Source organism: Chlorocebus sabaeus, chromosome 1 (assembly GCF_047675955.1).
Source record: "Chlorocebus sabaeus isolate Y175 chromosome 1, mChlSab1.0.hap1, whole genome shotgun sequence".
Classification (NCBI taxonomy): domain Eukaryota; kingdom Metazoa; phylum Chordata; class Mammalia; order Primates; family Cercopithecidae; genus Chlorocebus; species Chlorocebus sabaeus.
In genome coordinates, this window is record NC_132904.1 from 13,433,387 (window position 1) to 13,490,752 (window position 57,366).

Below are 57,366 nucleotides of genomic sequence, written 5' to 3' on the forward strand. Positions count from 1 at the left end.
CGCCATGTTGCCCATTTTAGGTGGACCTTGTTTCTACTCACCAGCATTTGGACATCAAAGCTTGCCAGCCTGGCTCTTTAAGTTGCCTTTTCTGTTAGAAAAAAAATGGTTCCAGGGGTTGCTTCTTATTACAGGAAAATTCCCACTGAGAAACTGTAACTTTTCTAGCTGCCTAGGAATTATTTCTTAATAACTTCTTTATTAAGAGGAATCATACAGTATTTGTCTTTTGTGATGGCTTATTTTACTTAGCATGAGATTGAAACTGCCTTTGCAGAATTATGACCGAGACAGTGGAAGAGATCTAACTTAACTGACTCCATCTTGCTTCTAACCTCCAAGCTGTCCTTGTTCATTCCTCAGGGAAGGGTGAACTAACTTTGGGAGAAACTTAGTTTATAGTTTCAACAAAGATGATCCACAGCAGACCTCCTTCTTGCCTGGAGACTAGATTGCCTTTGTAGGACTAACATTAGCCACAGGATTAGAAATTATGGTTGAGGAGTCATGCAGCTGGAGGCTACAAGATTCTGACCCTCCCTAAACTGCTCCTAAGATCAGAGCTTGAGATAGTTTGCAGACCCTTCCCTTGATGGATCTGCTGGCACCACCCAGATCAGTAAACTGGCTCATCTGATCTTCTAGCCCCCACCCAGGAACTGATTTAGTGCAAGAAGACAGCTCCGACTCCCTATGATTTCATCTCTGACCAGTCAGCACCCCTGGCTCACTGCACTCGCCCCATCCACCAAGTTATCCTTGAAAACTCTGCTCCCCAAATGCTCCAGGAGACTGATTTGAATAATAATAAAACTCCAGTCTCCCACGCAGCCGGCTCTGCGTGAATTACTCTTTCTCTATTGCAATTCCTCTTCCTTTTTTTTTTTTTTTTTTTTTTTGAGACGGAGTCTCGCTCTGTCGCCCAGGCTGGAGTACAGTGGCCGGATCTCAGCTCACTGCAAGCTCCGCCTTCGGGTTCACACCATTCTCCTGCCTCAGCCTCCCAAGTAGCTGGGACTACAGGCGCCGCCACCTCGCCCGGCTAGTTTTTTTGTATTTTTTAGTAGAGACGGGGTTTCACTGTATTAGCCAGGATGGACGGGCGGATCACGAGGTCAGGAGATCGAGGCAATTCCTCTTTCTTGATAAAGCAGTTCTGTCTAGGCAGCAGGCAAAGTGGACCCCTTGGGCTGTTACAAGATCCCCAAGTTTCATCCATGTTGTAGCACATGATAGGATTTCCTCTTTTGTAAGGCAGATTACAGTTTCATTGTATGTATATACTACATTTTCTGTATTCATCCATTGGTTCACATTGAGGTTGCTTCTACCTCTTAGCTATTGTGAATAATGCTGCAATGAATATGGGTGTGTAAATATCTATGAGATCATGTAACTCATAGATATTTATTTCTTTAAAGTTAGTTTCTGGAGATTTATTGTGTTCCTTTGGTTGGGCCCTGTTTTCCTATTTCTCTGTGTGCCTTGTGATCTTTTATTAAGATTCAGGCATTTGAAAAATACACCCAACCTCCTCCAGTCATTACAGACTGGCTTCATACATTGGAAGACCTTTATTGGTTAGCATAGCTAGAGATTCTAGGGGCCCTTCAAGCTTTTTCTGGGCTTGTGTGTGTCATTTCCCAGTTAAAGAGGTTTGCTTGCTTCCTGTTTGGAGCCTGGAACCTCTTTCTCCCCCTGGTGTCTGCCTATAGTACTACAATCTCCCTAGTGCAGAAACAGGGTGCTTGCCTTTGTTCTCAGAGGCCCCCAACATGGCCTTCAAACTCTGCACTCTGAGTCAGGCAAGACAGAAACCAGTGCCTTGGGCAACCCCCCAGAAACCCAGAATGCTGGACTCATGGCCCACTCCTTTTGCATCCCTAAGGGAGAAGCTGGGACTTAAGTGTTTTCTCCAGATCAAGTCTCACTGTATCAGGGTGAGAGAGGTTAGGACGAGTAAAATACCACGACTTTTTCTACTCATTTTGATGCATCTTTTCCTGGCTCTGCACTCATCTGAGGTGCTCCCTAGTTCCTGTGGCAGAGATCAAAAACAGATATTTATGTTTGACAACAAAGAAGTTAGAGATAACATTTGGTGTTTCTCTAACAATATATACAACTCTCTGTGCACATTCTCCATAAAATATCTCTTGTTCCTGCAGGTCCATGGGCAAGACCCTCTCCCTGGCATTTCTAGTTCTAGGGATCCCTCCTTAGAGAATAGGAAGGCCTTAACTCTTTGGACCCAAAACAACTATCTGAGTTTTTGTTTCCCAGGTCCCATCTGCATCTCAGCTTTCATTTCCCACTTTACAACTCTCTCCTTCAGGACCAGGGGAATCTTCTATTCCCTGAGGACATCTGTCCTTCTCTTATTTATCGTGTTTCCCCTCCATTCCATGATAGCTCTCATACCCTGTACTCTAGGAACTCTTCTCTTTTGATATATCTTTCTGAAGCTCGTATCATAAACTTTTTAGTGAGATATTATTCTTTGGATTGCTGGAAAACAAAAGCTAGAAGCTAGTAAGCAAAATCTCCTTTTCCTTCCTCCATTACTATATTCCTCTGCCTCCTCCACTTATCACTTCCTTTGCATATATTATCTTAAGAAAAGTACTAAGAAAGTCTTAAATGCTTGGGATAGAAAAGAAAAAAATATGCTTATGTTTGCAAGACTTTTAATCTTTCTTATAATCTCCACTGGATACATTAGTGTTGGGCAACAGGAAGTCCTCAGTTGAAAACACAGCCTGGCAACTATTCCAGCATTCAAGGGATCCAGAGAAGGAGGGGCTAATGTTCAGCATAAGCTATTTCATAAAAGTGACTGTGATTTCTCATACATGAGAAGTTTCTTCCTATAATGAAGGAAAAGAGGGAAGTGTGAAAGAAAGAAAGGAAGAAACATTGTCCTCAAAGTGACAATTAAGCAAAGCGAAGTGTGTGGGCTCTTTGTGAGGAGGAGGAATCAACAACTAGAAAGAGTCATCTGGTTCTGGCTGATCTCTGCGGGCATGCGGGTGTTTTAACAAGATAAAACCTTATTTGTTTTATCTTGTCCCTACAGGCTCTTTTTTATTCCATATGAATTTTAAAATGTTTTTTTTTCTAAATATGTGAAGAATGTCAATGGTAATTTGATGGAAATAGCATTGAATCTATAAATTACTTTGGGTAGTATGGTAATTTTCATGATATTAATTCTTCCTATCCATGAACATGGAATGTTTTTCCATTTGTTTGGCTTCTCACAGATTTTCTTGAGCAATGGCTTGTAGTTTTCCTTGAAGGGGTCTTTTACTTCCCTTGTTAGCTGTATTCCTAGGTACTTTATTCCCTTTGTAGCAATTGTAAATGGGAGTTCATTCATGATTTGGCTCTCTGCCTGTCTATTGTTGTTGTATAGGGATGCTGGTGATTTTTGCACATTGATTTTGCAATCTGAGACTTTGCTGAAGTTGCTTATCAGCTTAAGAAGTTTTTGGATGACCCGTTTGTTATACCTTATACAAATATTAACTCAAGATTAATTAAAGACTTAACTATAAAACTGAAAACTACAAAAACCCTTGAAGAAAACCTAGGCAATACCATTCAGGGCATAGGCATGGGCAAATATATCATGATGAAAATGTCAAAAGCAATTGCAACAAAAGCAAAAATTGACAAATGGAATCTAGTTAAACTAAAGACTTTCTGCACAGCAGAAGAAACTATCATCAGAGTGAACAGACAACCTACAGAATGGGAGATAATTTTTGCAACTATCTATCTGACAAAGGTCTAATATCCAGTGTCTATAAGGAACTTAAACAAATTTACAAGAAAAAAAAACCCCATTAAAAAGTGGACAAAAGGCACAAACAGACACTTCTCAAAAGAAGACATTATGCAACAAATGTATGGAAAAAAGCTAAACTTCACTGATCATTAGAGAACTACAAACCAAAACCACAGTGAGATACCATCTCACACCAGTCAGAATGTGATTATTAAAAAGTCAAGAAACAACAGATGCTGGCAATGCTGCAGGGAGATAGGAATGCTTTTACACTGTTGGTAGGAACATAAATTAGTTCAATCATTTTGAAAGACAGTGTGATGATTTCTCAAAGACCTAGAACAAGAAATACCATTTGACCCAGTAATCCTATTACTGGGTAAACGCCCAAAAGAATGTAAATCATTCTATTTTAAAGACACACACAAGCTTATGTTCATTACAGCACTATTCACAATAGCAAAGACATGTAATCAACCCAAATACACATCAATGATAGACTGGATAAAGGCAATGTGGTACATATACACCGTGGAATACAAAGCAACCATAAAAGGGAATGAGATCATGTCCTTTGCAGGATATGAGTAGAGCTGGAAGCCGTTATCCTTAGCAAACTAATGAAGGAACAGAAAACCAAACACTGCAGCATGTTCTCACTCATAAGTGGGAACTGAACAGTGAGAAAACACGGACACAGGGAGGGGGACAACACACACTGGGTTCTGTTGGTGGGCATAGGGGGTGGGGGAAGGGAGAACATCAGGAAAAATAGCTAATGCGTGTGGGGCTTAATGCTTAGTTGATGGGTTGATAGGTGCAGCAAACCACCATGTCACACATTACCTATGTGACAAACCTGGGACCAAAAAAAAGAAAAAAAAAGATGGCCATGTTGGGTAAGATATTCTTTGCTGGCAAGTCTTGTTTTTTCTTCAATTTCTTTTTATATAGCATCCCATTCTCCTCTGCCCTGCAACTTTCTACTAAAAAATCCTCTGATAGCATAATAGAAATCCCCTTGTATTTAAAAATCTCACTTTTTTTCTTGCTACTTTCAAAATTCTGTTTGATATTGACTTTTGTCAATTTGATTATAATGTGAGAACTTATAAGATTTAAACCTTACTGGTCATCATTGAGCTTCATGGATCTGGATGTCTGTATCTCCTCCAGGAGCTGGAAAGTTTTCAGCAGTTATTTCATTAAGCACGCTTTTTGGTCTTTTCTCTGTTTTATCTCCTTTTGGAACTTTCATAATGCAAAAATTTATTTGATTAATAGTGTTTCATTGGTCCTGTAGGTTTTCTTCACATTTTTTCACTGCTTTTTCCTTTTTTCCCTTTGCCTGGGTAATTTTAAATGACCTCCTTTTAAGTTACTGGATTCTTTTTTCTGTTTGATCTAATCTCCTTGGAAGTTCTACTGTATTTTTTATTTTACTCATTGAATTCTTCAGCTTCATGATTTGTTTAATTATTTTCAATGATTTCTATTTTTGAATCTCATTCATATATTTTTTTTTTCTGATTTTGTTGAATTGCCTATATATATTATCTTGTATCTTACTGAGTTTTCTTAGATTGTTAATTCGAATTTCTTTTCAGGCAATTTGTATATTTCCATTTCATTGAGGCCAGTTGCTTGAGAATTATTGTATTTCTTTGGTGGTTTTATATTTTCTTGCCTTTTCACATTTCTTGGATGCCTCTGGTCATGTCGATACAGCTAGTGGAGCAATCACCTCTTTCAAACTTTACAGATTTGATTTTGTAGAGAGAGACTCACTTGCAGTTGGATCCAGCGGTGCCAGTTGGGCAGGATGTGGTGGCTCTGGTTCCAGTTGTGCACAGGGGTGCAGGCATCATGCAGCTTCTTCATCTGTGATCCACATCATTGATGACTGCAGGTGTCAAACTGGCCTAAGCTTCAAGAATTGGTGGCAGCTATGGTGACAGCATTTGTTCTTTGGGTCCCCAGTGACAGGGCTTTTGATGTCCTCTTTTACTCATTTTCTCACACTAGAGAATCTTAGCTGAGGGGATCTCTTTCAGTATTGGGCCTAACACAGTCCACAGGTGGCCACACAGTGTTGGGATACGAACTACCACCTCTTAGAGTGGTTTTGGAGCCAGGGTCCTGGACCCATAGTCTATGAAAATACTTCCACCTAAGACTTGGGGCACTGGTTCACTCTCCAGGTCATGGTGAATGTAGATCACCCACAAAACAGAGGTCTGTGACTCTGGAGTACTCCAGCAGCTCAGACCCAAGAGCCAGGGATGGAGCTATGACTGTGACTTTCTGGGGTAGAGTGAAGTATCACCATTCTTCTGGAGAATGATAGGTGGTCCAGAGGCTCAGGCCCTGGAAAACAGGAGGATGCATCTGCAATTCTGGTCCTGGAGTCAACAACGCACAATACCAGCTCAGACCTCATGGGATGAGGCACCATTTAATTATGACTCTGTACTCTGGGTTGATGGGACATGGCAATAGCCCAGGCTCAGTGAAGGGAGGTGCAATGGCAGCAAAGATACAAGAATGTTGAGATGCAACTGTGGCTTGGGCCCGGGGAGGCAGAGAGTAGTGCAGCAATGGCTGCATTCCCTAGGAGACAGCATACCTCAGCAGCTCAAATTCCTGGTGGCTAGTTCCAGGGAGGCAGAGAACTGTACACATTTGACCATTTGTGTGGGATGGCATAGCTCAGTGAAGGTTTTAGTTTCCCAGGAGGTGAGGCACCATGTCAGCTTAGGCCTTGCAGGCATGGCTGTTTGAAATGATCAATATTCTATTTCTTCAGAAGGCAGGGTGTTGCATTAGCTCAGGTCACAGGAGGCATGACTATTTGGCTAGGCCAAGACTGTAGTAACCCAGAAGTGGGACATTGCAATAGCTCAGGCCCTGAGAGGTGGGACTGCTTGACTCAACCAAGATCTTATTTCCCATGGAAGTCTGCCGCTGTTTCAGCTGAAGTACCCTCTGTGGCTATTTGGCTTGGTTAAAATGTTGTGTTTCCAGGACACAAAATGTAGCCATCTGGATTTCTGTGCTCCATAGTATGTTTGCTATTGTTTTGCTTTACTCCTGAGCTCTTCTTTGGTTATTTTATTCAAAACGTAGTAGTTTTTTCATTGCTTTGGTTAATAGAGGTGGAGATGAGCACTAAGAACTTCTTGTTGGTCATCTTGCTGGTGTCGCTGCACTTACTTTCAAAATGTCAGGAATATATGCATGCGGGCTGTGTGTGTGTGTGTGTGTGTGTGTGTGTATATTCAGCCAAACAAAATATTATCTACATATGATAATGTCCATCTAATAAACACCACTAGAGACAAGCATGTAGTCAAACACAACAGATTTATTGACTTGTTTTCATAAGTGATAATATACCCTAGGAGAACCAAGAGGCATCTAATCAACCAAAAGAAGAGATGAGGTTATTTCATGATTGGGGAGAAGGGTGGTGTTTGGGTAACATTAAATTTGTAGTGTTTTATTGGCTCAAAGAAAAGCAGAGCTGTCTATAAAGGGCTTAATAGCAAGCCTCATACACAGTCCTGTTTCCTTGGAACTACAAAGTAAGGAAAAAAACTGCATAATGTTGAATTTTGAAATCTGTCATGTAAAGCTCTGCATTGGAAGTCTTCCCTCCCCTCCCCTCCCCTCCCCTCCCCTCCCCTTCCCTCTCTTGAAATGAAAACTTGAATGCTGGCATAATGTTTTATTTTCCCCTGCATAGATAGCATGGCAAAAATGATTAATGCGTAGACAGATCTCTATATATACTACACATAAATAAATGTCTTCATATGTAATCTATTTACATAAGACTGTGGAAAAGCTTTTTTTAAATTAATTTTAATTGTGTTAGCCTGGGTTTACTAGAAAACAGAGCCTGAGACAGGGATTTAGTGTCAATGTTTTTGTTGGAAGAACACATAAAGTACATAAATTATAAATGTCCAGCTTGATAAAGTATCAAAAAATAAAGATATGTGTGTTCTTACCTCCCAATTAAAAATTAGAAAATAGCTTGTATGAAGAAGGTACAGAGCCCTTTTGCTCCTTTCCAGCCAATACACCCCCAAGAGTAATCACTGTCTCTGTTTACAATACCCATGATTAGTTTTGTTGGTTTTGGCGTTTCAATTAACGGAATCATATGGCATATATTTTCGTGTGTGTTTGATTTCTCTTCAGTATTATTGTATTATATTGCTGGGCAACACACAACCAAAAAACTCGGGGATTAAATTCCATCTGTATTATTCCTCTCAAATTTGTAGGTCAGGGAGGTTTCATTATGGTGAAAAGAGACTAACGATAAGGAAAAATAAAGTTTAGGGACTATGCCAACTTTTCATTTTCACTTTAAACTCAAAACTCATATCGAATGTGCTAAAACTGCCTCGTAAATGGAAACTCTAGAATGAAGCTAGAATGTCAGCTCCAAGAGGTCACAGATAGCCCAATTAGTTCACTCTATACTTCCAATAGTGCCTGAAATATAGTAGATGTCAGCTCAAGCACCCTCTGTCTGGGTTCACTAGAAAACAGAATCTGAGACAGGGATTTAGTGCCAATATTTTAGTTGGAAGAGCACATAAAGGGCATAAATCATCAACATACAGCTCCATGAATTATCAAAAACTAAAGACATGTGTATTCCTATTTCCTAATTAAAAATTGGAAAGTAGCAAGTACTAGGAAGGTATACAGCCCCTTTGCTCCCTTTCAGCCACTATACCCCAAAAGTAATCACCATCTCAACCTCTAATACCTGTGATTAGTTTCATTGGCATGATCTTTTTAATTAATGAAATCATATGGCATGCATTTTTTGTAAGTTTGACTTCTCTTCAGTTTTGTGTTATTTTGCTAGGTAACACACAACCAAAAAACTCAGAGATTAAATTAAATCTGTATATTTCCTCTCAAGTTTGCAGGTCAGTGAGGTTTCAGTATGATGAGAAGAGGGTAATTATAAAAACATTAAAGTTTAGAAACTATGCCAAGTTTTCATTTTCACTTTTAACTGAGAACTCGCATTGAATGTGCTAAAACTGCCTCCTGAACGATAACTGTAGAACGAAACTAGAATGTCAGCTCCACAAGGTCATAGACAGCTCAATTAGTTCACTCTATATTCCCAGTAGTACCTGGAATGCAGTAGATGCTCAATAAATATTTGTTGAATGAAGATATTGTGAGATAGAGTTAATGTACAGAGGTACTTAAGAGCTCTGTCTTCATCCTGGGGATGCCTGAATGTATGAATTTTGGCTCCTGGTCAAGATAAGACCCTTGGAATTTATAATGTGCAGTTTAGAACAATTTTAAACTCTCTTGGCAAGCCCCAAGGTCAGTTTCTTTGCTAATGATTTGCAACTAGCTTAATGAATTTGACAAGCCTGACTACTATTTAATGAGATGCAGAGTTTCTTGCATAGATCTGGGCAGTTCAAGTCAGAAACTGGCATGGCTCATGTGTCTGGTTAGGCCTATGGGGATCTTGTACTGTGGAATGTCTCCAGTGCTTGCCTACTCTCTCTCTCGCTGCATTGTACCCTCTGCCTTTAGACAAAAGCCTCATGTGAGTACATTCTTTGGTGTTTGTTAAGTCCTTTCAAATATCTGCCTGGGGAAAATAATAGACTCTGACTTGGGCAATACAATTGGGAATACAGAATATATCAGATTTACAAAGACTTCGAACTGATTTTCTTCTTAAATCAGATATCTTTTATATAGAAAAACAAAAAACAAAAAGTGAAATATAAACCCTCCATTTTGTAGGTCAGCTAAAACAAATTTATGCATTTGATACCTTTCTAAGCAAAATTTGCAGACTTTGCAGGCTAATTTCTAGTTCCAAAATAAATTAAATCAAAATATTGAAATAATACAACCAAATACTAAATAACTAAATTTTCTAATCCAGATTCTAGGAAAGATAATCTTTGTCAACAAAACAAATAAGGACTCTTACATTACATGCAGATGTTGCCAGAGTTTTATAATGTAAGAAAAAAGCATATGCATATATGATATGAAATATATATAAATTTACATGTAATATACAAGTTTTTTATATATTTTAATATATTTTCAAATAATATACAAATTTATATATATTCCATACACATGTGTGTTTGTGTATATGTATTTGCATATATGTCATTTAGGCCATTTAGCGACCCTGTTATGGGCACAGTTTCTATGGCTTCAGAGTTGGAGGTAAAATGGGAATACTTTCATTATTCTCTAAATATGGGAGAGAATACTAAGAAGAAAAAAAGCAACTTAAGACAAAAAAGTCAGTTACTGAAAGTAACCGACAAGGGTTGAAGCTACTGGCTTAAGGGGGGAAAAACCCCCAGATGATAGCTGGCTTATATAGCACTGTGAGGTTCTGAGCCCCACCCAGACTGTGACACTCCTCCTTTTGATGTCCAGCCCCTCCTGGCCAAGCTGAAAACGTGCATTCAAGAGATGGGAGCAAGTTACAGGCTATATCTGGTGAAATTGTACCTGGAGTCTGAGAAGGATTAAAACAAGCAGTCTTGACCTTTTACAGAAAGGAAAATACCACCCTTTGCTGACATTGATGATAAAAAGATCCAGAGGGGAAACCACAGAGAACTTTCAGAATTGCTTCCTCTGCTGGAAAAAGTGTACTTATTGAAGATGAATTTTTTTAAATCTAGTATTATCAGCCTCACGCAGTTACTGGAAAGTACTTAAGTTCCTGGGAATCACATGAGCAGTAGCAATCCCAACAAACCTTAGTCAGTAAAAAAACAAGTTGCTGATCTTGAAGAGATTCAAACAGGAAAGCAAATGCATCATCAGCTTTGTTCAAACCATATCTCAAATTTAGTTGTTTTTTGTTTTTCTATCCACCAGGCAATCAAAAGAAAGTTACTTTACACATCTTTTCTGTGTTTTCCTACAGTAAACTCAAAATTCAAACAGACATATTTTAATAAATTCAAAGATTTAAGTATTTTCCCTGGATTTGTATAGCTTTGTCTCATTATGTTTCCTGTATTTATATTGTGTGAAAACAAAACTTTTGAGTATATATTAAAACTGTCTGGATATTACTATATAAAACATTGGAAAATATCACAAAGTAATTTAAATAAAAAATAACTGCGATATGCTAGTGTCTTTTAATAGTTGCTACTTATGAAACCCAAATAAGGTGACTAAAATATCAGCATATGAAAATGACAATATTTCAATTTTCGGCTTGAATATTTTAAATTATAAGTATTGATTTGATTAAGTTACGTATGTTGGCATGCTTAAATCAATTTTAAATATAAACAAATGAAATAAAAATGCTAACATCTGTGTTCATGAGCATTTTTTTGAGATAGAGTCTCACTCTGTGGCCCAGGCTGGAATGCAGTGGCATAATCTTGGCTCACTGCAACCTCTGCCTTCCGGGTTCAAGCAATTCTCCTGCCAAGCCTCCCAAGTAGCTGGGATTACAGGTGCGCACCACCATGCTCAACTAAGTTTTTTATTTTTAGTTGAGACGAAGTTTCACCATGTTGGCCAGGCTGGTCTCGAACTCCTGACCTCAAGTGATCAGCTCCCTTGGACCTCCCAAAGTGCTGAGATTACAGGCATGAGCCACCACGCCCAGCCTGTGATCTTCTTTTTAAAGTTGAAACTCAGCTCTTCCAATTGTGATAAAACCAGACTTAATCTTCCACTCTGTTAGAAAACTGGGTTGGTCACAGTGGCTCATGCCTCTAATCCCAGCACTTTGGGAGGCTGAAGTCAGAGAATCCCTTGAGCCCAGTATTTTGAGGCTGCAGTGAGTTATGATTACACCAGTGCACTCAAACTTGGGTGTCAGAGTTAGAACTGGTCTCAAACATTTTTTTATATTATAAATAAAACTGGAAAAAATTAAGCACAACTGCTTCCAGACATTGGGAAACAGTTAGTGCAGGACTTTCAACATTGAAAAAATGAAAACAAATGTGAATATAATAATTGCTCTGGTTTTCTGCATGAAGAAACTTTCCAGACCATGGTCAGGGAGAGGGATCCATTCTGATATTGCTGAATTAAGTTGACAAAAGACAGAATTTGAGGGCACTGAGACAGCTATAGTTAGTGAGAACAGAACCATAAAGGGTATAGCTATGCAGAGATAGAGGTCCAGAAATCTGCAGGGAAATATTCTAAATTTGTTGTCTAACATAAGCTGTGCATGAATGGGTTGAAAGTTTAAAAATACAGTTAAAGACTAGCCAGGTGGTTGTAAGCTGTATGATTACCAGGGCTTACACAGGGCTGACAGACATTCAAGTTCCAATCAGCTAGAATGCAGAGACTTCCATGAACACTTAGGGGATAGAATAGAGACCTCCAGAAAGATCACGCTTTAATAATAAGTCAATTACTATTAAAGCATGTACCCAATTAACAACAACTATAAAACTTCTGATATAGTTTGGCTCTCTGTCCCCACTCAAGTCTCATGTGGGTCATGGGGGTGGACTTTCCCTTTGCTGTTCACATAATAGTGAGTTCTCACAAGATCTGGTGGTTTAAAAGTGTGTAGCACTGCCCCCTTCACTCTCTCTTCCTCCTGCTTCTACTACATAAGACATGCTGACTTCCCCTTCACATTCCACCATGATTGTAACTTTCCTGAGGCCTCCCCAGCCATGCCTCCTGTAGAGCCTAGGGAACTGTGAGTCAATTAAACCTCTTTTCTTTATAAACTACCCAGTGTCAGGTAGTTCTTTATAGCAATATGAGAAGGGACTAATACACCCTCCGTATTATGCCTTTTCAAAAGTCTCAGAAGAATCAAATTGGTCTTCAAGTTTAAGCTCCTGCAAGAAATAAAAGTAATACATTGTGAAAAAAGAAAAATTTGAGCACTCAATCAAATAAAAATCATAATATCCAGCATGTAATCCAAAATTACTACACATGCCAAGAAGCAGAAAAGTCACAATAACAAATAGCCAGGAGAAAAATTAATAAAAACAGACCTGTAAATTACAGATTACAACAAAGGAGAAGTGCTTTAGAATATATATTATAATCATGCGTAAGAATTCCTAGAAATACATGGATGCAAAGAGTATAAAAATGAAAAATACAAAAGAGCACCAAATAGAACTTCTAGAGATAAACACCACAATACATGAAGTGAATAAATCACTGCCTATGATTAACAACACATTAAATCTTCCAGAAGAAAAGGTTAGTAAACTGGAAGATGGATATAGAATCTCTAATCTGAAGCAAAGATTAGGAAAAAAAGTCTAGAAAGATTAATAAAACATCAGTGGGACAATATGAAGTGGTCTAACATGTAATCTGAATCCAACAAGAGGAAGAGAGAATGAATTGAAAACATATTTGAATAAATCATTGGAATTTCCGAATTTGATAAAAAGTGTAAACCCACAGATGCAAACAGCTTAACTAATCAATCACAAGCTGGATGAGCAAAAATAAAACCACACCAAAGCATAACTTAGATTGCTAAAAATGAATAATAAAATGTTAAAAGCAGAGGGTAAGAATAGACACATTAGCATAAAGATAAGAATAATTGCAGACTGCCCATAAGCCATTATGTAAGCCAAAAGACAATTAAAAGACATCATTAAAGTACTTGAAGGCAAAAGCTGTAACATAGGATCAACATCCTGTGAAAATATTAAAACTGGAGGTAAAATAAAGATGTATTTAGACAACAAACAAAAAATCTGAGAAAATTCAGTACCAGAAAAAAATCAGTAGAATGAATGTCAAAGGAAGTTCTTCAGGTTAACAGAAAATGACAAAACTTTGCTGAGATATATTAATGAAGACCTAAATAAACAGGCTGGGGGTGGTGGCTCATGCCTATAAACCCAGCACTTTGGGAGGCCGAAGCAGGTGGATCACTTGAGGTCAGGAGTTCAAGACTAGCCTGACTAACATGGTGAAACCCCGTCTCTACTAAAAGAATGCAAAAAATTAGCCTATCTTGGTGGCACATGCCTGTAATCCCAGGTACTTGGAGCTGAGGTAAGAGAATCACTTGAACCCAGGAGGTAGAGGTTGTAGTGAGCCGAGATTGCATCATTGTGCTACAGCCTGGTTGACAGAGCGAGACTCCCTCTCAAAAATAAATAAATAAATAAATAAATAAATAAATAGGTATATTCTGTTAATGGATTAGAAAACTCAATATTGTTAAGTTGGCAATTTTCCCTTATAGACCTATAGACTCAATATCTTCCTTATCAAAATCCAAGAAGGTCTTTTTGGATTGCACAAAGTTGACGAAGTAATTCCAAAATTTACATGAAATAATTAAAGACTTAGAATGACCAAATCAATTTTGTTAATGAAGAAAAATAATATGAGACATATGCTACCTGATTTCAAGACCTACCATAAAGCTAGCATACATTTTAATGATGAAGAGTCATAATAAGATACGAAATGAAGATACAGGAAATTTCTAGTCAAGCATTAAGATAAAATGCGTCAATTACTTCAGCAGCCACAGCCGTGACCTTCAACTCTTTATTTCCTTCCTTCTGGTGTAATTCATGGTTTTATTAAAGATAAAAGTATATCTCTCTTGAAATCCTTTCCATAGAGTATTGAAAGTTTATGGGATTAGGACTCAGAATCAGGAAAAATAAGAGTTGTGGAAAATGGCAAATTTAAAAAATAGTTAATTTAAGATAAACTACATATTTCTAATGGTCATTGGGAACACCCGAGATGATTCTTCCTCAAACTGTTCCATGTTCTATGATCCAGTTTACTGAGTAATGTAAGGGTGATACATCACTGTTAGAAATGTTGATTTGCCCCTGACTTTGCATACAGTATTCAGTATTATCATTTTACAACCTCAAATGTAAAAGTACCTATTATCACTGTTAAAACAATGAGCCCTTTGAGACTTCTCTTACATTAATGAGTGGGCTTAATTTGATTTTATAAACATAAATTACTTTTAATAGTTGGATGCATGTTTTCTCAATAGATAGCAGTTTTTGCAGCAATGCTGATTATAGTACACTAACCAATTGCTCATTATTGATTGCCCATTTATTTATCATTGGCTGAAAAAATACACAAGCCTCAATATTATTTAATCTTTAATTATCCTTACTTTTCTTATAATCTTTGATATTTAGGACTGGTAGAGAAGAGAAATTAGATTTTAGGGGAGAAAGGGGACAGAAATATATGATAACACAAATTTAACTTAGCGTGAATTCAGCCTTCATTTTGCCTCAGTGAGTCTAAGACAAAAAACAAAAAACAAAAATACTGGATTAAGATGTTTTTTAAAAAATCATTTTTAGTCACAAATATCTTGCATCTACCTGAAGAGCTTTGACTACTTATAGTTAGAAGTTATCAATAATATCACCTTATATATTCAAGACCTTATAACTTTTTTTTTTCCCAATTATTTACAAGGCAAAGCACAGTCCCAAGATGCTTCCCTCAATAATGAGTTCAACTTTAACCATCCCATCCCAACCATACCAACCACTACAAAGGTAATTCTTGGCCCAACTTCAACCTAGCAGAGCAGCCACTTGCAATCATTAAGCAGACAGGGAATCAAATTGGGCAACATGGTGAAACACCGTCTCTACAAAAAATAGAAAAATTAGCTGGGTGTGGTGGTACACACCTGTAGTCCCAGTTACTTAGGAGGCTGAGGTGGGAGGATGGCTTGAGTCCAGGAGGTGGAGGTTGCAGTGCACTCCAGCCCATGCAACCCAGCCAGACCCTCTCTCTCAAACAACAACAAAAAACCAAAAACAATAATTATTTTTATTGTAAATGTAGCAAAAGGAGGCAAAGTCTCATGGACATTTTCCTACTGCTCTCTAGTCACATATAGATAAAACCAGGAATAACCAAATGAAGAATAAATTTCAAATCACATGACGTGAAACAAGTGCAGGTGGTCTTGTCTAAAAGTTGGAATCATAATATCTTGTACTAATAGCACAAAATATTTGCATGAACTTTTTACAGCTAAAAATGCACTAATCTTAGGTTGCTTATATAAGTGTTAAACTTCAGAAAATTATGTATGCACTAATTATCACCAAGAGAAGGCACTCTCTGACCATTTTAAACAATCTCAAAGCAATATATCAGGATTTAAGTCAGGATATTTTAAAAATCCAAAAAACAACAAAGAATCAGGTGATGTAAGGACTTGTAGGATTTACATGAGCTTTGGGTTTTATTCTGAATTAGAGAGGAAGCCATTGAAGAATTTCACCCAGTTATTGTACTATCTGAATAAATCTCTTTCCTTGTCTTTATATATTTAAAACCCCAGGGATCGGGTTAACTCCAGGTAAAACTTGACTTGGAGACTCAAAAGAATTACATTAGGGTCTGATCTTTCACTTGGCACTTCTCAGTTCTGCTTTTGTCTGTGAGCATTTATCTGTCACGGGGTTCATATGGCTGCTGATGGCAGCAAACTTACCTCCTCACAGCTCCAAACCCAACAGGAAAGAGGAAAGATGGGGAGACCATTTCTTGGTCACTGAAGTGAAAATGATGAGATTAATTTTGATTGGAAATGTATCAGTCATTCACACAATTGGTTTTTCCTAGGTCACAAGGCTACCACAGAACTTCACTCTAGCTGAGTTGATGTGATTCTGCCATTTCCCAGATGTAGGACACAGGTCAACTCCTGAAGCTGGGAGTCGAGTGAGCTCCACCCTTGTACATAAATTAAGAGTTAGATAATGGTGATTTTTTTTGAGGAAATCAGACTATCATTATCAGAACAAATGGGGAATAAATGCTGAGTACCAAAATCTGTCAAATATTAATACAATATTGGAGAAATAAAACAAGATATCAGCACATACACAATAATTAAAAGATTGGAATTAGGTACATAAATAGACCAATATCTCTTTATGACATGGTAAAACATTAACAGTTAATGTCAGTGAGGTGATGATGGGCTCTACATTAAGTACTATAGTCTCAATTGCCAATAATATGAAAAATGTGTTCAATATACAATATTAAGCAATATTCATAAAAATAAATGCCAGATACAAATTATTAAGCAAGGGAAGAAAATACAAAATAATATATTTTAAAGCTGGAATAAGAAAAACTTTCGCAATCAATTAAAAATATGATGTCATAAATACAATTATGAGATTGTGACATTAAAATAAAACATAATTTTATAGCAAGAAAGCTGAATATAATAACTTGATATATAAAATACATATCTATGCATTATATGTTGAAGTAATTATATCATATATATAATTAATATAAAGAAATTATACACAAAGATATAATACAAAATATATACAAAATATATAATATATACACAATACAAAAATATAATATAATATCTTTGAGGCTCCATATGTGCCAATCAGAGTCCTGGTTTTTCTACCTTTGTTATACCAAGTATCATATCATACGATACCAAGTATCATAGGTCTATAGGACAGACAATATTATTACTACTTTCCTGAAAAGAAATACGAAGCACAGAGAAATTTTGTGGCATGTTCATAGCTACATAGATAGTAAACAACAAAGATGGGATAGCAAGATAAAAACCCTGGGTTGTCTGATTAGAAAGGACACATTATTTACCACCACACTGTATTTTTGACATCAACACTTAGTCTCTTTCCACCATTTTGCATCTGAAAAGGAAGTAGATAGCACATGAAAGTATTGCTTCTCATTTTATTTATTTTTGCTCTGCAATAAAAACAAATGTATTTAACAAATATCATATGTTGCACATTTCCATATATGGCATAGGATACAAATTTGATTAAGATATAATTCTGCCCAGTAGAAGGCGGGAGAAGGGAAAGGAAGAAGAAGAAATAGAAAATATAAGTTGAATCTGATGCTTAATGTGAGTTTTACTCCATGTATACTTTTACTCAAATGATAGCTTGTGCACGTGCAAGGATAGACTGTGCTATTTCAAAGTACTTTCTATGGGGGAAGAAAAGAAGGAGAGGAAAAAGGGAGGGGGAGATGGCCACGTATCTCCACTTCCGAAGGAAAAGGCCCTTTGGTCCCCATAGGCGGGAGAAGAAAAAAGTTAAATAAATGGGAGGAATACTATACAGGGGAGCAGAAGTATGTGTTTTGCATGGAGGCCTCATTTTAGCAATACCTTTTTTGCTCTTCTGCTTCCAGATATTATTTGCTAATTTAATGCCTTATTTAATGCCTATAAAGTTCTTACGATGAATGAAAAACTTTCAATTGCTGTTGCCTCATTAAATGCATTATTTATTAATTTAACGTCTAGTACTTTCGACAAAGAGCCAGTAAAATGAGTTATTGAGTTCCAGGGAAAAAGTGAGAACATAATTTTGAATTTATTATCTCTATATACACACACAGTTCATAATTGGATTACATATAATAATGATATCAATATGTCTCTCAGTATCAAAGTTGGATTCTGGTAATTTCTTATGTGAGGTTCTTGTGTTACAGTCAGCATAGATTTCTGGAGCATTTGTCTGTTGATCTTTCCGTGGCCTCAAACCTCATTAAGTGGTGTGGGAGGTGCTGCTTCTGCCATGTGAGAATTTGATGGCAGAATTAACACAACCTGTGAAACAATCAGAATGCCATAGGTGAGTCACCCAAATAACCTCAGAGTGCTCCTTTCCTGCCCACATAAAGTCATCATCATCAGAGTTTACTCTTTTCTTCTCTGATTCATTCTCAAGATCAAGCATGTGGGGCTTCTCTGTCATTCTTTAGATCAGGCCTGATTTAGGAGACAACATTCAGTGGTAGCTCTTGACCTGAGCTGCTGATGACCACTGCCCTGGTCTTGCAAGTAAACCAGTCTTACATGTGGATGACAGTGCACAATACATTGGGTAAACCAAGGTGTCATGAAAAATATGATGCTGTTCTTCCAAACCAAGTTGTTCATGCTGATGGCATCAACATACCCAAATCATGATTTGCTGGTTATAAATAACGCATTGCAAAAACCACACTGGCCCAGAATAGCAGGGATCATCGTGAAACTCAGAAAAGTTCTGGTTGTTCTTCCACAAACTCATTGTCACATAGGGTTGGTGGAAGAACCAGGAAGAGATAGAGACCTACCTATCACAGGCCCCAAAACCACTGCTTTTCTGAATTCACACCAGGAGATTAGGAAACAACATTCCCCAGCTCCTATGCTAAGAGCCGAAGGGAGCACAGGCTTAAATACTCTGACATGAAAGTTACTAAAGAGTTTGTTTCCATGTCCAAATGTTTCACTCAGTAAAAATAAAAAGCTTTGGTCAATGAAATTATAAAATCATTGGTAATTGCTGAGAATCTCTCACTTCTCAGGTTTTACAATGCAAAACCCACTATTAGAGTTAATGTGCTATAGTCAGTCTCTCTTCATTAAGGAAGGGCTGTAGAGGAGTGGGATGTGGTGTTGCCTGGGAATCTCGAAAGAAGACAAAGAGGTACAAGATGATGGAGAAGGGCACCAGAAGAACCATCTCATCAAACTATGATCATTTATGATTATTTTATTATTTGGTTGTCGGTTTTGTCTGCCTGTGGGCCTTTGTGTAATGAAGCTAATGAGTAGCTGTTGGGGTTTTACTATCCATTTCCTCATTCTGGCACCCTCAACCCTTGGAGGATATCCCTCCCCATTCTTCCTAGAGCTTCTTTCTTGGTCTCTTCTTTCCTTCCATTCCCTGCTTTCCTCTCTCCGCGTGACATTCTTTGGGTTTAGCTGCCAGGAGCAGCATCAGCTGCAGGTCTCAGGGTAAGAGAGTGGGTAGGTGGGCACAGACTGATAGAGAAGTCTGAGATCATGATATTTCATGGAAATATTCCAGGAAAAATTGTTGTAATAGGATAATGGAATAAAACAAAATATTTTTTGGGGTCTTCTTCATTGTGAAATATCCTCATATCTGGATTCAGAGGTTATGCACTTTGAGGTAGACAGAAAGGGGAAAGAGCTTTTATGTAGCTATTGTGTTAGGCAGAGTTCTAAGGTGGCACTCACTGACCCCTTGTGATTCCCTTCTCTCGAGTGTGGATGGAACCTGTGTATAGGATGAGATACAAGTCCTGTGTGTAGGTACTAACTACTTAACTTTCAATTTATCAAAAAAGGCATTATTCTGAATGGACCTTACCCGTTTGTGTGAACCCTTTATGAGAGGATTAAAGCATTAGCAACCTGCTGGTTTCAAAGATAAAATACATTGTCATGAGTTCTCCAACTGAGAGGAAATGAATTCCACCACATTAGCGTGGAAGAGAATCAGAAGCTTCAGGCAAGGCCACAGCCCCAGCCAGCTTCCTGATGACAGCCTTGTAAGATCCTGAGTCTAGGACCTACTTCAGCTGGGCTCAGACTTTTGAACCACGGAAACTGAGAGATAATGAATGTGTTCTGTGTTAAGACTCTAAGTTTGTGTAAGTGATTACACAGCAATAGAAAACTAATACAGAAATCTTCAAATGAAGGCCAATACTCACCCCACCAGGGCTACAACAAAGCACTTTACATCCAAAGGCAGAGAGGGACACAGCAATGCAGAATTCCAGCACACTTAAGAGGAGCACCATGCCATCCATACCCTAGGAGAAAATTCATAACAAAAGAATGTGAGAAATGGAGATGACAAGTGGAAACATTTACCAGTAACCACAATGTCATCAGAGAAAAAGCACTGGTTGGGAGTCAGGAGACCTGCCTCCCAGTGGCAGCCATTCCCTTGACCAATTCTTGATCTGCTGAAGTAACTTCTCACTTTTTTCACTGATAAAATAATCACAGACATTTATTCCCTAGTTCAGTACCTCCCAGTGCTATTGTGGACATGGAAGATGAAAGTGCTCTAAAAAGTTAGGAAGGTAGTATAAAGATAATTGTCATCTTATCCTACTGAGTACTAGAAACTCATATCATTGACAGAATATTATGATTCCATATCTTAGTGATTGTAAGCAGAGTAATGGTCCCCCAGGGAGGTCTGCATCCTTGTCCTCCTAATCCTTCGATTCTGGGGATTAGAATGCAGATCTCCCTCGGGGACCATTGTTCTTTTTGCATAAGAAAAAGCATTAAATTTGCAGATGAAATTAAGGTTGCTTATTAGTTGATATAAGATAATTTTCCTGGATCATTCAGGTGGGTTCAGCATAATGACAGAATCCTTATAAGTGGAAGCAAGAGGCAGAATAGAGTTCAAGAGACATTTGAAGATGCTGCATTGCTTGATTTGAAGGTAGAGGACAGGATGACAAACCAAGCAACATAGGCAGCCTACAGAAGCCAGAAACGGCAATAAAACTTATTGTCACCTAAGCCTTCAGAAAGGAGTACAGCCTTGCCAACACTTTGATTTTAGCCTAGTGAGACCCACTTTGAACTTCTGACCTCCAGAAACATAAGATAACCAAACTGTATTGTTTTGAGACACTAAATGACTTCATGTGGTTCTGCCTAATGATTTGTAGTCATTTGTTACAGTAATAATAAGAAGCTAATACAACAATGAACATCAAGTAGGTCAGTCTTTAATCCATCTCTTCAGAGCACTGGCTTTAGGTCTAGTCTTCAGCCAAGAAACATGGTCAAAATTTGGAGAACATTGGGCAGTGCACTCATTTCTATTCATTTTAACCTGGATTGATGCAGGGATTATCTGGTTTAAATATTCTCTCTTTTTCTCTCCATGGTTAGGGATAGTCCCTCTGTTGTGGAAGAGCCAATAGACCAAGAGCTCAGGATATGAGTGATGCAGACTTAAGGAGACCTTGAGAATATTTGCATTCATTGCTTTTTTATTTTCTTGTGCCTTCAACAGCTGTGGTGGTCTCTGTGTTTCCAACATTGCTGTAGGCACAGAAGAGAGCAGCAAACTAAACAGACAGTTCCCCTGTCTTCAAGGATTTTACCATCTAGAAGGGTAGACTAGAAGATGGCAAGCTTTCCGTAAGCCAGTTAATGTACATTGTAGGTTTTACAGACCATAAGGTCTCTGTCACACATATTCAAACCTGCTGTTATAACACAAAAGCATCACTACACAACATGTAAACAAATGGGCTTCATTATATTTCGATTAAACTTTATTTATGAAACTTTATTTACAAAAACAGGTACAGGGCTGGGCCTCCAGAAAAAGTAGCATGTATATAGACCTGTGGACTGATTGTGCAGGTTCCCAGGCAAGAATAGACCCGTTGCTTCAAATCCCAGGAAGCCCTTATGGAGGTCCTCTGCTATGAAAACAGGCATAAAAATGTTCACACAATAAACAGGAATTCATCATGGACTCTGGGAAATGTAATTGAGATGAACGCAGAACCAGCTACGTAATTTAGAGTCTCTTATTTAAAATTTTTAAAAACAGTATCAAGATAGCAACAGCAGAGCATTAGATCAAGCACAGGGCTCTTTGAACCATGAAGTCCTGAATAACTGCGCGGGTCCCATGCCCAAGAAATCAGCCCTATCGAGTTGGCCGATTCCAGATTTTGTCTCTATCATTGCATCTTTAAAATCTACCAATGAAGCGACCTTCATAAACTAAAACTAAGGTCCTTCTTAAGGATAACAATAGCAAATAATTGGGGAATTAGAGAAAAGAAGTTGTAGAATCTAATCTTTTTTTTGCCAATGTCTAACTGAATGACCTTGAAAGAATTTGTCAAATTCTCTATAGAAGCTTTTTCTTATTGTGACCGAGTGGCAAGAAGTAAAATTGCTTACTACAAAAAGCATTAGAAATCTCAGGGGAAGTAAATTAGTTTAGCAAAGACACCTCAAGGGGTTATTTTGGCGTGATTATATAGCCCACAAAACTATGTAGAATTAGCTAGGAATGAAGTCAACAGAATGAGATTGATTCTGCCTAGTAAGGAAGAATGCTGGGTTTCCACGTTTACATAAGGGAAGGACACAGTAAGGAAGAGAACTAAGCAGCAAGGCGAAAGGCTGAAAGTTCATATAGAGGGAAAGTAACAAAAAATTTGCGGGTGTTGAAAAATGACCAATAGGCTTTCTCTTTTTTGTGAGATGGAGTCTTGCTCTGTTGCCCAGGCTGGAGTGCAATGGGTCCATCTCGGCTCACTGCAACCTCCGCCTCCCAGGTTCAAGCAATTCTCCTGCCTCAGCCCCCCGAGTAGCTGGGATCACGGGACATGCCACCATGCCTGGCTAGTTTTTGTATTTTTAGTAGATACGAGGCTTCATCATGTTAGCCAGGCTGGTCTTGAACTCCCGGATCAGGTGATCTGCCCACCTCAGCTTCCCAAAGTGTTGGGATTACAAGCGTGAGCCACGGCGCCTGGTCAGGCTTTTTAATAATAAAGATTTAATTGTGCGTTTTAGTCTGCTGTGATGTGCTGGAAGAACTCTTCCTCCCCACAATTATCCAATGGCCCAAAATGTCAAGAAGTTTTACTACCTACAAAATACTGTGTAGGCGGCATTTTCAGAATAAAGCAATTAGGATAGCATTAAGATAAGAAAAAATGGTACAAAAAAGTAGTAAAATTCAGAATGAAGATTAAGCATTTATCAGGAGCTAGATGTTGAGGATAAAAGTGGTTAACCTTGCAAGAACATCCAAAGATGTTGGAAAGGATACTGAGTTACTCGCCACTTGTAAAATACTGTTCAAGACAATTTTACTTCAATATTAGAGAACAGGGACTGACATCTGGGCCTTAGTTTTAGAGGGGATAATAGTACGTACTGCATCAATGTTTTAAAATTGAACAGAAAAATTTATACAAAATACCCAGCACAGTAACTATTAATGAGTAGGTGTTCTAAACTATAAGCTTTCTTCCCATTTTGCCTCATCACATATGGAAGAATAGAGATGAGACACGTACCTAAATCCTAAATGAAAGATTATTTTATTTCTTAATCACTCCAACTTCCCAGTCATTCAGCAATTAGGGATTATTAATTATTGTTGTTGCCAGAGCCAGCACTCCCCAAACTTGCTTCTATGATAATATCCCCTGAAAAGAGGTAGCACCAACCATTAAGATGGACACAGTCCCGTGACAGTTATTTGAGTTGCTATAGTAGTTACAGTAATGGTGATAAGATGAATAAATCGCCAAGCTAATTGTGTTGATTATGATCCCTGATACAGCCAGTACAGAGCTGGTGATATTCATTCCCAGGCTACCTCGGACCTAGAAAGGAATGAAAATCAATTAAACAATCCAACAACATCCTCAAATACATCTCCATGAATCACTTTACACCCACCGTTTCTTTTTTACTGCCATCTATCTTTATCTTGATTATTTCAATAGTCTTCTAACTTGTCTTGTGGTTTCAACTCTAATCTCTTGCCAAAACACAAACATGATCTCATTATCCCCCAGCTTAAATTCTTCAGATGATTCCTGTGGGCACATAAGATAATCTCCAAATCTCTTTAGCAGGGTTTTCAGTGTCCTTCACACTTTAGCTGGACAGCCCTGTCTGTGTCCTTGCCTGCCATTCCTTGCTTCTGAAGCCTGATTTCTTATCATTTTTCTTTCTTTCTTTTTTTTTTCTTTTTTTGCTCAGTCTCCCAGGCTGGAGTGCAGTGGTGCAATCTTGGCTCACTGCAAGCTCCGCCTCCCGGGTTCGCGCCATTCTCCTGCCTCAGCCTCCCAAGTAGCAGGGACTACAGGCACCCGCCACCACACTCGGCTAATTTTTTTGCATTTTTAGTAGAAATGGGGTTTCACCGTGTCAGCCAGGATGATCTCGATCTCCTGACCTCGTGATCCACCCGCTTGGTCTCCCAAAGTGCTGGGATTACAGGCGTGAGCCACCGCGCCCGGCTTCTTATCATTTTTTTAAGTGCTGTTTGTCTGTCGTGCCTCTATACCTTTTGTATATTCTCTCTCTCAGCAGTATGTTCTTTTCTGTACATTCTCTTCTCATGGATAAAGGTAAGGAGGCTTTTAATAAGAACTAAAATTGCTGACTGGGTGCAGTGGCTCATGCTTGTAATCCCAGATTTTGGGAGGCCGAGTGGAGGTGGATAACCTGAGGTCAGGAGTTTGAGACCAGTCTGACCAACATGGAGCAACCCTGTCTCTACTAAAAATACAAAAATTAGCCGGGCGTGGTGGCGCCTGCCTGTGATCCCAGCTACTCGGGAGGCTGAGGCAGGAGAATCACTTGAACCTGGGAGGCGGAGGTTGTGGTGAGCTGAGGTGGCGCCATTGCACTCCAGCCTGGGTAATAAGAGCGAAACTGTCTCAAAAAACCAAAAACCAAAGACAAAAAAAAAAAAAAAAAAACCAAAAAAAGAAAAGAAAAGAAAAAGAAAAAATAACTCAACTTGCACAGCACAGTGTGAGGCATATGTGTCATGTGGCTGCAGCTGGAGGGGACACTAGGGAGTTGAGTTAAGCCAGATTTGAAAATCACATATTGATCATGTTCCAGAATTTGATATTTATCTTTTGAACAAAGAAAACTCGAATATGGACTTTAACAAGAAAAAAAACATTTATTGAGATATGGACTTTCGCATTGTATTGGCTTTATGAAAGGCATCTTGGCATGAGAGTTACATTTTAAATTTGCTTCTTGTGTAATAACCTTATTGTGAATTTCTTTTATTGAAAACTCAAAATCCTTTATGGATACAGTTGGAATCTACATTATAATCAATGGGTCAGTAAATGTTACGCCACACTGATGCTTGGTGTCACTGTCATGGGCTGACTCCTGCTGTAGGGTTTTGCTGGAGTGGTCCTGCTTGATATTTCTTCTCAATAATTCTCTATATCTTCAAAAAGATTCCCTTTGCAAGGGTAAGATTCCCTACCTTGCCAAAATATCCAGTCTTATGTCAGTAATTAGCCTGACTGCAATTTTTGAAAGACAGATATTAGCAGGTAAAACGCACAATTGCTCCTGATTTTTTACAAACAAAGAAACAAAATCTATTTTACACCCTTTTATTAATCCTTTTTTTATTAATCCTTTCATTAATCCTTTTTTCGATACCAAAAACAAAAAGAAAATATTACTCACCAGGCCTTTTGTAGTTCTAATTCCTGCTGCAATTGACAAGGATCCTGAAATAATAAACTAAAAATGAGAGAAAAAATGAAGGTTAAAAACTTTAAACCAGTATTGGGAGTCATAACTTACTAAACTTAATTCTAAATTAGATAGATATGTTAATCAGACCAATTATCTTAGACAAAATCACAAAGGTTTGCACATTATTTTCCCTTTTCCCAGAAAGAACAGAGAAATTACACCAGATAAAACCATGGGAGAATTTGTCAAGGTTTTCAAATAACATCTAACTGAAATGATATTAAAAAACTGTTTGAGGGCACTAAGAGATAAAGTTTCCAAACTTCTGACACAAAGTAGTTCTTACACGGTACCAAAATTGATGATGATATTTAAACAAAAAATACACTAAAATTATTCTCATTTAGAGTATTTTTAAAGTTATAAGTAAAATACTAGCAAAAAATGTAAATTCCCAATTAGATGTTGACTAGAATATACTAGTTCATTTGATTCCATCAATAAGGCAATTATTTTTTAGCTAAAATAGCTAGTCAAGTTGGTTAGACTCTCTACCTTATAGTATTCAATTGTTGGAATTTTTTATTTGCTTTTCAAATTTGATTTCAGATGATTCAAAAATTATATCATATTATAAAAAATATTGAACTAATAAAAAGCTCAATAAATTTATTTCACTAACTTCCAAATACCCAGACATACAGATGATTCATGTTATCTAAATCGCCACTGGAATAAAAACGCTAGAGGGAATCACCCATCATATGATATAAAATACATCATAAACATTTGGGATATTCCTTCAGCTCTACAAATATTTTTTAACTTTAAAATATTCTAACTTATACAATTAATGAATTTAAGAAAAATTGCATGCTAATTGCTATTCACATTTACAGTGTTGATAGGACAGAACATTTAATACAATTCAGTATTATTAGTAACTGCAACATTACTGGTAAAATATGAAGAATTATAATTTCTGTAACATGATAGAAATCTGTCTTGGTCTAAGAGTCTTTAATTACATTTAATGATAAAAAAGTAGGACCATTTCATTAAAGTCAAAATTAAGATAAAGATGCTGACTATTATGTAATACTATTCTGGGTATATTTACCAAAATAATTATATAAGAAAAATAGTTGGAACAAATGGTTAAAACTATTCTTATTTAAGTACGAACAATATATATTGCAAACACTCAAGAATATGAACTAAAAATTACCATAAACTACTTTAAAAAGTCAATAAGGCACCTTGGAAAAACATTCTATACAGAAATTATATATACACATTAGGAGTGTGTATGTATGTCTGTGTATTTGAAGATAGGATTGAATAAGAGGAAAAAATATGTACGTACTATCTCAGAGGAAAAAACAATTTTACTTTCAATTTGCATTAAAACTATCTTGTGTTTTCTCTTGGGAGAAGGTTTTTTAATTTAATAATAGTTATAATTAATTTAATATTAATTATAATAATTATAGTTATTTTTATTGAATTTATGAAATAAAATATATCAAATAACATTTTCATTTTCTAAGGTAACAATTTCCTGAGTTTCGATAGTCAATAACTAGATATGAGAAACTGCTTGTGTACCAGCCACATCTCCTCTTCCTCCTTGCTAAGCAAACCATTGTTTTGTTCAGTTTCTCGTGAGCTAAAGGTAGGGTTGACTCCTCCCAGCTACAGAGGTAAATCTTGATTAGTCCAAGCCAATAATGGCAAGTTCATTGTCCTTACTGACAGCTGATTTGAGAATATGTATATAAAATATTTACCAAAAGTTGGATGTGTCAACCATCTCCCCTCTGATATGGTCGGCTAGCAATCCTTGATGAAATCCTTGCATCAGTGAATGAAGCAATCCTAGAAATGACAAGCCACTAATCTTGTTGTGAACTAATCAGTGCTTTCAATGTTTAAGCCATTCTGGTTTGGGTCTTTGGCAATGTGCTGCTGTAGTATATCTAACGGATATATAAAAATATTTAATCTACCTAGATTTAATATAATACTATCAGTAGTACTTTAAATATGAGAAAATTGAGTAAGAAATGGTTAGATACCACTCTCAGATTTGCAGAATTACAAGATACAGTTAGAATAGGATTCCAAAGATCAGGGTATTGACAACTGCTTTATGTTATCTTCAATTATATCAAAAGATACTCTACTCACCATCACTGACCCCCAAATTGTGTACCCGATATACACAGAAATAGAGTAACGTCCATAAGCACTAAATGCAACACACATCATTGTTATTCCCATGCTAAGGCTCATCAGGGCAATCAGAATCTGCACAACCTAGAAATGATGAAGAAAGTAAAAACTGATTATCCACCACAGAAATAGTGCTTCTGCCACCCCCTTTCCAATCACTAAGCTATCCTTAGTCTCCTTCATTTGATATAGTCATATGACCTTCTTAGTATTCTCTTATCACTCTTTTTTCACATAAATAACCATGAATATTTTCTTAGCAATATTACCTCTCGGGATGTCTATTGTTGCCAATAATTTCAAGGTTAAGAGGAGTATGCCAGAACCAGCCCAGAGTTGCTTTTCTGATACCTACGATGTTACTTCTACCACAACTATTTCTCTCTTTTTATCATGAGCTCAGAGAAGTGGCCTAGGAATTAGAAAGCAATTGTTGTAGCAAGGAGAAGTAACCTGAAGAAAGGAGAGTATATACAGGGGAAGAAAAAAAGAAGAGCAAATATGATATTTTCTTGAAGTCTGGAGTATGAGGACATGAGTATGAGTACCCAGGGATCAAAACATAGCAGAGTAAGAGTATCATTATCCCATGGCATTCCAAAGGATCAAAAATGTTTCAACAGCTTATCAAAATTTATGGGATGCAGTGAAAGCAATGCTTAGAGGAAGATTTATAACATTGAATGAATATATTAAAAAATCATGATCTAAAATCAATCTCCTGAGAGTCTACCTTAAGAAACTAGAAAAAGAAGAGCAAATTAAACTCCAAATAAGCAGAAGAAAAACTATAATAGAAATTAGAGCAGAAATCATAAAATTGAAAACAGGACATGAATAGACAAAATCGATAAAATCCAAAGCAGTTTTTAAAAATATATGTATGTAGAAATAAAATAAAAACATCTCTAGCCAGGCTAAGAAAAAGAGAGAGGACAAAAATTACTAACATAAATGAAAGAAGGAACATCACTACAGTTCCCATAGAAATTAAAAGGATAATAAAATAATGTTATGAACAATTCTACGCCCACAGTTTGATAGCCTTGATAAAATGGATAACCCTTAAAGACAATTTGTCAGAACTCACACAAGAAGAAGGAGACACTCTGAATATGTCTATAATTATTAAATAAATTGAATCAATAATTAATAAATTTCCAAAACAGAAAGCATCAGACCTAGAAGGGCTCAGTGGTGAATTCTACCAGACACTTAAGAAATAAATTATACCAATTAGTTACAGAAAATAGAAACAGAGAAAATACTCCTTAACAATTCTATGAAGCTAGCACTACCATCTACCAAAAAACCACGCAAAAACATTACAAGAAAAGAAAACTACAGACCAACATCTTTGATGAACAAATATGCAAAAATCCTCAATAAAATATTTGCAAACTAAATCTAACAATGCATTAAAAAAATTGTGTAGCATCACCACTTGGGATTTATCCCAGGTATGCAAGTCTGACTATACATTGAAAAACCGATTAATGTATTCATCACATCAACAGGCTAAAGAAGAGAAATCACATGATCGTATTAACAGATGCAGAAAAAATATGGAACAAAATCCAATGCCTGTTTATTATAAAAACATTTGAAAAACCTATCAATAGAGGGGAACTTCTTCAGGTTGATAAAGAATATTTATAAAAACCTACAGCGAACTTCATACTTAATGGAGAAACTCAAAGTTTTCTCACTAAGATTAGGAACAAGGCAGGGATGAGGCCTGTCACTACTCCTTTTATTTATTTATTTATTTATTTATTATTTATTAATTATTATTATTATACTTTAAGTTCTAGGGTACATGTGCATAACGTGCAGGTTTGTTACATATGTATACTTGTGCCATGTTGCTGTGCTGCACCCATCAACTCGTCAGCACCCATCAACTCATCATTTACATCAGGTATAACTCCCAATGCAATCCCTCCCCCCACCCCCCCCATGATAGGCCCCGGTGTGTGATGTTCCCCTTCCCGAGTCCAAGTGATCTCATTGTTCAGTTCCCACCTATGAGTGAGAACATGCGGTGTTTGGTTTTCTGTTCTTGCAATAGTTTGCTGAGAATGATGGTTTCCAGCTGCATCCATGTCCCTCTAAAGGACACAAACTCATCCTTTTTTATGGCTGCATAGTATTCCATGGTGTATATGTGCCACATTTTCTTAATCCAGTCTGTCACTGATGGACATTTGGGTTGATTCCAAGTCTTTGCTATTGTGAATAGTGCCGCAATAAACATACGTGTGCATGTGTCTTTATAGCAGCATGATTTATAATCCTTTGGGTATATACCCAGTAATGGGATGGCTGGGTCATATGGTACATCTAGTTCTAGATCCTTGAGGAATCGCCATACTGTTTTCCATAATGGTTGAACTAGTTTACAATCCCACCAACAGTGTAAAAGTGTTCCTATTTCTCCACATCCTCTCCAGCACCTGTTGTTTCCTGACTTTTTAATGATTGCCATTCTAACTGGTGTGAGATGGTATCTCATTGTGGTTTTGATTTGCATTTCTCTGATGCCCAGTGATGATGAGCATTTTTTCATGTGTCTGTTGGCTGTATGAATGTCTTCTTTTGAGAAATGTCTGTTCATATCCTTTGCCCACTTTTTGATGGGGTTGTTTGTTTTTTTCTTGTAAATATGTTTGAGTTCTTTGTAGGTTCTGGATATTAGCCCTTTGTCAGATGAGGAGATTGCAAAAATTTTCTCCCATTCTGTACTCCTTTTAACACTGTACTGGAAGTTATAACAGAAACAGTAAGACACAAAAAGGAAATAAAGATATATAGATTGGTCAGGGAAAAATAAAACTGCCTTGTTCCCAAACAACATGATGTCTGTGTAGAAAATCTGAAAGAATCAACCAAAAATTCCAGGAACTAACAAATGATTATATTAGGTTTATAGTATACAAGAATAATACATAAGAGACAATTACTTTCTTATGTACTTATAATGAATAAGTGAAATTTGAAATTAAAAACATAATACCATTTAAATTAGCACCTCTAAAAATTAAATATTTAGGTATTGGTATTTGGTATTTGTTAGGTATAAATCTAACAAAATATGTACAAAATCTATAAGAAACTACAAACTTTGATAAAATAATTAACTAAGTAAATGGAGAGATATTCCATGTCTACGGATAGGAAGACTCAACATTGTCAAAATGTTAGTTCTTCCCAACTTGATCAGTAGATTTAATGCAATCTCCATTAAAACCCTAGCAAGTTATTTTGTATATATTGATAAACTGACTCTAAAATTTATAAGGAATGGCAAAAAAGCTTAGAATAGCAAACACAATCTTGAAGAAGAAGAAGAAGGAGTTTTAAGACTAACACTACCCAATTTTAGGGCATACTATAAATCAGGGCTGTGTGGTATTAGCAAAGAAATGACAAATAGATCAATGTAATAGAGTAGAAAGCCTAGAGATAGCCACACAAATATAGTCAAGTGATCTTTGGTAATGAGCTAAAGTAATACAATGAAAAAAAAAGATAGTCTTTTAAAAAAATAGTACTTAAAACTTGATATCCATAAGTAAAAATAAAACTCAAACACATACCTTTTATCTCATAAAAATTAACTCAAAATGAATCACAGACATAAATATTAAACTAAAAACTATAAAACTCCTAACAGAACATAGGCCGAAATCTAGATGACCTTGGGTTTGGTGATGAATTTGTCAGTACAACACCAAAGGCACAAACCATGAAATACAGAATAAATCATCTTAATTTTCTTAAAATTAAAAAATTCTGCTCTGCAGAAGACATTGTCAAGAGATGAAAAGACAAACCAGACTGGGAGAAGATATTTGCAAGAGTCATATCTGACAAAGGATCATTATCCAAAATATACAACAAACTTAGAACTTAACAATAAGAACATAAATGTCCTCGTTTAAAAATGTGCCAAAGAATTTAACCAGGCACCTTATGAAAGAAGATATAGAGATGGTAAGGAGACGTGTGAAAAGATGGTCCACATCTTATGTCACAAGGGCAATGCAAATTAAAATGATAATGAGAGTCCACTAGCACCTGTTAGAATGGTAAAAATTCAGAACACTGACACTACCAACTGCTGGAGATTATGTAGAACAGCAGGAACTCATTGAGTGTTGATTGAAATATTCAAAATGACAAAGTCACATGGAAGACAGTATGGCAGTTTCTTACAAAACTAAACATATTATTACTTACAATATAGTAATCATACTGACCCAAATGAGTTGAAAACTTACATCCACACATAACCTGCCACACAGATATTTATAGCAACGTTACTCCTAATAGCCAAAGTTTGGAAGCCAACAAGATGTCCTTTGTAGGTGAATGCATAAATAAACTGTGGTACCTCTAGACAATGAAATATTATTCGGTACTAAAAGTAAATGAACTATCAAGTCATAAGAAAACATGGAGGAAATTTAAATGCATGTTTTTAGGTGAAGGAATGCAACCTAAAAAAAAAAAAAAAAAAACAACCCCTATTGTATAATTCCAACTGTTTGACTTTCTGGAAAAGGCAAACTATGAAGACAATAAAAGATTAGTGGTTGCCAGGGATTGGTAGGATACTATATAATACTATAAAGGTAGATTCATGTTGCTATACCTTTGTTAAAACTCATAGAACACACAACATAGAGAATGAACCTCATTGTGATTTGTGTACTTTTAGTAATGATGTGTCAACGTAGTTCATCAGTTGGTACAAAGGTTACACTCTGGTGGGAGGCTGATAATTAAAAAGCTATGCATGTGTAGGGGCAAGGGGCATATGGGATATACCTGTACTTTGCTCTCAATTTTTCTTTAAGCCTAAAACTTCTCTAAAACATACAGTATATTTTAAAATAATTATTCATACATTAAAAAATAAACCCACTTTGGGAGGCCGAGGCGGGCAGATCATGAGGTTAGGAGTTCGAGACCAGCCTGACCAACATAGTGAAACTCTGTCTCTACTAAAAATACAAAAATTAGCTGCGCATGGTGGCTCATGCCTGTAATCCCTAACTACTCAGGAGGCTGAGGCAGGAGACTTGCTTGAACCCGGAAGACGGAGTTTGCAGTGAGCCGAGATTGTTCCACTGCACTCCAGCCTGGGTGACAGAGCGAGACTCCATCTCAAAACGTAAAAATAAATAAATAAATAAATAAACCCAGTGTGTGCCAACATAAATAACATATTTTATGAGAAATAGCTATATTTCCCCCCCACCCTCCAAAAAATGAATAATGTGAAAAAAGGATCCAAAATATCCACAGTGACATTTTCCCATTTGAAACTTGGGCTAGTGATAAACCTATATTTAATGTCCTTTCACCTGCCCTATTCTGTCATTCTTTTAATTCTTCATTTCTTTTAGGCATGCTCATCTGAGACTCCAGATAGAAATGCTCAGAGAATAGATTTTTCATCCTCTGAGCAGAGGGCTAAGAAAAGGTGCCGGAAAGAAATAGTAGCAATATGCATCTGTCAGCTATTCAGGAAGGCCTATAAAGGGGATGTCAGCTAGTAGTGCATAGGTGGCCTTTAATTTTGCTGCTCTTCCATGCTGAGTTTAAATACAATTATCATGGATGACCCACAACCCTAGAATAGATCTGAAGTCAATATATTTCAAATATAACTCAACTGGAAGCACGTTGTGATAGAATACTATATAGTTTTTCAGATGAAGAGCATGAAAAGTAAATACTGATGTTGCAAGGGTTGGCTGTTACATTATGAGGTTAGTGGGACAGTGTATTTGGCATTAGGTCTTATGAAATATGAGTTTACAACACCATTGGGTCTTCCCCTAGATTTGCAACTTACCCCAAGGACTTTGGGTTCCCCCTTCAAGAACTTCTCTTGCAATCCTTTCCACAGATGTGAATGTACGACAGCCATGTTTCCCAGCTGGGGCACACCAGGGCCAGCCCCTGGCATAGCCTGTTCCATTCCTTGCATGGTTGTCATGGCAGCAGAAAAGGTGCTACAATAAGAAATGTAATTTAGTATGATGTCCTGGAAATGACAAAGGAGGACATGACACTTTGGGGCAGGTTCCTCCCGAAGGACAAAATCTGGTCTACATTCCCTTCCCATATCATAATAGCTGTTAGAGCCGGGGAAGTGGAATAGGCAACACATTAAGGGTGGGGCAGGGGGAGAAACTAAATGTCATATGATATCAAGATGCTAGTAAGTCCAGCAGAGAGGGATATGTTGACAGAAGCAAGGTGAACCTGTCGGACCTCTAAAATTAGAGAAATGTATTTAAGTTCCATTCCAAGTCTTCTCAGATTTTATTTCTATCCCTCTTACTGCCTAGTCCCTTGATTACAGCCACTTCCCCACGAAGGATTACTTTTTTTTTTTTTTTTTTTTTGAGATGAAGTATCGTTCTATTGCCAGGCTGGAATGCAGTGGCACGATCTCGTCACACTTCAACCTTTGCCTCCTGTGTTCAAATGATTCTCTTGCCTCAGCCTCCTGAGTAGCTGTTACTACAGGCACACGCCACCATGCACAACTAATTTTTGTATTTTTAGTAGAGACAGGGTTTCCCCATGTTGGCCAGGATGGTCTCGATCTCCTGCCCTTGTGATCCACCCACCTTGGCCTCCCAAAGTGCTGGGATTACAGGCGTAAGCCACCATGCCCGGCCAAAGGATTACTTTGATAATACTAATAAACTACACAAACTCATCTCTCTTCCAATTTATTGTATAGTATTGTATAGTTCCTCCTTTTCTAATCAGAGCACAGTTAAATTCACAGGGCTGAAAAATCTTCCCATGTTCATCCTTGCTGAGTGTGACTTATGTAATCTTGTATTTTGTCCCACAAACTCTGAAATTTGGTAATGAAACGAATGGCTCTGAGTCATATTCTTGGCACCACAAATCTAAATCTCTTGTCCTATTACATTGCTTTAAATCCTAACTTGCTGGTACGTAGCAAGGACCCATCAAATCATGTTTTGAGAATCTAAGCACAAACATATCACTCTTATACTTCTTTCTGTCCTCCATGTAGTAACTCCAACCAAGTCATGTTGAGATTGGCTAAAGCCACGTGGAAATTTTTATCTATGTATTTGAATTCATATTCAGGTGTTTCATGATCCACTTCCATAAATGTTTAGGAAAATGAAGCTTGCTAATATCCTTCAAGTAATAGTTAATTTTGATATCATTTATGCTTCATTGAACCCCTAAAAAAGTCTCAAGTTTGGAGATGTGTGCCCTTTTATTGGTAACATAAATGAAAAAAAAATTGTTGTACTCCAAATTTACTGTGTTGAGAAAAACATTAAGATTTCTCTGAAAAAATTATCATCTTGTATTTATTTTTAATACATCAAAGGAAATAAATTATTAGCTATCTAACAATAAAACTGATTAAAGTCAGAAGAAGGAGGGTGAATTTCAGAGAAAGATAGAGGAGAAAAGTTAAAATGAAAAAAATTAATCATTTAGAACATGAATTTAACTTTAGTAATGTATATACTTAAAATTATGGAAAATAGTAAAATTAAAAGTACAAAATTACAAATTATAAATTACAAATTATAAAATAAGTTAAGTATTTCTTTTAAAAAAGAAAGACAAATATAATAAATAAGAAATATATAATGTAAATATGACTGAAGTAGTTAAGATAATGAATTAAATATAAGAATGTAACCAAAAAGTCAATGTTCTTATTCTTACCACTTTTAGAAAAGTTCCGAAAACAATTTGGACAAACAGAATTAGAACTCCATTTTTTTATGAAAGTGTGAAACAACTAACATTTCTATAAATCAGGTGAAATGAGTGTTAAAAACAAAGATTACATGAGGATACACTTGGAGAGAAGTGTAGCGAGAGTATGAAAGAAACAAGACACCATGGCCACAGATTTCAAAGACGAGAGGCCCCCCGAGGTGTACAACATAAATTACTGTTTACAATCCTGGGAATTAAATACATCAGTTGATAACTATCACTTCCCTGGAAAAGTATAGTTCTGAGAATCATCAAAGTCAGTAGTAAAGGAGAAATCCCACCAAAAAGCCACATATTTAGAAAGCAATCAGTCTCTGAATAAGTCCTACATTGGAGTCCATAAAGAAGGAAGTAGATATCCTTGATACAAGCCTCCAAGAAGTCCCACAGATTAGGAGCACCTGTTTATATATCAAATATAGAATATGTAAAGAGTACAGATAACTTATTTAAATGAAAATTAAATCACAAAAATGAAGTCAAAGATAAAGCACATAGAGTGACAGGACATATTTGGAACATAATCTCAAATAAATTTCAAATATAAAATAGTGTTGACAGAAAAACAATTGGTCAATGTGTTAAATAACAAGGAATAGCTGAAAATAGAATTAGTCAACTGGAAGAAAAATTTGAAGAAATCATCAAGAATTCTGTAGAGAAACAAGAAAATGGTCATAATAGAAGAGAGGTTAAAAGATTAGAAGTGTAGAATTAAAAGGTCTAGAATATGTCTGATTAGAATTCTAAAGAATGTCACCAAGAAGGCCAACTAGAAGTTCCTAACCCTCATCATCATCAATACACACACAAACATACACACACACACTCCCCGAAACAATGAATAAACAACTGCATTCCAACCAAAATAATTAAAGAAGAGTACTTGAAAACACCAAAGGAGTAGCAGAAATCTTGTAGATCATAGAAACCCAGGATGGCTGCATGAAGAAGGAGATAAAACACCTTTCTTCCACCACCTTTCCCCCAGTTAGGACCAGCTCTGAGTCAGGAGGGCCTTCTTCCTGCAGGGAAAAGGTAAGTGAGAGGACCTCAGCAGCTCCCATCAACACCATGGACACCTGTAATCTTACTACTGGAGAAACTTAGAGTCTTCACAGGCTCTGAGTTCAGCTGATGGAGCTACCTGAAGTCCACATGTCTGTCCTATTCCAGAGGTGGCACTGACACTGTGCCCTGGCCTCCATGGCCTGACCTGCTACTGTACTGCCCCTTCTTGGAAGTGAATCACTGCTAGAGTCCATTCTGCTTCAGGAATGAGTAGCCATTTGCACCCCTCCATCTCTGAGGCTTAACCACCACTATACCACGCACACCTGGTAGCCATACCTAAGCCAAACTGCTGCTGTCCATTCTCTACCTGCCGAGGTCAGGCTGCCATGGAACTGCTCCATGCCCCCATCTTAGTCGCTGGTGCACTCTGCCCCTCCAAACTCAAGCTGAAACTGTGTCCCACTCTCTGAGGACACATAGCTTTGATTGAGCTGTGTCACCCAACAATCCAGGCAAAATAACTGCAGTGCCCCACCTCCCTGGAACTGACTAATTCCCTGGAGTCCAAGCTTCTGAGAAACCCTGGCTATCCAGGGGGTCATTTCTGTACTGCTTCAAAAACCCCAAGGACCAAGCCATAGACAGGCCTAGTCATTCCTGAGGCCTTGCTGCTGCTACATCCAGCCTTACACAGCCCGGGATATTGCCATGCCCTACCGTCTCAGGGTCTAGAGTTACCACTATGTGGCACTTGGTCCCCCAGGGTTGGAGTTGCTGCAGTGTCCTATTGGCTCTGGAACCAAAATTTCAACTGTAACCTGCTCCCCAGAGCTCAAGCCTCCAGAGCACCCCTCTTGCCGTGGAGCCATGCTGGTGTTGTACACTGACCCCAGAATCAGTAACTGTTCCATCCCTGCCCCATGGGCTTGAGTTGCTGAGGTATGCCTCAGAGTCACAGCCTCATCTTTGTGGGTAATCTGCATCCACCCATGCCTCGGTGAGTGAACCTCTGCCACAGTAGTTTTGCAAGACCCTGAGCCTAGGACCCCAGCTCCACAGCCACTATTATAGTGCAAAAAGTACAAGCTGTCAACCTCGATGGCAACCATGTGGTGTTAACCATGTGGTGTTACAGGCTCACAGACTGCAAGGGCTGTAGGGGCATGGCTTTCTCCACCTAGGATCAAAGGATGTCACAAACAGCTATGGAAGTGGAGTCACTTCAAAGAGCCTCCATCAGGGCAATGCTGAGTGGATATATGGGGTCAGAGCCAACACAGAGAGTCACAGTTAGGGATATGCCTGGTGGAGCCATGGGAGTGAGACTACCTTTGAGATCTCAGAACTATAGGACCACTAGCATGCAACTCCAACCTAACAGAGCTGAAGCACGGACTGAGTCCAGCAAAGATGTGCAAGCAGGGCTGTCTGAGGGCCCCAGTCAGCATTCCCAGGATTCAGGACATGGAGTCAAAGGAAATTATTCTCCAGATTTAAAGCTTAGTGCTGTTTTCTCTGTTGGGTTTTGGACTCACTTGAAACCAGTTATGCCTTTTTCTTGCCTGGTTCTCCCTTTTGAACTGAGAGAGTCTATTCTGTACCTGTCTCACCATTATATTTTGGAAACAAATCACTTGTTTTGATGTCACAGGCTCACAGCTGGAAACGTTTGCCTCCAGATAAGTCATACCTTGAGTCTCATCCAAATCTGCTTCTGCTGTGACTCTGGACTTAGGACTTTAGAGTCGATGCTAGAATGGGTAAAAACTTTGAGGCTATTGAGACAGAATTATTGCACTTTGTATGTGAGAAGAACATGAGTTTTGGAGGGCTGTGGATGAAATGCTATGGTTTCAATGTCCCCTCTAAAACTCATGTGACAACTTAATTGCCATTGTAACAGTATTAAGAGGTGGAACCTTCTAGAGGTAATTCAAGAGGTAATTACATCGGGACACCCCTACCTGCATGAATGGATGAATGTTATCATCAATGGAGTGGGTTAGTTATCACAGGATTGGACTCCTGATAAAAGAATAAATTTGGCCCCATCTCTCTCTCTGCTTTGTACGCTCACTTCCACCTTCCTTCATGGGATTACCCTCACCAGAGGTTTGCACCATGCATGCCCTTAGACTTCCCAGCCTCTAGAGTTATAAGCGAAATAAAATTTTATAGTAAATTACCCAGTCTTCAATGGTCTTTTAAAGCAGTAGAAAACAAAGATACCAAAAACTTAGTTTCGTGGGAGGACAGTACAAGTCTAGAGTTCTTGTTTCAACAAACATTATTACTGTCACCATAAAATAGTCAATTTATATAACTACAAGATGTTTTATGTAAGCCTAATGATGACTACAAGGCAAAGAACTACAGCGGATACACAAATGTTAAAGAATTCAAAACTTAGTACTTCATAAAATTACCAAATCACAAAGGTAGACAAGAGAGCAAGAAAGAAACAAAGGTCTACAAAAACAACCTCCCCCAAATAATAAAATGGCACTAGTAAATCCTTATCTATTAATACTAACCTTAAATATAAATGAATTAAATTCTTTGAACAAAAGTCATTAAGTGGCTGGAAAATTTTTAAAAAATAACATCTAACTAGATGCTGTAAGAGACTCACTTTAGGCTTAAGAAGAAACATAGGCTGAAAGTTAAGGGATGGACTATTCCATGCAAATGGTAGCCTAAAGAGAATAATTATCTGTACTTAGGTCATGTAAAATAAACTTCAAGTCAAAAACTGTCAAAAGAGGCAAAGAAGGTCATCATTTCATGATTGACTGAGCATAGAGGGTGGGTGGTAGAAGTCATTAATAACAAACTACCAGACTTTTTTGAGACAGGGTCTCACTCTGTTGCCCAGGCTGGAGTACACAGGCACTATCACGGCTCACTGCAGCCTCGAACTCAGCCACCCGAGTAGCTGGGATTACAGGCATGTACCACCACACCCAGCTAATTTTTGTATTTTTTGTAGAGATGGGGTTTCTCCATGTTACGCAGACTGGTCTCAAACTCCAGGGCTCAAGTGATCTTCCTATCTCAGCCTCCTATAGTGCTTGCATTACAGGAGTGAGCCACCATGCCCAAACTTAAACTTTCAGATTTTTAACACAGGCAATGTAGTTAATTGCTGAGCCTTCCACCGAGAAAGGACACTTGCAGTCCCATAGCCCTCTTAGGATTCCTGTTGCATTTAGCTCTTGCCACTCTTGATTAGGGGCTGCTTGTAGGGTTCTGAAATAATTTCCACATACTTTTTCTGTGCCACTTTACTTTTTTGAAAGAGAAATTTTAAGGAAGGCTGAATATCTTCTATTTAGGTCTTCTAATGTTTGAAATAAATATTACCTCTTCTCCCTTCTGGGACAGTTGGTAAATTGTCAATTTGTGGGTTTTATTAGAATGACTTTAAGCCCAGAGGGGGACAATTCTCCGATGTTTAACAAAATTTGAGAGTACAAATTAGATTTAAGACCAAAAATAAGGCCTGCTATTTTATTTCACCCCTTTGCTCCATATCTAAATTTTGTGTTCTGCTCAGAGGATGCTAAAGTGTGCATATAGGTCTGAATGTACCTACTCCATAGCATGCAAATGTAACCCACCTTATAAACTCCATTATCATTCGAACAGAGACTGCAAGAGGAAGAGGAGAGCCTCTTGACCCACCTCTGCAGTCTTGTATCTAACTTATTCCATGAGAGCAAAAAAAAAGAGGACAATCCTGACTCTTCTGACCAATCTTTGAGACAAACTGCAAAAGAGAGGAAGTGTCAACATCTGACAACCCAGTACCATGAATAACATGCTCTCTCCAATTATATAGACCCCTCTTATCTGCTTTTCCACTTGCCCCAAGACAGGAGCAGGTTGTAGCAGGGTCATGACAGGAATAAAGTCCCTGTCTAGCATGCCCTTGAGTGGCAGGAAGTGTTAAAGGAAGTTTATGTTTTATACTTCAAGCCAGAAATGAGTAAATGATAGTAGGACTATCAATAATAACAGTTAATATGTACTTAGCATTTATTAAGTGACATGCACTGGTTTAAATGTTTTATATGTGTTATTTCATCATTAAATTCCCCTGAGAGATATACTCTATTATTCACAGGGCAGAATTATAGAAACACAAGATTAAGTAACGAGTAAACAGTGGCAGGGCCAAAATTTAAATCCAGGTGCTGTAATTCCAGAACTCTTTTGCTTAAGGGGATCCACTACACTAGTCTGAATAGAAGATCTCTTTTGTTTGCACAAAAACTTGTACGATTAATTTTCTTAGCAGCATTATCTATAATAGCTAAAAGGAGGAAACCACCCAATTTGGAATAAGTTAGGTACAAGACTATGTAGAGGTGGGCCAAGAGGCCCTCCTCTTCCTCGTGCAGTCTCTGTTCCAATGATAATGGAATTTGGGAGGTGGGTTACATATATATGCTATGGAGTAGGTATATTCAGACCTATATATACACTTTAGCGCTCCCTGGATGGAACATAAAATTTAGATCTGGAGCATATGGCTAAAATAAAATAGGTCTTGTTTTGGGTCTTACATTTAATCCACATCCTTAGATTTTTGTTACACTTAGGGGAATTGTCCTTCTCTGGGCTTAATTTAAAGTCATTCTAATAAAGCCCAGAAATTGACAATTTACCTACTTGTTCCAGAACGGAGAGGAGGTAACTTTTATTTCAAACCTTAGAAGACCTCAATAGAAGACATCCAGTCTTCCTCAAAATTTCTCTTTCAAAAACGTAAGGTGGCGCGAGGAACAGTACGTGGAGATTATTTCAGAGCCCTGCAAGTAGTCCCTAATCAAGAGTGGCAAGAGCTAAAGGGAACAGGAACCCTAATGCTATGGGAGTGCAATTGTCCTTTCTTGGTGGAAGGCCCAGCAATTAACTACACTATCCATGTTAAAAATCTGGAAGTTTAAAGTCGGGCATTGTGACTCACTCCTGTAATCCCAGCACTATGGGAGGCCAAGGTGGGAGGATTGTTGAAGCCCAGGAGTTTGAGATCAGACTGGGGAACATGGTGAAACCCCATCTCTACACAAAATACAAAAATTAGCTGGGTGTGGTGGTGGGCACCTGTAATCCCAGCTACTCAGGAGGCTGAGGTCGAGGCTGGAGTAAGCCACAATGGCGCCAGTGTACTCCAGCCTGGGCAACACGGTGAGACCCTGTCTCAAAAATATCTGGTAGTTTGTCATTAGTTCCTTCTGTTGCCTACCCTTTATGTTCAATCAATCTCATTTTAATCCTACACAACCATTTTTCAACTCTGTGTATTTCTCTCATCTTCTCAAGGCAAGCCATTATCCTATTTTCATCAGAAGTATTCGTTATAGCCTCTGAATGTTCCCTGTGTCCATCTGTGGCTTTGGATATTCAATCCACCCCTGATGTTGTAGCCAGAATGATCAAATATAAAATCAATTGAGTCACCCTCCCCTTTAAAAGCCTTCTTTTACATTTCACCACCCTTAGCATAGAGTTAAAATTTTTAATGTTGATAACAAAACCTCTGCTACTTCAGCACAAATCTATTGTTGTAGTCTTACCTCAAATCTCTCTCCTTTTAATTTTTAAAGCCCCAAGTATATTTGACTTATTTAAGTTGTTCCAAAGAAGTGATTTCATTCTTATATTGAGACGTTTGCATATATTGAACCCATTTGCAGGAATGTTCCACCCCTCCTGTGCCCACCCTGTAAGAACAAAAACAAACCCACCACATCATCTAATCTTCTCACACATGAACAGCATTGCATAGTCTCTATCTTCTCTCAGACACTGTTCCCCCCACTTCCCTACCATTGCCCACACGTGGATTACTCAACCTATGATGGTAACTAAGGGTTTAAGAAATCTGTGTTATGTTCCTTCTACATTGCAAAAGTCAAAGTTATTTGGAAAGTGACTAAAGATGATTCTTCTTAGTCCATCTAAATGTGTACTTGACTCTTCTTTAATGTAAAAGAACCTCTGCCTCAATCTCTCAGGCACACACACCTTCAGACTGAGAATTTAGGACATGTTGGGTCTGTCTTATCAAACACACTGGTGGTTCTCTCTCTGTGTTTAGTGCCTCTCTGTCAAGACTGTAAGCTTCCTCCAGGGCAGAGCCATTATATCAAAGCAAAGCTTATAACTGACTCTTCTGCTTTCCCATAATTCTTTGGTCACATAGGTCAGGTTCTGGTCCTTCAAGGCTGGTGCTTTGTCATTCTAAGAAACTCTGGCCATAAATTCATATAACTGCCTCCTGTTTTTCCACCACAGAAATCCTTGTGTTAATTATCTACAGCACATAAAGTCCCCAAGGACAAAAATATTTGTTTACCATCCAGGGCTTGACTTCTCTCTATTCAATTTTTTTAAAACTGCTGAGAATATTGGATACATATGAGGGACATTTCTTCCGGGTTGGAGAAGAATCAAAACCTTGGTTTTGTCCCATCACCTATATGCATCAGGCTCTTGACAACTACAATGTCTTCCCCGCCCCCCGGATAAAGAGGTGAGAGAGGCCCGGCGCAGTGGCTCACGCCTCTAATCCCAGCACTGTGGGAGGCCGAGGCGGGCGGATCACAAGGTCAGGAGATCGAGACCATCGTGGCTAACTCGGTCAAACCCCGTCTCTACTAAAAATACAAAAAATTATCCGGGCGTGGTGGCGGGCGCCTGTAGTCCCAGCTACTCGGGAGGCTGAGGCAGGAGAATGGCGTGAACCCGGGAGGCGGAGCTTGCAGTGAGCCGAGATCGCGCCACCGCACTCCAGCCTGGGCGACAGAGCGAGACTCCGTCTCAACAACAACAACAACAACAACAACAACAACAAAAAGAGGTGAGGGAACCTAGACCACCCTTCCCTCTTTGATTGACCCCAGTCTCTTTGTGGATCAGCAGCACCACCAGTCTCTTGTTACCTCATTTTTATGTCACCATCCCCCCCGCCCCACCCCACCCCCCGCCACAATCACAAGGAGAGAGCATGAGGAGAGTGGCACACACGGTCATCCCCTTTTTCTTGGCAAAGTTATCAAATAGACTAGAAACCCAAAATGAGGCCTGAATCTGGATAGTTTTTAGGAGGATGATGAGGATGCAGAAATTGTGGCACGGGAAGTGAAAAGGCCTGGACTAGGAACCAAGAATTCTTTTTTGTTTGTTTGTTTGTTTGCTCCCAGCCCTTTTATTAACTTGTGTGATTCTGGATACATTATTTCCATTTTCTGGATTTCATTTATTTCATCTGGGGAAAGATTACAATGACCACGACTACTTACAAGCTTCTTTCTTATCCTAAGAATGCTAAAAGTCTACAAGGCATTTTTCATTAGTAGATTTTATCATGAGCAGCCTCAGTTTACTGCCTGGGTGCCCCATGAATAGTGCCAAAGACCACTGGAGAACTAGGTCAGGCTACAGCCCATCTAAATGTACAAGGCTGGGGACCCTGCCTGTGCCCTACTCCATGCACACCAAATTCTGCATGCGATACATCTGTTCTTAAATCCTGAATTATAAAAATAACCAATCAGACACAGAGAATAAAGACCATGGAGGAAGGACATTAACAGCGGATGAGGTAATCAATCAAAAGTTTAAAATATGGCTTACAGTGTTTTGCTATCCCGAGAACTTAAGGGACAAAAGTAACTAAAAAAATCTCATCCAGCTCCAGTGTCAGCCTTGAGGAGGCTTTTCTAACTCCGATCAACTGTAGCAAAGACTGTTCCTCATCCCCTCACCAAATGCCCATTCCCTAGCTCCTGCCAGTTATCCAATTCTTGTCAACTTTGTTTGAAGGTGCCTACACAACTCTGATGAAATACGTTCCAAATTTTACTCTTTGTTCCTGCAGTTCTGTCCTGGTTCATGTCTATTGCCTTACTGAATGGCTCTATCTCATTCAGTTTCCTAACCCAGAATCTGAGTGTCATCCTTTTTTTTTTTCCTGACTACCAGCTTGTGTCATGGGAAGTGGCCTCATTTTTTTTTCTCATTCCACTCCCAGAAATCCTAAACCCGGGAAGTGAACCAAACCATCAGCCCGAAAGCCTAGGAAGGCAAGTCCCTGGACCTACCTTTCTTCAGGCCTGCGGTAGGTCTGATGTGTGCAGGGCTCTGGGCAAGTTCCTCAAAGTTCTTTGGTCCAGACCCAGTCAGCTTCCCCCACCCCACGCCTCACTCAGTTTAAATCTGCATTCCTTTTCTAGTAGATGTTTGGAAACTTAAAGGCTGTGCTGAGAATTTCTGAGACACACAACTAGTTCCTCTTTTATATCGGAAGCATTAACTGATTTTGTGTTCTCAATATGGGTGCGGATGTCTATTCTGAATTTTGCTGAAATAGCAGCGGCTGCCTGATACAGTCTTTCCTATGAAAATAATGCTACTAATTACTGTGGTTATCAGTGGTAGAGGATTTACTGTATGCAAGACCCTCTTCAAAGGTCATTATATACACAAGCTAAGTAAATGGTATTTTGTAAATACCCCCTTTCACCGTGTCACACGTTTCCATAGTGCTCGTATCTTCCTGGAGAGCTACTATTACTATTTTATTAGGTTGGTGCAAAAGTAATTGCGGTTTTTGCCAAAATCACAATTACTTTTGCACCGACCTTAATATACACAACCTAAATGTTTTATTTACATGAAATTCCACCTTTAGAGATTCATCATGAGTGGCCATAAAATGGCAACAAGTTGGTTGTACGGCAATAAAACAGCGCCTTTCTAAGTGAAGGAAGCAGCTGGTATCATAGAACAAGCTGGCCTTTGACTAAGATAAAACCAATGGCAATCATTTCTTGCATGACCTTGTTAATCTCCTGAACTTATGATTCATTTCTAAAATAAAATGTTTACTTTACATGGAGGAGGAAAGCAAAGTGGCGTGCAGTTTCATTCATTCCGCATTTTCTTTAGAAAAACTATTATAAGCCAAGCCGTGTGCCCTGTGCTTCTGATAAAATGGTAAAAAATAATTTTCACTCAAAGCGTTTATAGACTACTTGGAAAAACAGACCAGTAAATAAATCACTACAATCCATTACAATCAGTTATCTGCAAGGTAAAGTGACAATACAGATGAGCAAAGAAATCATTACAAGCCATTATAATCAGTGATCTGCAAGGTAAAGTTGGGTATCCTAAGAGAGCTCATTAGAAGGATCCATGAACCCAACATTGGGTAGGCAGAGGAGACTTCCTAGATAAAGGGACATCTAATTGGAGACAAGATGAATGAGCAAAAGACACACAAATGGAAGGAGAATGAAGGAAGGTAACATTATTATGTTATTTCCGTTTTTCAGAAGAAACTGAAACTCAGAGATACTCCTATAGCTGGTATAGATGAGATTGAAATCCAGTTTTGCCTAATTCCAAAAACTATGTGGTCTATAATCTGAAATTATAATTCTCAAAATTAAAATAGATTATATTTCAGAAATATTGTCCTGGTTTCAAACAACAGGGATAAATAATAATAAAATTAGAGAGTTAGGCTCAAGGTAGAGGCAGTTCTCTAGGGAAGGGATGATGGTTACCTGAACTAGCTGTGATGCTAGTGAAGTTGGAGAGAATGAATGGATTTGAAAGCTGTTTAGGAACAAGAAATGATAGTACTTGTTGGTATAATGAATATGTAAATCAGGAGGGAAAAAAAAAAAAGGATGACACTCAGATTCTGGGTTAGGAAACTGAATGAGAGATAGAGCCATTCAGTAAGGCAATAGACATGAACCAGGACAGAACTGCAGGAACAAAGAGTAAAATTTGGGACGTATTTCATCAGAGTTGTGTAGGCACCTTCAAACAAAGTTGACAAGAATTGGATAACTGGCAGGAGCTAGGGAATGAGACCATGGCTGTAGAGGTAAACCCAACCACTCTTCATCCAGAGGGATGAGGTCACCCAGGCTTGTGTGTGGAGGCAGAAAATGTCAAACCCTTTTTCTAGAGGATAGAAACAGTATATCAGAAATAAGAGTTCCCAGAGGATTATGAAAAAGAGGGTAAGGAAGACAGCAGGCAAGCTCGGAAAGTGTGGCATTGCAGAAGACAAGGGTACAGAGTTTCACAACTTCCTAAGAGAGGTTGAAATTCTAGACTAAGGACAGGCATCAGTCTCTCCTCCCACTCCATATGGTGTGAAATGAGACATTATCAGGTTATTATTAGTAGATAACAATTTCAAGAGAACAATAACATGAAATTCGACAGAGAAATATATATATATTTATTTATAATAAAATCACCCTACCTCAAAGTAAGCATTTAACAAAACTGACTACTATGCAAATAAGAGCAAATCAGAAAGAGCTCGAGTTCAGTGTCAAAACTATAAGCAGCAGGGGAGGAGGTTGGAGCCCTGAGCAGTGGTTAAGGTAATTGCTTTTTTAAATTATGATGGAAAACTGGGCCAACTGATCCTCTTTCCCTCACACAAGCATCACATAACAAGGTGTTTATTCCAAAAACAAAATATGAGAACTGTTTTATGAGCAAAATTATGATTCTGCTCTAGATAAGTATACAGAATGTGAGTGCCAGCTCTGAGTTAAAAACAGGAAAGATGGCTAACAGGGTAAAACCCCACCTCTACTAAAAATACAAAAAAATTAGCTGGGCGTGGTGGCAGGCACCTGTACTCCCAGCTACTCAGGAGGCTGAGGCAGGAGAATGGCGTGAACCCAGGAGGTGGAGCTTGCAGTGAGCCAAGATCGCGCCACTGCACTCCAGCCTGGGCAACAGAGCAAGACTCTGTGTCAAAAACAACAACAACAAAAACAAAAACAAAAAAACCAGGAAAGAGACAAGAATCACATCTAACTTTCAATTAACAGGGTATAAAGAAAAAGAAAAAAGCAGAGAAGATTATGGAATTGATCACTAAATGAAAGTCTTGAGTTCACTCTATAGAGCTGGAATTCTGATGATGAAGACACAGAGGTCACCTTAGTCTAGAGAAGCCGGGGGCTTTCTCCCACCTCGATCATAGTCAATCTGTATTTATAACCTGGATCATAGTCAATCTGTATTTATAACCTGGATCATAGTCAATCTGTATTTATAGCCTGGATCATAGTCAATCTGTATTTATAACCTGGCTTCATCCCCACTCCTGTCTCACAGTCACCAGATGTAGGCTACAGTAAGCAGGACCTACACTGCCTGACATGAGAAGAGAAATTACTAAATGAAAGTGTAAATGGACACTGAATATTTAAGGAAACCAATATTGTAAAATAGAGAAACTAAATACAATAAACAAATCAACAAACAAAAAAATGTTTTCTATATTTTGGTCAATGGTTCTACATACCTTTATCTCCCCTTTATTGCATTATTTCTCCCTCCAATTAATTTAATAATTATAAAGTCTTTTACTATGTGTTTTCTTTTAATCTTAAAATTAAAGCATGTGCTTTTGATTAATTAAATTTAAATAAGAATTAGAACTTTCATTTCCTCCAGGAAAGCCAATAGTGTAATGGTAGATTTAATCCTAACTATGTGAATAAATATATTATATGTAATAAAGTGTAAATATTTCAGACAAAATCTTAAAAACTCAAAAGTGAAATACTTACTATTTAAAAGTGGTATATTTTAATGCATACAAAAAGTGTAAAATAAAAGGATGAGAAACAATATATCAAGCAAACCCTAAACCAAAAAACGTATCAAATCTGACCTTAGAGCAAAAAATGTTAGTGATGAACAAAAAGATTATTTCTTACTTATAAAAATAGTATAATTTTCAGGAAGATATAATCATTTTAAGTGTGTATATATCTAATATCAGACGTCCTAAACATATAAAGCAAAAATTCACATCCCACAGAGGATTAGGTGGTATTTTTAATACATATGTTTAAGAAAGGACTTAAATCCGGAATATATAAAGAATCTTTATATGCATTAAGTAAAAGATACAGCTCCACAGAAAATTGTTCAAGAGACTTGTCCAGACACTTCACAAAGGAGAATATCCAAATGCCCAAAAGATATTTAAAAACATCTTTTGTTTAACCTTAATAGTAATCAAGAAAATGAAAATTAAAACCACAATTAGATACCATACTACATCTACCAGAATCAGAAAATGCTCTTTAATAAAAGCATCACAAATTCTGGACTCACTTCTCTGAGTTTATTTATTGTTTCATCTTTCTTTCCAGCTTTTATTTTCAGTTCAGCAAGTACATGTGCAGGTTTGTTATATGAGTAAATTGCATGTCCTGAAGGTTTGATGCACACATTTTTTATCACCCAGGTAATAAGCATAATATACAATAGGTAGTATTTTATCCTCACACTTTTTGCACCCTTCACCCTCAAGTAGGCCCCAGTGTCTATAGCTTTTTCCTTTGTGTCCATGTGTAACCATTGTATAGCTCCCACTTATAAGTGAGAACAAGTGGTATATTATTTTCCGTTTCTGTGTTAGTTCACTTAGGATAATGGCTTCCAGCTTCATCCATGTTGCTGCAAAGGATATGATCTCATTCTTTTTTATGTTTATGTGGCATTTCATGATGTATATGTGCCACATTTTCTTTATCTAGCCCACTGTTGATGGGCATTTAGGTTGATTCCATGTATTTACTATTGTGAGTAGTTCTGCAATGAGCATATGCATACACGCATCTCTATGGTAGAACAATTTATATTTTGGAGGGTTTATATCCAGTAATGGGATTGCTGGGTCTAATGATAGTTCTCTTTTAAGTGTTTTGAAAAATTTTGAAACCACTTTTCACCGTCTCTGAACTAATTTACATTCCCATCAGCAGTGTATAAGTGGTCCATTTTCTCTGCAAACCTGACCAGCATGTTATTTTTTGACTTTTTAGTAAGAGTCACTCTGACTGGTGTGAGATGGTATCTCATTGTGGACTCGCACTTCTCTAATGATTGGTGATGTTGAGCATTTGTTCATATGCTTGGTGGCTGCATGTATGTCTTCTTTTGAGCAATTACAACAAAAACAAAACTTTACAAATAGGACCTCCTTAAACAAAAGGGCTGTTTTACAGCAAAAAGAAACTATCAACAGAGTAAACAGACAACCTAGAATGGGAGAAAATATACACAAGCTATTCCTCCGACAAAAGTATAATATCCAGAATCTGTGAGAAATTTAAATAAATTAACAAGAATAAAACAAACAACCCCATTGAAAATGGGCGTAGGATATGTACTTCTTATTTTGAATCACCATAGGAAGGTGAATCACCCATGCCTATATAAATCCTCTGGCCTCGCTCTCCTCCTACTCTCCAGTTCCTACCACTGGCCAAGCCCAACCAAATGCCAGAAGTCACCTCTACTATTATCTCCTGTTTTCAAAGTGGGTTATGTTGTTATTTCCCAAAGTGTTTCAGTTGAACCCTAGTTCTCTTAGATGCTTTGAGGAGCAAAAACAGAGTGAGTAGATCTCATGGACCATTAAGTTTAGGAGGCACTAGAAACGTAGCCTTCTGGTAGACCCCCATGCACATTAACATATTAAAAACTCTGAGATGTCCCAACAAAAAATTTATGCTTCAAAGTGAGGAAAAAATAAGGATTGTCTAAGAAATAACAGGGCACAGAAGGCTACCTCAGAGCTTCTTTGATAGATTAAATGATTAAAGGATATAATCCAGCAAAATAAAATAAAGATCTAATGAAAAATTTCAAAGACTTGAAAGAGTTTTGAGAAAATAAAGCAATAAGGATTTAAGTCTAAGTGAATAAATAAGTAATAGTAATTAAGACTCAGAAAATAAGTAATTTTAATGTAAAATATAAAATAACAACTGGACCAAAAAAACTACATGACTCTAGTATGAGAAAGAGGAGGGACAAGTATAGGTATTCTAATATCCCACTTTCAATAGTGTAGGGGTGTTTCTCAAAGAAAAATGCCTGGGTATGTTTACAGAAAAACTTTGAAAATATGCTGACCAAGCAAAAATCGCATATACTTGATATTCCATTCCTTGGCTATCTAGTTCATAAACCTATAACTCTCTATATCTTCTATCTATCTATCTATCTATCTATCTATCTATCTATCTATCTATCTGTCTTCTATCTATCCATCCATCCATCTAACACCTAATCTATCATTTTTAAAGTGTGTGTCTAGTATGTAACTATCTCACAAGCAAATATGCATTTGTCTCATGAGTGAAGATTCTAGAATCAGACAGAGCTGGGTTTGAATCCTATCCCTTAAATGACCTGGAGCACCTTTGATCAGTTATGGATTTTTTTTGGGGGGCGGGTGATGGAGTCTCACTCTGTCACCAGGCTGGAGTGCAGTGGTGCGATCTTGGCTCACTGCAACCTTGGCCTCCCAAGTTCAAGCAATTCTCCTGCCTCAGCCTCCTGAGTAGCTAGGACTACAGGCGCACACCACCACACCCAGCTAATTTTTGTATTTTTAGTAGAGACGGGGTTTCACCATGTTGGCCAGGGTGGTCTTGATCTCTTGACTTCGTGATCCACCTGCCTTGGCCTCCCAAAGTGTTGGGATTACAGGCGTGAGCCACCGCTCCTGGCCCCTGAATCTCTTTGAGTTGACCTGGCTACAACATAGCAGCACAAATAGGCAGAACTCCAGGGCTGAAAGACTTAACATCTCAACCAGTGTCTACTGCAACAAGGAAGAGTGAATGGTGCCTGAGCCTTTATCCTCCAAAATTTTAAATATTTCATTTCACCCCCTTCTTGCTTGCATAGTTTCTGAAAAGAAGCCTAATGTAATACTTATCCTTGTTCCTCTCTAGCTAAGTTTCCTTTTCTCCTTTGTTGCTTCTTGCAACATTTTGTCTTTGTCTTTGATTTTCTGCTTTTGAATTTGATATACCCATGTATAGATGTTTTATTATTTACTATGCATGGTATTCTCTGAACTTCCTGCATCTGTGATTTGGCTTGTTACTAATTTTGGAAAAATATCAGTCATTATTTAAACTTCAAATATTTCTTCTTTTCCTTTCTCCCTTGTCTCTTTTTCTGGTATTTCCATTATGTGTAATGTTATGCCTTTTGTAGTTGTCCTGAACTTTGGGGATATTCTGTTCTTTTTTTTTTTTTTTCCATTTTTTTCCCTTTGCTCTTCAGTTTGGGAAGTTTTTATTGACGTATGTTCAAGCCCACTGACTCTTTCCTCTGACACGCCTAGTATACTGATGAAATTATCAAAGACATTTTTAAAATTTTTATTACTGTATTTTATATTTCTAGCATTACCTTTTCATTGTTTTCTAGAAATTCCTTCTCTCTGCTTATCAAATTCATTTATTCTTGCATGTTGTACACTATTCCTGTTAGAGTCCTTATAATATTAATCATCGTTCTTTTAAATTTCTGATCAGATAATTCCAAAACCTCTGCCGCATTTGAATCTTGTTCTGTTGCTTGTAATTACATTGTAATTTTTTGTTGATAGCTGTAAATAGGCCTTTTATGTAAGGTATTATGTTTATCTCACTAGAAGTTAGGCTGCATTTATTGTTTGCTGTAGCTATTTGTGTCAAAGGCTGAAATTTCCTCTAATGTCCTTGTTTTGGTCTCCCCTATTATTGTTGCATCTTCCTAGACACCACTTCTTAAATAGGGTCTGAGGTTTACAGCTCAATAGTTCATTCGCTGTAATCTCCTGTTATCATACAGGATCCTGATTCAACTGATGGTAGTGTAGAGTGAGGGGAAACATCCTCTAGTATCACAATTAGGTCTCAGCCTTTAGCAACTTGTACTCCTCAGTTATCAACTTCGCAAGTGCTTCCTAGCCCCCACTTGAACTTAGGTCAGGCAGGGTACTAGAGAGAGATGTAGCTGAATATCAATTTCCCCACGTGGAAGGATAGAGGAAGGTGGAAGGATAGAAAAGGTGAAGTCTGACCTTTTCCAAGACTGGTTAGGTTTTGATATTATCCAAATCAATCAGAATCAATCAGAATCTGAAAAACATAGTTTCCCTTGAGGGAAGACTTTTTTGTTAAAGACAACAGAATGCCCTGGAGTATTTCAAAAATGGTTATATTACCTTCCCTAACCAGAAGCACAAGAAGATTTTTCTCTGTTCTTTACACTAAGTACCTGGTAGGACACTTTGAGGTAAAAGCCATGCAAGTGTTTGACCTCTCCCCAAGACTGGGCCTCATGGAGTTTCAGCTCCCAAGTTAGTCTACATTGAGTATCCAGCAGTTCATCAGTTATAATTGATGTATTCCTATTGTGCTTCCACTCCTGGTAAGCTGGGAAGCTCTGTTTGGGCCTTACTGTCCAAATTTTAGAATAAAAATTCAAGTCTACATAATAACCAACTGACAACATGATGGCTTCAGTCTTCTGTAGATGGCTAGCCAGTTATCCCATCACCATTTATTAAATAGGGGTCCTTTCCACATTGCTTGTTTTTGCTGACTTTGTCAAGTATCAGATAGTTGTAGGCATGTCACTTTCTTTCTGGGCTCTTTATTCTGTTCCCTTGGTCAACGTGTCTGTTTTTGTACCATTACCATGCTGTTTTGGTTACAAGTGTAGGTACCAACCTCCTACACTTAGCTTTGTAGTATAGTTTGAAGTCAGGTACCATGATGCCTCCAGCTTTCTTCTTTTTGCTTAGGATTTCCATGGCTATTCAGGCTCTTTTTGGTTCCATATGAATTATAAAGTAGTTTTTTTCTAATTCTGTGAAGAATGTCATTGGTAGTTTGATAGGAATAACACTGAATCTGTAGATTGCTTTTAGCACTATGGCTATTTTATTAATATTGATTCTTCCTATCCATGAGCATGGAATGTTTTTATATTTGTCTGTGTCATCTCTGATTACTTTGAACACTGTTTTCTAATCCTCATTGTAGAGATCTTTCACCTCTCTCATTAACTATATTCCTAGATAATTTATTCTTTTTTTTTTTTTTTTTTTTTTTTGCCTATTGTGAATGATTTGGCTTTCAGCTTGGACGTTGTTGATATATAGAAATGCTACTGATTTATATACATTAATTTTGTATCCTGAAACTTTGCTGAAGTTGTCTGTTAGATGTAAGAGGTTTTGGGCAAAGACTATGGGGTTTTCCAGGTATAGAATCATATCATCTGCAATCAGAGATAGTTTGACTTCTTCTTTTCCTATTTGGATGCATTTTAGTTCTTTCTCTTGCCCAATTGCTTTGTTTAGAACTTCCAGTACTGTGAAAAGGAGTGGTGAGAGTGGGCATCCTTGTCTTGTTTCAGTCCACCAGGAGAACTCTCCAGTTTTTGCCCATTCAATATGGTGTTGGCTATAGGTTTGTCAGAGATGGCTCTTATTATTTTATTATTTTGAGATATATTCCTTTAATGCCTAGTTTGTTGAGGGTTTTCTAACATGAAGACCTGTAGAATTTTATCAAAAGCCCTCTCTGCATCTATTGAGATGATCACGTTTTTAGTTCTGTTTATGTGGTGAATTACATTTATTGACTCACCTTATGTTAAACCAACCTTGCATCCAAGAAATAAAACCTACTTGATTATGGTGGATTAGATTTTTGATGTGCTACTGGATTTGGTTTGCTAGTATTTTTTGAGTGTTTTTGAATCTCTGTTCATCAAGGATAGTGGCCTAAAGTTTTCTTTTGTGTGTGTGTGTGTGTGTGTGTGTGTGTGTGTGTGTGTGTGTGTGTATGTGTGTCTGCCAGATTTTGGTATCAGAATGATGCTGGCCTCATAGAATGAGTTAGAGAACATCTTTTCCTCCTGAATTTTTGGAATAGTTTTAGTAGAATGGTGTCAACTCTTCCTTATACATCTGGTAGAATTGGGCTATGAATGCATCTGGTCCTGAGCTTTTTTTGGTTGGTGGGCTTTTTATTGTGATTCAGTTTCAGAACTTGTTATTGGTTTGTTCAGGGTTTCAAAGTGACTGAATGTGGGGAGTAAAAGAAAGAGAGGCGTAGGCACTCACCTCCCAGGATTTTAGTGAGCAGTAACGCTGTGTCCTAACAACCCAACCCACCATCCTCTCTCTGGGACTACTGCCGGAGCCTCCTCACTATTCTCCCCACATCTTCCGTCGCCTCCCTTCAGTCTGTTCTTACCAAGACAGGCGGCCACAGTGATCCTGTTAAGACGTAAGTTAGATCCTGTCTTCCCTTTGCTGAAAATCTTCCAGTTCCTCCTATCTCACTCAGAATAAGCCTTACCTCCTTAATAAGCCTCAAGTCCTTTTATAATCCACCCCCCACCAGAAACCTCAGACAACATTGCCTTCTCCTCTCCCTGTTCCAGTCTCTATGTGTCTCCAGACCTCCTGTTTCCTCAGCAGCACAGAACGTGCTCACCTCAAGAGCTCTGCTCTTACAACTTGTTGGTCCAGATAACTGCTAGGGATTTGTATTATCAGGTTCAAGAAAATAAATGCGTGGTTCCACTCACTATCTCAGCATGATGATTTCAGAAGAGTAGTTCACACATATTGTTAGATTAAATTTTATTCAGCTAAATTGCTTTTGAGAAAATTTCGTTATTGTCCATTTTGAGTAAAGAGTGAGAACCCTAGGAGGTGCTCGAGCAACACCACGTGGTTACTGGCATGAAAAGGGGTGTGAGTAAGGTTCCTCTGGGGAGGCAGGGCTGGAAAAATCTGAGGAGTAGTCAGAGAATTTCTATACTGTGTAAAATAAAGGAAATAAAGGGAAAGAGAAACAAAACAAACACTCCAAAAATGGTACTGGCCCAGCCATGATGGGAATGGGTATTAGAGAAATGCTCGGAAGTCCTAACTTTACTCCACTTCTTTTAATCCTCTCTCCACCCAGCTTTCACTGACCCACTCTATGGCATTGGACAATAAATGCTTGGTTCATTTCCATCCGTCAGTTTCCCTAGAAACGACTAGGTTGGCTCATTCACTTTCAGAGTCACTTCTAGATCCATGAAACCATATGCGTCATCCCCAAATCTCTCATGGACATATTTCCTTAATGTGCGACCTGTAAGTCCAACACCACGCGGGAGGCTCTCAGGGTCGGGCAGGTTCACGTTATTTCCTGTATGAGAGGCCGGCGGCTGCTCCACCAAGATGGGAAGAAGCCAGGCACAGGTGGTGCCACCTGGCCACTCATCCTGAAGCCTTCCCAAACCCTCACCTTCGGCAATAAGATCCATATTTCAAAAAGCAGAGAGGAGGGCATGGTCATTTATAACCCAGATTTTTCAGAATATGAGACCAGGTGAGATGTGCAGTCTCAGCCTCTCCCTCCAGCTGTATCCACTCCCTCCTCCATCCTGCATGTGCTCACATTTTACAGAATCTGGAGAAAGACAGGAGAAGGGAGAGGAGACTAGAGTAAATAGCAATTAGATAAAATCTAAAATCTGTTTTTAGTTCATCCAGAGTGCAGAGAATCGGGTGGGGGTGGATAAAAAAGTGGTATAAAGTTAGGATGGTACGAAAAGCACCCTTGGAAATGAAAACACTTTACTGTTATCTTGAAAATCAACTTGTGATGTTTTCAGTATTCATTCTCCGATATCCTCACTAACACCTTTTGATATAAGTAATAATATCTAAATAATATCTACATTTAGCAGATGAAAAAGCTGAGGGTCAGAGGGATGACGTACTGTATCCACTAGATTCCCAGAGAATATGGGATAGAAATAGGACCCAACCCAGAGCTAGTACACAAGACCAGAGCTGGGAGCTGGCTTTGCATAAAGTCCTCCCAGAAGACACCAGATTAGGCAGGAATTCAAAGCACATTTTCTTGTCCACTCTCTCCCTCTTGTGGCTCAATTAAATATGACACGTCAATGTCAAAATGAAGGGGATAATAGGAAAAACAGCAAATCTGGGTTGTACATTCGTTACCTTCATGACTCACGTGAATCACTTTCTTTCCCTGGGCCACAGTCTTCTCACATTTCAGTGTAGGAAGATTTCCACGTCTCTTCTAACTCTGATGTTCTATTTTTATAAGATGTAAATCAGGTTTCTCAGATACAGCCCAGTCTAAGCAAAGCATCTCTATATTGTAAGAACTAAGTGTCTGCGTGTGTGTGTGTGTGTGTGTGTGTGTGTGTTATTTCAGCAACTTCTCAGTGAGAGTCTCAACAACTTTAACATTGCTCTAGTACAAAAAAAGGAAGTGGTATTTGCAGGGCTGAGTTCATTCTGTGTGTCACACACTCACAGGAAGGTAACCCAGGGCCATTCAGGACACTGTCTAACCTCAGGAAACTTGGTCTTAGGGCCAGTATGTGGGGCATGCAGGATTACAGCCTCAGTTTCCTGGCTTCAAGAGAAAGCATATTCCTTTCATGCGTATCTATAGCAGATTGAATACACTTAGAAATGAAGATGCCAAAGGAAGAAAGAGGGCACAAA

General features: G+C 38.0%; 1 protein-coding gene across 2 annotated transcripts; it reads right to left on the reverse strand.

Annotated features, from left to right (window-relative positions):
- Window positions 1-17,220: 17,220 nt before the first annotated feature.
- LOC103234755 (membrane-spanning 4-domains subfamily A member 4A) lies at window positions 17,221-45,205 on the reverse strand. Of its 2 annotated transcripts, none has more exons than XM_037999263.2 (7): window positions 45,062-45,205; window positions 33,997-34,156; window positions 28,086-28,214; window positions 25,884-25,940; window positions 23,876-24,034; window positions 20,351-20,452; window positions 17,221-18,446 (listed from the first exon to the last, which is right to left on the reverse strand). In XM_037999263.2, exons 2-7 carry the CDS (start codon window positions 34,138-34,140, stop codon window positions 18,375-18,377), a joined length of 663 nt encoding a protein of 220 aa, XP_037855191.1. In that variant the 5' UTR covers window positions 34,141-34,156; window positions 45,062-45,205; the 3' UTR covers window positions 17,221-18,374. The 2 variants fall into 2 exon arrangements, with proteins under 2 accessions (XP_037855191.1, XP_072871972.1); XM_073015871.1 differs by lacking the exon at window positions 45,062-45,205 and adding an exon at window positions 36,823-36,993.
- Between the last annotated feature and the right edge of the window lie 12,161 nt (window positions 45,206-57,366).

Bases quoted from the DNA above. Each gene is read 5' to 3' on its own strand.
- LOC103234755 (XM_037999263.2), bottom strand. From the start codon at position 34,140: ATGACAACCATGCAAGGAATGGAACAGGCTATGCCAGGGGCTGGCCCT. The intron at 28,215-33,996 runs GTAAGTTGCAAA...CATCATTTCTAG, and splicing joins GGGAACCCAAAGTCCTTGGG to GTTGTGCAGATTCTGATTGC. The intron at 24,035-25,883 runs GTGAGTAATATT...ATTCCTTTCTAG, and splicing joins TTAGAACTACAAAAGGCCTG to GTCCGAGGTAGCCTGGGAAT.